This window comes from Mustela nivalis, assembly GCF_964662115.1.
Source record: "Mustela nivalis genome assembly, chromosome: 4".
NCBI classification, from domain to species: Eukaryota; Metazoa; Chordata; class Mammalia; order Carnivora; family Mustelidae; genus Mustela; species Mustela nivalis.
In genome coordinates, this window is record NC_139023.1 from 23,888,617 (window position 1) to 23,960,705 (window position 72,089).

The 72,089-nt window shown below is 41.0% G+C and overlaps 1 protein-coding gene across 2 annotated transcripts; it reads left to right on the forward strand.

Moving 5' to 3' along the window:
* Positions 1-12,172: 12,172 nt before the first annotated feature.
* On the forward strand, positions 12,173-56,138 carry KDR (kinase insert domain receptor; the record flags this gene model as incomplete). Of its 2 annotated transcripts, XM_082728637.1 has the most annotated exons (30): positions 12,173-12,542; positions 16,721-16,814; positions 18,705-18,901; positions 21,873-22,003; positions 22,232-22,400; positions 23,006-23,145; positions 23,775-23,952; positions 25,376-25,490; positions 25,579-25,742; positions 27,638-27,791; positions 28,712-28,835; positions 29,359-29,467; positions 30,320-30,661; positions 32,781-32,927; positions 33,286-33,417; positions 36,029-36,135; positions 36,563-36,698; positions 37,057-37,161; positions 38,497-38,610; positions 39,185-39,273; positions 40,267-40,420; positions 42,354-42,451; positions 44,672-44,794; positions 44,946-45,057; positions 45,383-45,482; positions 45,885-45,990; positions 47,053-47,204; positions 52,003-52,102; positions 52,604-52,689; positions 54,472-56,138. In XM_082728637.1, the coding sequence occupies exons 1-30, from the start codon at positions 12,476-12,478 to the stop codon at positions 54,692-54,694; spliced, it is 4,068 nt and encodes a 1,355-aa protein (XP_082584763.1). In that variant the 5' UTR covers positions 12,173-12,475. The 2 variants fall into 2 exon arrangements, with proteins under 2 accessions (XP_082584763.1, XP_082584764.1); XM_082728638.1 differs by lacking the exon at positions 54,472-56,138 and having other exon boundaries at positions 12,178-12,542; positions 52,003-52,106; positions 52,613-52,689.
* Between the last annotated feature and the right edge of the window lie 15,951 nt (positions 56,139-72,089).

The following is a 72,089-nucleotide window of genomic DNA, read 5'->3' on the forward strand; positions in this document are numbered from 1 at the left end:
CTCAGTGGGTTAAAGCCTCTGCCTTCTGCTCAGGTCATGATCTCAGGGTCCTGGGATCGAGCCCCACCCAAATGGGGCTCTTGGCTCCGCAGAGAGCCTGCTTCCTCCTCTCTCTCCCTGCCTACCTCTCTTGCCTACTTGTAATCTCTGTCTGTCAAATAAATAAATAAAATATTTTAAAAAAAAGAATTTTAAGGATTGTTATGGCCTGCTGTCCTCATTTTAGACCTCAAAGAATTCTTGTATCTGGATATAAGAGCTAGCTAGCACTACCGATTGCTGCCATTCATTGGAATTTAGCTTTTGACTTGAGTTGCTAGGAAGGGTGGAAAGCAGCATCACTTGATACATTGCATTCAGCAGTGTTTTTAGATCAGGGAAACTGATTTGTATGATTTATCTTGGTTGAAACTCAATTTTGGTGTCTGCCTCCCTCCCGATCTCCCTCAACCAGTTCTTTCATTCAGAATAGCATTTAACAAAAAGCACAACTCAGAAAAAGAAAATGGAAGAGTTGCTTCAGTAAATATAAAAAGCTTATCCTCTCTTTGAAGCTAGGACCTGGAAAGTTGTAATTCTTTCTATTGAAATGAGTTGTTGTTACCAGACTATTTTTAGACCTTACTTTCTTGGTATTTTCTCAACCCTAGATAGGAACATTACGCATGGTAAATATTGAATTGTCATTTGAAGTATTCAAGGGTGTTTTAAGACTTTTCAAAATTGTGGATGTTCTTACATTTGGAGAATTTATGCTGAATCATGGCAAACACCTAAAATCCATTCACATTAAATAGATTTTTTGGGCTATTTTAGCTATTTATCATAGCTATTTTTTTTGCTCAGTATTTTAAAAAATAATTTTGAGTTTTCCAAGTAAAAGTTATTTTGCTCTAATGAGTCATACTTTTAAAATTTCTCACATATTTTTTGTATTCTTAGGAAAGCTCTCTGCAATGACAGTATTCAAAGGGTGAAGTAGTCCTAGAGTTATAATGTTTTTACTTCTAAGTTTTGGAAGACGCTTTCCTGTTCTCATGAGCAAGAGTTTAACGAGGTTAGAATGATTAGAATCACATTAGAACACACAGAATAATCTATGGTTTGGGTCTTCCTCCCAGAGATTCTGATTCATTTGATGTAGGACGGTGCCAGGTACCAGGATTTTTTTGAAGCTCCCCAGACTCAGACTCAGGAGATTCTAACATGTAGTCAGGATTGAGAACCCCCGGTTTAACATTAATAAATACTTGAATATATTAATTAGTAAACAAAATTTTAAAACAAAAATAAAATATATTAAGTATTATTAATAATATAATATAATATAAGAATATAATAACAATATATTAAATATTATATATAAGTATATAATACATATACATAAGATAGTATAAATAACATATAAGTATATCTTTATAATATATAAGATAAATACAAATATATAATAAATATAAATAAAAATAAAGATAAATTCTCTTACATAAAACATGAATGATATAGCTAATTCATGGGGAATACGTTCAAAAAGTCTAAAATTCTGGTGCTTTCATTGATATGTCATGATTACCTTGCCATTAAAAAGGAAACTAATAATTTCATGAGAGAATTGAGATTACTGGACAGTCTGCTACTTGTACTCAAGGAACAGGTCTCTGGCACTACAGCAGAATTCTGAGTACAGAACATGGTGCAAGACCTCATGGTGTTGACATCTCAGGAAGACTCTGTCATAGTCACATGCTGGAAGAAATTCTGTGTTGCCAAATGTGGCTGTGGAAGATCTTTTCAATGCACAGAGTCAAGATCTGTCTTTAGAAGGTAATGATTCATTGAATACAGGAGACCGGGTTGTATCATCTCTTGAGGGCCCCCATAGTTCTATGAATTTCATCTCACAGGATGAACAGCTCTAAGGAGTCAACCAACACACTGTCCTGTAAGAATTATTGTCAGGAATAACTCCAAATATGACCCAGCCTTAGTTCCTCATGGGTTTATTGTCTTATGGTCATGAGCTGAAAGACATGAAGCATTTGATATTGGACATCAGATCAGGAAGAAGATATTGAGGCCCAGAGGATAGTTTTGGGTGAAGATATGAGATTGAATGATCCTCAGATACATCATCCCAGGAGCCTTGTCAAAACTTGGATGGTTGTTTTAATACAAGAACAAACTAGTATGAGGCACCTGGGTGGCTCAGTGGGTTAAGCCTCTGCCTTCAGCACAGGTCATGATCTCAGAGCTGAAACACAAGAAGCAGCTTCATGACTATTTTACCAGGAGGTATATTTTGTTAAGCTATGAACCAGCATTAAGAGTCTTCTTTCAAGTGTAACTTTGGATTCATTCTGCCCTGGCAAGTTCCTGGCTCTACCACAAGCTATATAGCATTGGGCAAGTTACTTAACCTCTCTGAGCCTTAGTTTCTACATCTATGAAATAAAGACAATAATAGTATCTACTTTGTAGGTTGTTGGTGAGGATTAAAGGAGTCAACATATAAAGTGTTTACAACAGGACCTGACATATGGTAACCCAATAAATGCTAGTTACTGCTATAATAATACCATTGGATGAAAGGGAATTATTTCACAGGAAGAAGGAAAAGTCATGTCTTTAATTAACTAGAAGTTTAGAGAAAACAATTATGAAAACTGTACAAAGCCTGCCCTCTATCTCACAATATTTTGGAGAAGACAGACACACATAACCCAAATAAATCTGATGTAAAGCAGAGTATCATATAGGCCACAACAGATACTGAATGATGGGTTTTGGGAGTATGAGGAACATTGGGGTCATTGGTTGGTTGTCTCCCTAAAAACCGTCTCTCCTTGCTTTCTTAAAATCTTTCAAGGGGCACCTGGGTGACTCGGTTAAGCATTTGACTCTTGATACCAGCGCAGGTCTTGATCTCAGACCCGGTGTTGGGCTCCAAACTGGGTGTGGAGCCTACTTTTAAAAAAAAAGTCCTCCAGATTTTTCTTTGAGAAATAATCCGTCTACGGCCATACCACCCTGAACGCGCCCGATCTCGTCTGATCTCGGAAGCTAAGCAGGGTCGGGCCTGGTTAGTACTTGGATGGGAGAAATAATCCCTTCCTCATTTCAGTGATATGTTTTTGATCTTATCAACCCCACTCTGAATTGCAGGGTTGAATTCTGATTGATCTAATCCTATTGGCATCCTTCTTGCCTGCTATGATCTAAATGTTTAAGTGCACCCCCCCCAATCCATATGTTGAAATTCTCACTTCCAAAGTTGATGGTATTGGTAGGTGGGGTCTCTGGGAGGGTTATTAGTTCATGAGGATGGAGTCCTCATGAATGGGATTAGGGTTTTTATAAAAAAGACCACAGAGGACCCTCTCAACCTCTTGCACCATGTGAGGACAGAGCAGGAAGATGACTTTCTATGAAGCAGGAAGTGGGCCCTCACTGGACACCAAACCTGCTGGCAACTTGATCTCAGACTTCTCTGACTCCAGAACTGGAAAAAATAAGTTTCTGTTGATTATGAGTCACCCAGTCTATGGTTTCTTGTTATAATAACCCTGAATGGGCTAAGACACTGTTCCTATAATTGGTGTAGGGATGTAGGCAAATGAGATACAAGAAGTTTTTCCTGAAGACAAAGAGTCTTCTTCAGTATTTCTCAAGTTCTTCCAGCAAAGAATTTTCTCTTTCTGTGGACAGTTTATTATGAGGATATACAACCATTTTTTTTTTCAACTATGAAGAGATCCTGAGAGCAGAATTGAGAAGATCACAGAAAAATGGCAGGATGACACACTGAGACTCTCGACAAAACTACCTGAAGCCAGGTAGTTTTATAACTTACAGCAACATGATCCTTTACATTAAGGCAGCTCAAGTTAACTATTCTGTTGCTTAAAACCCAAGAAATCCTGACTGTTGTAGTCAGGGAGACAGTAATTCACGTGGGCAGGGCAGGAAGGGCAGGGATGGAAAAACTTCCTGGAACCTGGTTTTGAAGAGATGTTAGCCTCCTACAGGCAGATAGAATAAAGTACATCCCAAGCAAAGAGAGCACCTTGAGCATAAGCCTGGAGACAAGAAAATCTGAGGCATTTTCTGGAAGAGGTCAGTGGACCCTGTCTGGCTGGACTATACAGTATGTATATGTACATTGAAAGGTAACCTAGAAAAACAGGAAGCTGGCAAAGAATGAAGCCTTTGAACACCAGGCTTAGGATTTGGGGCTTTATGCTGTGTGTAAGTGCCAACTGTCAGACATAAAAGAGAGCTGAACCTTGTGTTTTAGAAAGATAACTCTGGCAGCAGAGTGATGGATGGACTGGAATATTCCAGGACAAAGGCAAAATGGTCATGAATCAAGGCAGTTTGATGAACAGAAATAAGGAGTGGATTAATATAAGAGATGGACAGAATGTAGACCAGATTGGATTTGGGCGGAAAGGGAAAGACAAGGAAATGTCGTGCCTATAAAGTACGGAGTATAGTGTCGAGAAGGACTCTGCCCTTGAGAATGCTGGAGGAGGCAGAGTGGGAGTGAAGTGATGAAGAGTTCAGTTTTTGGACATTTCAAATTTAAGACATCCGTGGAACATACACACAGTGAAGTGTAGGAAGGGTTGGAGATTAGAGTCTGGAGCTACTGCAGGACATCAGAGATGGAAAGCACAATTTTGTAAGTGATTCCCACAAAGAGAATAATTAACGTCGTGAAGGGAAATGAGTTCCCTGAGAAAGTTGTAGAAAAGCACATAGGAGGATGACCAAAAATGAATGTGGAGATTCCCTGTGTTTAGAGTTGAACAAGGGAGCTCAAGCCTCTGAAAGCTGGAGATGGCTGAAGATACAGGTGTGTGCAGTATTATGAACATCAGACAAAGGTAGAGCTTCAAAAGGGGATGGACAGCAGGATGGATATTGTAGAGATGCTGAGCAGAGTCAAGACTGAGAAGAAGCTATTGTCCTTGAAGAGAGAGGGTGAAGGACAGCCTCTGCTCTTTCAAGAACCTCTATGATGAAGGAAAGGTAAAAGTTACAGACAATGAAGTACCTTAGGGAAAAGCAAGGTCAAGTTTTCTTAGGACAGAGAAATGCGAGTGATTCTGTACACAATCCAAAGACTATTCTAACGTCTAATATTTTCGATGTGTTGCTTTGTTACTAGACTCATTTTCTCCACATCTGGAACTTCTATTTATATTATGTGGTCAGATGCATAAAATGACTCCCTTATGGCCTTTCATGTGCCTATAACCAGCCTGACCAATTTTTGGATGATTATCAGTTAGATCTGAAATTGTATTTTTTATACTATTTAAAAATTTCCCTCTGTGTGGAGTTTCCCTTGGTGAGTAGTCTCATTTGGTGGGTTTTCTTTTCTCTTCTTTTTAAAAATGTGCACCAAGGTAGTGAAGTATTAGAAGTGAATGTTCAAAAATACTGCTCAGAGAGAGAATTTTTACTTGTGCCTCAAGGGACTACTCACCAATGTTTTGGAAACTCTGAAGACTATATTTATATACAAAGAACATAAAACTTTTCTGCTGTCATTGACTAGCTCTTAGTGCTGGTGAAGCAACATTACTGGGAACACTCTTTATTCTGTAAAAATGTGAACAGCACTGAAATCTTGTACGACTAACCTGGAAGTGCATGTATTTTTCCTATGAAGGATGAGTGGCTTGTAACTATTTGCTGGGAAACAAAGGCTTAAAAAACAAAAGCATTATTCAGTTCTTGAAAAATTTTGATAAGTTTTTAAAAGGGGAGATGGTCTTAATTCACTGGAAAATGGTTACAATCTGCAAAAGACACTGGCGTGAAATTCAAGTCACACATTTCTTGTATAGCACATGCAAATCTAATAAATGTTTTTTTCCTTTTTCTTCATTACTTAAGATCAAAAACAAAACTCCAATGGACCCTGCTTAAGAAATTAAGAACTTTTTCATTCTGCCTGTGTCTATGTTGCCATTGTATAGTTTTCTTTATCTCAACAAGTCACACTCTGTAAAGATAACTGTGAGGATACCCAAGAGACATGTGATTCTGGGGGGGGGGGAGGCGAAAGAAAAATAAAGACCAGCAGAAAGGAAGATGACAAAAATCATTTGAAATCCATCAATGTATTGAGAGGTGAGTATGCACGAAATGTTAGCCACTAAGGATACAAAATGAATTTGATCTAATGTCTGCTTTTGAGGGTGAATCATTCACATAAACATATGAATATATTATGTATCATATCATGTAAGTGCTGTGTGTATATAGGAAAAGGAAAGCAATTTCTTAGCTCTGTGAATAACATAATAATTCATATTGATTTGTCTAGAAAAAAGTATAAATTCAACAAAGCTCTGGATATATTTATTAAATGTATGGTTATTACTTAAATGTGAATTTAAGAATGTAAGATATGTGATACATAGCTAGCATATATAATTTTCACCCCATGGTATCTTTGACAATAACTCTATTTAATTAGGCATGTCCCCATAAGTCTATAGTACAGAAGATACATTTTACTAAATAAGCATAATCATTATGCATTTCACCATTCTAATTAAAACTTAAAACCATCCTTTTAGACTCAACTACTTGCTCAGGTAAGACTTAACCCCTGATTATTTCTTCTGAGAAGATTTCAATCGAAGAAGACTTGAAACAGAAAACTAAAACATACCACTTGGGAAGGACATTTGACCTGAGTGAGTATTGAAGGTTGACTAAAATTTTTCCAGGAGACCAAAGGACCAATAAATAAATAAATAAATAAATAAATAAATAAATAAATAAAATCCATGATGGAAAAGAAATGTCCCAAGTCCTAAATGCACAAATAATTATGTGTATAGTAAAAACTACCTTCCTTTAGAGGAAAGGATCAGTGGGACAGAGGTTGGAAGCAACATGAGGATCCACCAGGTTGGGATTCCTAGTGTGGGTAAAGGGGAGATCCTGCCCTTCATTCTTTTTTTTTTCTCCCTGTGTAGAACATATCTTTCTTTTTTATTATTATTTTATTTAAATTCAATTACTTATCATTAGTTTCAGATGTAGAGTTCATATTCATCATTTGTAAATAACACCCAGTACTCATATCACACGCCTTCCTTAATGCCCATCACCCAGTTACCCCATCCCCCCACCCACCTCTCCTCCAGTAACCCTCAGTTTGTTTCCTCTTTCTTGGTCATTTGTCCCAGAGTGATTCTCCTAAGTCACCCTTGGCCTACTATCTGCTTGGGAAAATGGAAGTGATCATCATAGAGAGGCTGAGGAAGCCAGTGACATTGACTGACAGTCTCATCCCTTGAAAGAGACCAACCCTCAATAAGAAACTATCTCTATGTGCTTGGAGGGATCTCTCTTGGGTGTTTAATACCTCTCTGTCTTTCAGTTCTGACTCCACCTCTTGTTGTGGGATTTTAGAAAAGCTAAAACTAAACCTCACCCCTGCAACCCCCGCCCTTGCCACAAGCCACTATGAGTATCTTCTACATTGGGTAATTGTAAATGTTAAAAGAAGATAATCCAAGGAAACTACCTGGCACATAGTAAGTGCTCCCCAAATCTCCTCCACCTCCTTCTTCTCTAAAAAAGTAAAGAGTGTCTTGGCTTCTATTATGTCATTGATTAACGGTGAGAAAATTATGCATCCATTATTTGCAAACAGATAAAGCACTTTTGGGGCAAGACTTTTAGGAAGGCAAAGGAATACTACTGAAGTTAAAAATAAAAAATTTCTTGTCTTTACTTCTCTTTTCTTTTCTTTTTTTTTTTTAAAGATTTTATTTATTTATTTGACAGACAGAGATTACAAGTAGGCAGAGAGGCAGGTGGGGAGAGAGAGGAAGCAGGCTCTCTGCTGAGCGTAGAGCCTGATGCGGGGCTCGATCCCAGGACTCTGGGATCATGACCTGAGCCGAAGGCAGAGGCTTAACCCACTGAGCCACCCAGGCACCCCTATTTCTTTTTTCTACTAAGATTTGCTAATAATGATTGCTGCCCTCATGGGATGTTCTAAGGATCAAGCAAAGGATGAAGTGAAGTATTCGGAACAGTGTCTGCCCAAAGGAGGTACGTGATGAATGTTGGCTACTTTTATTATTTTCTAACATCCTTCTCTTGTGCTGTGTGAATTTTCAGTTGATTATTTAAATTCCTTGCTTGCTTTCCACCTTAAAAAATGGTTTTATTTATATGTATGTGAGCTATAACAAGAAACTGAATGGGATAGTTTGGGGAGGGCACATAGACATAATTATTTAAAGTAACTGGGATTTTTCCTTTGTGGGTGGCAAGTAATTAGATTCTGTTTCATCCATTTCACAAAAAGGAATTTGTTTTATATTTATTAGAATGTTAGAGTTTAGGAATAAAACCAACCACTAATAGAAACATGCAAGTCAAACCTGGCTTTGCGGGGACATAGCCTTTTTTTTCCCTTGAATATACACATATATTTTAAGTTTAAGTTAAAAAAATAAATCACACAGAGAGTGAAATAAATGTGTGTGTGGAAGGAAGGTGAATGAGAGATAAAGGGTATGTTTATAATCTCCCATGACATGATAGTCATGAGTACAGATGTGCTACGAAATCAAGCCAACATCTGGCAAGTCATAAGCTCTTGTAAGTTACAACATAAACAAATATTGGACACAAATTAAAAGAAGTAAACATGGGAAAGTGTTATGCAAATAGGTAATCAACAAATGGCAGTATTTGAAAATATAATAGACACTAGAAGAGAGAGTTGATCTTTATATTTTTTATTTATAAAAGTAACACTTTCTTCTTTTGATGAAGTGGTATAGAAATATATGAAATAAAAAGTGCAAATTCTCATCCATCTGCCTCTTTGTCTCAACCATGTCCCAGAGGTAATGTCAAGATACTGATGTGGAAAAGTTAGTGACAGTATACTAGATCAGGCATCATTTGGGGTAAGTTACATTAAAATTTTTTTAGCACGGAAAATTTTAAACATGTAATAGTAAAGAGAAATGAAATGAAATGAACCCATATATACTCAACATCCAGTTTCCACAATTATTAAATTTTTGCTAGTCTTCATTTTTACTTTTTAACATATGAAGTCCAAAATGTTTATAGTGATGGAGCCAAATTTGGCATCATGGAGTATAATTTATGTAGCGTGCTTTGGTGATATGAACAATGTATATTCAGTGTGCATGAAACCCAAAGAAGTAGCTAGAATATAGAACACTCTGTGACTGAGTTAAAGTTGCCCTAAAGGGAGCTATGTGATGACAGCTCATTTCTGCTCATATTGCCTTTATTTTCAGCATTGTAACTGTAGTCTCTAGGGGCGCCAGGGTGGCTCAGTGGATTAAAGCCTCTGCCTTCAGCTCAGGTCATGATCTCAGGGTCCTGGGATCCAGTCCTGCACGGGCTCTCTGCTCAAGCGGGGAGCCTGCTTCCTCCTCTCTCTCTCTCTGCCTGCCTCTCTGCCTCCTTGTGATCTCTGTCTGTCAAATAAATAAATAAACAAATCTTAAAAAAAAAACCAAAACCCTGTAGTCTCTATTATAGTGCCTAGCACATAGTAGGTGCTCAAAAACTGCTATTGAATGAGTGAGCCTTATTTTCAGTGTAGATCTCTGTAGCACAAAGGCGGCCACACACTGTATGTAGCATGACTGATCTTCATAGGATGCTTCCTATGTATTAGTTGCTTACTATGTACTAAGTGTGCTCACCAGCTCTTGGGTCTTATTCTAAGTGCCTTATGTGAAATAACTCATTTAATTCTTACAAAAAACCCTATGAAGTAGGTACTATTATCATCTTTTGTGTCTCATAGGTATGCGACCAATAAATAGGTAAGGATTGCATGGATAGTAAGAGGTAGATCTGAGGGTTAAGCCCAGGTAGTGTGGTCCCAGAGTCTGTGGCACTCTTTGCTGCTTCACCCCCAAATGTGTCTAAATCCCATCTCTGGAGCACCGAACAGACTTGGGCACTTTGATAGGCCGTGGCTGTACCTGTACTGCAGGATTAAGTCACGAAATTACTTCATTGGTGCCAGATAATGGGAGGGTGTTGCCCATAGACCAGGCATTTTTCAAAAAACAGACTTTGTCATTTTTCATGAACATAAGGCACTTCTAAGTACTGTGTGGGAGGGAATGTGGTAGACTGATTTCATTGAGACCCTGCCAAATTCTGGTCTTGTGGCCATCAAAGACGCATCATTTCCTCCAAGACTTCTAAAGGGGGCTATTACCACGGGCCTGCAGGTTCTGGTTTGCATTCGGAGGAGACACTATCTTCCTAAGTGAGACCTGGAAGAGGAAGTGTCATGAATTGTAAATAAGCCTGAGAAAAAAAGAATTGTTTGGAGATGGAAATGGAAATGGAGTAAAATGGCCTTTTCCAAGCCAGGTTCCAACCCCCTTCCCCAGTCCAGCTTTGCCAGAGCCTGTCCTGTTTTATTTGCTAAGTTTATTCGCAGGAAGGGAGGAGTTTCTTTAAGGAGATCTGTGCCTCTTCCCAGTAACTATCTCCTGGATCAAATATTAGTACATCTCTATTGGGAAACATCATGCCACTATTAAAAAGAATAAGATGGAACCTTACGGGTTGATGTAGAATGATCTTCAAGTTATATTATATTATATTCTTAAAGAGATTTTGTTTATTTATTTAGGAGAGAGAGAGAGGGAGAGAATGAACAGGGGAGAGGAACAGAGGGAGAGGGAGAAGCAGGCTCCCCTTGGGATCATGACCTGAGCCAAAGGCAGATGCTTAGTGAACTGAGCCACCCAGACATCCCTCAAGTTATATTTTAAATTAAAAAAAGCCAACACACAATACTTATACCCAGGCCACCCTTGGTGATCTTAAACATAGAAGAAAAGCAATACTTCACATTGGGTATTTCAGGAAGGGGGGTTCAGTTTAGATGCAGAACTAATAATTCTACCTCTTCATCTCCCTGAAGGATAGTCCTTTAAGACAGAGAGATCTGCAAGATCTCTATTTAAAGAAGTTTGAGGAATTTGGTGTCTCTCTCTAGGTGAGGAGAAATGGAGAGAAAAGAAGGGGGGAAAAAGCATCTAAAGGACCTGAATTCTCCAAACAGCTCCATGAGGAGTCTACGCATGCAGAGAGATCGCTGTGAGGTTTGGTACAGAGTGTTCTGTGTGCCCGGAGTCTGATCCCGGAGCATTTGCTTCATTGCATCTCCAATGAAGCTGGCCTGCTTTGCCTCGGCCTGAGGGTATCTTGTCTGGGAGCTCTGTCCTGAAAAGGGGCCTGGTCAAAAGCTCAGGAAAAGTCAAGTAGGGGCTCCTTGTCAGGTAACAAGGTGGACAAAAGTCCCTTGTCAAGGAGAGAGCCTCACTCGGATGGGTGGCTCTCACAGTGCGAGTGTGCTAGAGCCCTGGGTGCCTACAGCTCTCTGCTGTAGGTTTTTGGTGAAAGCCCGGTAAAGGGTCTCAAATTTAAGTGCCTTTGGGGACTAGGCTGGTAACGTAAAAACATTTGAAGATGCCAGGTGTAAGAGGAAATAGGAAAGAAAGAGGAAACACGCTGGAGAACTTAGCATGTGTATATTCTGACTAAATACATTCAGAGTCGGATTTTTAAACTATAGTTTTTTTGTTGTTGTTGTTGTTGTTTTTTTTTTTCTAGGCAAGCAAACTAGGCTGCAGTCACCACCGATTTGCGATCCTGCATTTTCCTGGGCTCAGTATCTGCTTTTCCCTGGTCGCTTCAACCTGCTGCTGATCCACGGTCTGTCCCCCAGCCACTTCAGGAACGCGCGGGCGCAGAAGATGGTCGCAAATTTCGGTACTCCTGAAGGCTCCGTGTCCTTCGCCTGCACTGGAGCAGCGCTGCAGCAGCGCTGACCCCTGCTTCGATATCACGCAGCCCCCACCCGCCTCTCGGAGGGCCCCAGCCTACTCAAGCTTGGAGTGTTTCGGAAGCCCTTACGGGAGTTGGTGCGCCTGGGACGTTTCGGGGCCACACGCAGTCCCAGGCAAGCCGGGAGACCCGGAGACCGAATCCGCACGGGAAGCAGCGGGTCCCGGCCTGGTACCCGGCTGAGAGGCGGGGCCGGCGGCCGAGGGGAACCCCGCCCCAGCCCCGCCCCTCACAGTCCCGCCCCCAAGCTCTAGAGTTTCGGCTTCCAGCTCTCGCACTGCACTAAGTCCCGGGACCCCGGGAGAGCTGGCGGTGGGTGGTTGTCTCTTCTGCCCGCGCAGAGCATCCCTTGCGCGCTGCCGAAAGCCCGGAGCGGTCGCGCAGCGGGGATTTCCTGTCCTCCCGGCCCCCGCAGACGCTCCTGCAAGCCGTGCCGGAGCCAGGGCACCCTCCCCTTTGCGCCCACAGTCCTGCACTACGGCGCCCGTTCCACCTCCGCGCCTTCTTCGCGGGACAGGCCCAGGGGGAAAGAACCGGCGCCCGGGTCCTGGGCACTGCGCCCGGCGCGAGGTGCGGGATGGAGAGCAAGGCGCTGCTGGCCATCGCTCTGTGGCTCTGCGTGGAGACCAGGGCTGCCTCAGTGGGTAAGGAGCCCACTCCCTAGAAGGAAGGCGGAAAGGTCGGGTGCGGGTGGAGAGATGGGGGGATACGGAGAGGTCCTGGAGGCCGATCTTACTCGGAATCAGAGAGCTGGAAAGATGAAAAGTGACTTGACACTTTGAGTTTTTTCATTTACCAATGAGGAAACTGAGGCTCTTTGATTGGCTTAAGATTATCCAGAGATTTGGTGGTCTCCCGAGCCCAGTTCCTTTCCCCCACGCCCCCGACTATGGTCTCCGACCGGGCCTCGGGCTGGAGCGAGTGCTGCGGGGCCTCGAGAGGTCTGGGGTGGGAAGGCAGGCGCCCGGGGTTGGCAGGCAGGAGGTGCCCCCGCAGGCGGGAACAGGCGGTGGAACTTTGTCCCGCTGGTTGCACGGTTCCAGCCCCGGGCGCGCGGAAAGACGCCTTGCAGGGAGCGCAAGCCGGTTTGCTCGGAGCGCCTGTATGGTGCACTCAGCTCTGCTTCTGCAGGAGTCGAGCGGACCCCGGTGGGCTGTTCCCTTCTGGTCGGAACCCACAAACATACCCACTGTATGAGGTGCAGTTCAGGGAAACTTTCCCCCCCTTCTTTGGTGCAAGATGATACTTCCCTTGCAGAGAGGAGGTGAAATTGGGCTCCAAGCCGGGGTTGTGACAGCCTCCCCAAATGTCTCCACGTTAACAGTCACCTTTCAAAGCTTTGGGTCCTTGGGATAAGCGCATGGTCAGAAGTTCACGTTCTGAAAACTTAACTCTGCGGGACTAGGTAGCTAGATTTAGCTCCACTCCGCGCTTTCCTTGCCACGTATATTTCAGACTCCTTCAGGACTAAGAACACCCATGCTCTTGATGCAATAAATGTCTGCCTTTCTCTCTTCACTTTCCTTGCCCGATGCCTCTTTCTCATATCTCTTTTCTGTAGCCACAGTTTGCTGATTTCCAGACTTCCACTCTTTGGAGGGTGAGGAAGGGGAGAAGGTGGAGGGGAAAACAAGTCAAATAATTCAGAGAGAAATTCCTTATATTGAAATGAAAGAATCACATGTCTTAAAAAAAAAAAAGACACTCATATACAGTAAAAAGATCATCTGTCTATAGTTATTAAATTTTCTTAATAATGACTTGGTTCATCAGGGCCAGCTCCACCAGGGACGCTCATTTGTCCCTGACAAGACCTCTCTCTCCCCCTTTATGGTCTGGAACATGTGGTTGTTCTGTATCCCACAAAGAAGTGAGTTGCTTCTAAGCCTGGGGTGTTTCATAGCGCAGCGTTAGTAACTGTAATCGGGTTGTCCTGAATATAATGATGAGGTTGCCCTTTTGGAGTGTGTGACTTGCTTAATTGGATTGGGCTGTAATTGGTGCCATCAAATTCTAGAAACAGAGGCACTGTTGTTTTTCCTTCCTGTCTTTGAGCTGGAAGGGTAATAGTGCACAAATTAATTAATTTTGGTTAGGGAATTTGAACATAGAAGGGCTTTTTATTGAGTAGCAGCATATGTGCTTCTTACAGTTGTTTCTTTAGAATTTTCCGAAGAGTAGAACTTAAACTTGCCGATGAAAATGAATGAAGCTTAATGGAGAAAAACAAAATTGAATGTTGGTTGGTCTACAGATAGGAATTTAAAGATATCATTATTGATAAAGCCTTGTCGCAAAGATTTTTGTTGTATACATGTCTCTAGAATAATATGGTATTGTCTTAGCTTCCGATGAATGGAGAGCATATCTTTCATTTTTTGAACATAAGAAAGGGAGTCTAGAGTATGAGATAATCTCTGATAATCATTTAAGAGAGATCTTCAAGAACCTCTTATTTTGGTGGTAGGATGAACATGGCTTATTTAGAGCTTTTTTTTTTTTTTTTTTTTTTACTACCATTTTCTTTCTCATGTGCGTGAATAATTAAGTTCCTTCTCATTTGGATTATTGTACACATTGTGTTAAGTTACTGTTTTCAGTGTGTTTCTTAACCTAGTGTTTCCCAGACAGGTTTGATACTTGTACTCATCCAAATGAGTTGTTTTCATTTTCCTCATCTTAAAGTGAGACACCATCGTTAAAAGTCTTTTCTATTGCTTTTAAACACTTCACTTTATTGTTTATCTACTTTGGGTGCAGTTATTTCCTTTCATATTAAAAAAATGCTGTGCTAAGTAACTGAACATGATAAGCCAGGTCAATAACTGTCCAAGAGTGTCCTATGACTGTGGGTGATCGAGTCATCTGAAATATTTGTGAAAATGCAGATTTGTAGGGCTCAGGATATCTTACACATCTTAAAGTTTAAGAATTACTAGCCCAAACACAAATCAGTACCGATACCAATTAGTTTCTGAGATTTATTGATATAACTTAATTTCTAGTTTTTTTTCTTAAAAAAAACCTATGATATTTATCAACAAATCTACAGGTGTGTCAGCAACCTACTTTGCACATCTGAGTGAGCGTGTAGGAATAGGTGTGAGCAGTTATTCATTTGTCTGCAGCTGTTCACATTGAGGTCCACAGATTCAATATACGGGGTATTTGCACTGGATATTTGCTCAGTCTCTTTACTCATACTTTTTCATATTTGCTAATACTGTCTTATTTACCCACCAAGATCAGTGCCAGTTTAGACCTTGAGAGTCAGTGGTTCTTTTTAAAAATGTTTTTATTTACTTATTTTTTAAATTCTAGTGTAATTAACATACCAGCGTTCTATTAGTTTTGGGTCTACAATATAGTGATTCATCAGTTCTATACATTACTGAGTTCTCATCATGATACGTGTGCTCTTAATCTGCACCCCCTGTATCACCCGTCCCCTCACCCACCTCCCCTCCGGTAACCATCAGCTTGTTCTCTATATTTAAGAGTCTGTTTTTTATTTGTTTATTTTGTTTCTTAAATTCCACAAATGAGTGAAATCTTCGGTATTTGTCTTTCTCTGACTTACGTACTTTGTTTAGAATAATACTCTCTAGCTCCATCCGCGTAGTTGCAAAATGGCAAAGTTTCATTCTTTTTTATGGCTGAGTAATATCCCATGACATCTACCTCTTTCTTATCTACTCATCTATTGATGGACAGACACTAGGTTACTTCCTTATCTTGGCTAGTGTAAATAATGCTGCGATAAACACAGGGGTGCATGTATCTTTCTGAATTAGTGTTTCCATATTCTTTGGGTAGAGAATCATTTGTTCTTAGTTGATGTGAGTTAAGGATTGTATGAAACCTGCAAGCTTACCCAGCATCCATCACTTTTTAAGGTGATGTTTTTGAGATCTTGTTCTTAAGGCCCTAGCATAACAGACAGTTTTTCTTTTTCAGATAGATTGTCATCATTTATTAGCTCTTCGCTTGTAGTTCACAAAGAACTCTGTTTTCTTGCTGAGGAGCGATCCATGGTGAGGAATCTGTCCTGCGGTATTTTTAGGTGAAGACAGCGTCTTGTATCCTAAGCTTGGAATCAGGGAGAGCTCAGAGCTTTGATTAATAACTTGAGATTCCCCAATTTTAATTCATTAGTATTACACTTTTTTAGTTCCATTCTCTAAGGACAAGTGTATTAAAGGTGTATGATATGGACACTGGCAAATGTCCCTCCTCCCCACCCCCCGCCCAGTTCCTCTCACCTAGTTTTAATGTACAGTTTTCCAACTTTGGCAGTTCAGTTACCAGAGGAAGTGCTCTAGAGAATTGATAAAGGAAAATGAGACAATGTCATGGACCCTCCTCCCCCCTTCAGGGTACATAGATGAACTGTATAGAAATCTCTCTTAGTGGTATTCATTAATCAGCAATTTAGTCAACTGTGTGCATCCTATGCTTTATAAGAAATGTCAGTGGGTCCTTTCCCAAGGGAGTGAGATCATCAGATGAAGGTTCATTTGGTTTCAATGTCCTATATCCTTTTGTAAGACCTTGAAGTTGGCAATGCAGGAAAACAGGAACTCCACCCTAGCTCCATGAATTGCAGAACTTTTGTGTTGCTTTATGACCATCTGCCCATTCTTCCTGTTATGACACAGTTTGTGAACTTTTACTGGGAATGGTGAAAAGTAAATTCACAGTTTTACACAATGAATTGCTGAAGAGGCCTTTTAAAGTATAGAGTGTGCATTGTTTATGGAAGGTGTTTCCTATTGGGTCTGACTCAGTGGCAACCATATTCATTTATTTAATTTGTTTCTAGGTTTGCCTAGTATTTCCCCTGATCTACCCAGACTCAGTGTACAGAAAGACATACTTACAATTATGGCTAATACAACTCTTCGGATTACTTGCAGGTAAGGATTCATTTCACATTCAGATTTCCTATGTTAAGTAACTCCTTGTTTATTGAGGGAAAAATAATCTACATAAGGAGAATTGTAGTAGAGTTGTAGTAATTGTAAATAGTGAGGTTTTTAATAAGTGATTTAATAATGAAAAATGAGAAAGCTCTTCTCTCAGAAATTTTGTATGATTTTTCTGGAATTGTTTTCCTGCTCCTCTCTGCCCCCCCCCCCACAGTAAATAGTAGACATTTGATAAATATTGAATAAATAAGTGAAATTGAGGATTTTCCCTTTTACCCTTAAGGGATGGAGTTGAAGGAGTTTGGGACCATATTTGTTATATTCAGAATGGCTCTTGGACATTTGTTTAGCCCTTGCCAGGAATTTTACTTTCTGATGAAATTATGACTGTAGTAGCAGTCTGATATTTGGTCATTAATATTACTGAGTGCATGTTCCGTACAGGTAATGGACTTCATGCTTCGGCTTGATGTTCTGGAATTTTGCTAGCAAGAAGTCGTGCTATTGATTTTTTGCTAACAGGGGAAGCTGGGTTCTTTGAAAGGGAGAAGCATTTAGATTTTGTGTCATAGCCTCAACCCCCAAAGGAAAAGTAGAAGACTTGGGGGTTTAATGCAGTGACCTGGAGACGTCTCAGGAACCTCTCAGTGTGTCTTTGGCAGAGATGTGGGGTGGTGAAATTGCCCTCACCAGGGGTGCACAGAGAACCTTGGTCAGCTTACTGCCATTGCTTACACTTGATGAACACCAGTGGTCAACATGACACAGGTCTATTTCAGACTGTAGACTGCAAAGGATACTCTCATCCCCTTATCAAGGGTAGGTAACCCATATCCAGCCCTTGGGAAAAGACATGTAATTGTGCTATTTCTCCAGCTTTGCTATCCGAAGACACATTTCTTAGTGGATTTTCCATCTTCAATAACAGAGGGTATTTAAAATCCCCAAAGATCCCATACTTCCTTTTAAAACTCATACAAAAGAATTTTTTAAGTCCTGGAAAAGCCATGGAGTGTGTTAAGGTAACTTTGCTCATGTAGCTGCAACTTTGTGGAAAGTTCAGATTCTTTGAAAGAAGTCTCAATGATGTTGCTTTTCTTTCTTTTTTAATGTGGACTATCTCTCTTAGGGCTTTGCAGGGAAATGCTACAATGAAAGTAATCTTTGTTTGAATGCAGTCTGTATAAGGTTCTGTGAGGCTCTGAAACAATTGCGCCCTCTTACTTCTGAACCTCACTTCTTATATTCCTGCCTGCCACTGTTACCTGATGACTCTGGCTTCCTTGACATTCCCCTGATACTTCAGATATTCCTGTCCCAAAGCCCTTACATTTTCTGTTCCCTCTGCCTGGAATACTGTTCTTCCCTGTGCTTCTATGGCTTCATCAAGCCCCCTCCCTCCAGAACTCTTTACTCTTTGCATATTCTATATTTTCTCCACAGTACTTATCACCACCTTACACTTTACTTACACCATAAATTTTACTAAAAAAAATTCAGCTTCATTGAGGTTTACTTACTATTTCATTGCCTGTTTCTTTTAACTAGACTGAAGTTCCATAAAGGCATAGGTTTTTGTCTGATTTGTTCATTGTTGTGTCCCCAGACTTTAACAACACTTGGCACATAGCATTCGCTTAAGAAATATTTGTTGAGTGAATAAGTTAATTAATAGAAAACTCAGGAATTCTTATAAGTGGTGTCTGAAGCTGAGTTTATGGCTTTTTGTCATTTGCCCATTCAGTCTGTCATTGGTAGAAGGCGGTGAATCTATCTGTTGAGTTTATAAAAGTTTGAGAAACAAACCTTCTGTTTTCTTAGAAACCGCCTCATAGTGTGGCATTACCCATGATTACTTCCCTGGAATTAATTTTTCAGTGGAGAGAGGGACTTGGACTGGCTCTGGCCCAACAATCAGAGTGGCTCTGAGAAAAGAGTGGCAGTGACTGAGTGCAAGGACAGCCCCTTCTGTAAAACGCTCACAATCCCAAAAGTGATTGGAAATGATACTGGAGCCTACAAGTGCTTCTACCGGGACACTGACAAGGCCTCAACCATTTATGTCCATGTTCAAGGTAAGTAGTTACATCAAATTCATTTCCCAAGCTGATTTACCAGGTATAAAACACCACAGGCAGAGAAGAATCAAGGACAATGGAATGTGACAAAAGGCTCGCTCCAAAGGCTGTTTGCCAACAGGAATACACAAAGTTCTTTTCTCTCAAGATTTCCTCTGAGAAAGAAAATCAGATTCATTGCTTTGTCCTGGAACTTGGGCCCGTTACATCTCTTGCCCAGTTAGTGTGGTTCTGCTCTTTGTTTCTAAGGGAAATCTGTGTTCACAATTGGCTACGGCGATTTATAAAAAGCCTTTTGACATTTGAGAAAAAGAACCTGAAATCCTTGAAAAGGGGGCTTCAGGGGTGTGTTACGGAGAGGTTTCTGTGAAGAGATAGGTTATCTACAACAGGGTAGGAGATTTTCTCAAGAATGTCCAGGGAAACAGCCAAGGGCTCTGGAGCTTTTATGTATATGAGAACTTTTCTTTTCTGACTTACACTTCGTGAAAAACAATTTCCATCCTCTTGTGCAAATGAAGATACTACCGTAAAGGGCTTTTTGAGGACAGTGTTTCTTTCCTTTGCTGGTGTGGTGTGAGGTATTGGATGATATACAACATCTTTCTTGAGTTTGCAATTTGGGATTGACACCATGGAGGTCAATTTAACATCCATGTAGAATAAAACACAATGTTACATGTTTTTAGTATGTACAATATAAATTATTTTTCTTTAGTGTTTCAAAAATCTTTTACTATGTTAATTTTCCTGTGGAAACCCGACCTGACTGATGATAGTTATAATTCTGTCATACAATTTTGGGGAATGTTAGTGTTATTAACATTAGTGCTAATTAACAATAATTAGTACTAATTAGTTAGTACTTTGCTTAGGTATACTAAATATTTTTCTTTACAGTGAAAATGAGCTGTTTAGACATTTTATTTACATATTTGTATAAATTTTTTCATCCCAGAGGATTTGAGGCAGGTGAAGATGGCTTAGACTTTTTTCCAGAAGCATCTTGGATATCTCCATTTACACATCAATAGTGCAATATGGCCAGTGCCGTGGGAAAATGGAGACTACATCAAAATAACGTATGTCATTCCTGGACTGCACAATATTTGAGAATTTTTTTTGCCCAGGGTGAGCACAGTCCAAGATAGAATTCTATGCCCTCCTCCTTCCTCTGCAGAATTTGAAAGAGACAAGGCTCAGATCTTCGAGAATTTCTGGCTCCTTTTGATCTGGCAGTCTTGGGAGATCAGGCTTTCTCAGAAGATTGCAAGGATTTCCTGCTTTTAGCCTGTCTGGAAATACTACAAGATGAACCTCTCCCATAGTATCTCGTTATTTCCTTCTCCCCAAGTCAGGAAACCTGAAGACATGTGAAAATTCATTTCACGAGTTACAGTAAATATTTTATTTTGAGAGGATGGGTGGTTGTTTGGGTTTCTTTTGTTTATTTCCTTTTTTTGGAATACCGAAATAGAACTGATTTACTGAATAGCTTTAGTCTTACGTAAGGGGTTAACTTAGCTCCCAAGGACTTGTTCTGTAAGCAAGCTTGGTAATATTTCATAGTATGTGGATGAAAGTAGGTAATATTCAGAAGTAGCAATCCCTGGCACTGTTTATTTATGCATTGCCTGTCTTTGGGTATACCATTAAATTCTGCTTCCTGTCTAAGCCTAATGTTCTAGGAGATGAGCTATCCAAGATTTTTGTCATGAGGTTTAACAATGAGAAAGAAAGCCCTGAAGTATTCCTTATGGACGGCCCTTTAATGTCCCTTCTGGTCCCTACCTTGCTTCCTTCGTCTTCTGACCCCATTCCCTCCAGCAATGGATGGAGCCAGGAAGTGGGTCTTGGCCTCATAAGATAATGGCTATGGCATGTGGTGGGCTGGATTGGCTGCCTTTCTGTGCTTTCCAGCTGGGAAGGAAATCAAACTTCTGCTGTTGCAGGGAATTAGCTGCCTTTCTCCCTCTGGCTTAATTAACTCTTTCTTTACTTTGACCAGACATCCTGAAGAGCTCTGGAAATGCTCGATCAGGTGTGTTGGGCATAGCAGTCTGAATCATTATCTCTGTGAGATTTCAAGTACGATTTCACAGTACAGCGACTCTGTCTCTGGGGAGTGGACTATTTTTCCAGAGGTGTATTCACACGTAGGAACAATGTTTGAATGACATTAAAATCTCTTTAGTTTTCTTCTCACTTTTTGCCATGGGTTTTTTTTTTTTTTGAGTTTTTGTCATTGAAGATTTAATGGTTGCTGAATTTTAAACTGAACCCCAAACCACTGATCATTATTTTATAAAGAATCCCATACCTAGTGCTCACAATCTTAAAATACCCACATCATTTTTTTCTTGAATAATTGAATCAAAAAGTTGTTTTCTGCTTATTTTAAAAATCCTTTGGAATCCATTGCTTTATTTTCATGGCCCTTGGACATTATTTGCTTAAAAAGAGAATATGCTTTTTTTGTAAGCATCAATAAAATTCAGTAGGTAAACTACAGATTTAACTTCAAAATTAATTTAAAATTTAAAAAATTACTTTAATGTACTTGAAAAATATTTAGTGTCTATGAAGAATATATATGTGTATATGAAAATGTATATGAAAAATGAAGTACACTACTTCATTTTGAAAAAAATTATAATGATCCATCTGTTTCAATGTGGAACCTATAAAATACATTTTACTTGTTGATGATCCTAATGAAAGGAGTCAATTTCATTCTAGGGGTTTTCTTTCAGATTTTCACACATACACACACACATATACACACACACCCTTTCTGCAGCATATCTTTGGAGCCAGAGATCTACCAGCGGACCAGTCTGTGGATTCCTTTGCCTGCTGTGAAATGTCATTCTCAATCATTTGCTTCTCTGGTTAGAGTTTATGAACTGGAAGCAAAATCAACTTTTCAGTAAATGCCATTAACTAAGGGAATTAATTTTTCTTCCAGATTACAGATCTCCATTTATTGCTTCTGTTAGTGACCAACATGAAGTTGTTTACATCACTGAGAAGAAAAACAAAACTGTGGTGATTCCATGTCTTGGGTCCATTTCCAACCTCAATGTATCACTTTGTGCAGTAAGTTACATCTTTTTCAGTCATTTCTCATGTTTTCATAAGGTTAAGGTGGGTAGCCTATATGTAATACATTATCAGCCGTATGTTTTAAAGATCCTCTGGGAAGGGTCAAAATGATAATAAAGCCAGTTTATATTCTTTAGTGATGAATTCTTTAGTGATCATTTTACATGATTTTCACTTTTGGCTAGCACTTTATTCAATATTTGATATTTCTTTTCTACCCAGAGGTATCCAGAAAAGAGGTTTGTTCCTGATGGTAACAGAATTTCCTGGGACAGTAAGAAAGGCTTTTCTATCCCCAGCTACATGATCAGCTATGCTGGCATGGTCTTCTGTGAAGCAAAAATTAATGATGAAAGTTACCAGTCTATTATGTACATAGTTGTGGTTGTAGGTAAGTGGTCAGTTTTCTTTCTGTATCATTAAATCAGACATTAAAGACTAGCTTCCTATATTAAGATCCTGGAGATTAAGGTACTGGGTGAAGGACAAAAGATATTGAAAAATATATTGATTCAAGATCTAGTGTGGGGCAATCCATTACATCTACTCTTCTCTACTAAATAAACCTATGCACAACTGAGTTTTTCTATTTTCTTGCCAAAAGCAAGGATGGAAAAGAGTGTTATTATTGGAGCATATTTTATGGAAAATTCAATGTTAAGAACATTGCTTGGCATCAGTTCTTTTAATTATACCTATTTTATGGAAAGCTCTATAATTTACTAAGGATGGCTTTGCTGGCTATTGAGTATTCACAAATACTGCTTTTCTAGCCACTGAGCTACATCTTTGAGATGTAGTTTTGCTTTGTAAGTCTCTGTAGTTTTGCTTTGTAAGTCTCTGTAGGCCATTTTGCTGGGAAGTACCAATTATTGGTGAGGCCCTCAGGGAAAAAAAGATGTGGCACATTTTGAAGTTGCATCATTTTTGAAAAAATACATGCTAAGTTATAGATTTGTTTTCTCTTTCTCTGTGTTTTCAATTTCCTTGCTCCAGGGTATAAGATTTATGATGTGGTTGTCAGCCCCCCTCTTGAAGTTGAGCTGTCTGTTGGAGAGAGGCTTGTCTTAAACTGTACAGCAAGGACTGAACTAAATGTGGGGATTGATTTCAACTGGGAATACCCTTCTTCGAAGGTAACACTAACACTGCAAAGCCAGGCCTCTCAATACTTTGATAATAAGCCGCAATGGAGTTGACTTGAGAGATAGGGACCTCTCTGGCCAGATAAAATGTAAGGCCCTTAACTCACTCACAGACACACACACACACACACACACACACACACACACACGCAGTTTAAAAGAACCGCAGAACATAGAGCATCCACGGAAAACTAATGCAACGCCAAGAACTTGGTCCCACTCTGCTACTATCAGGCTGTGAAGATGAATTTTCTCTAGGTTACATCTTTCCAAGTTGCATTATTTCTCTGTGGTCCAAAGTCTTTGTTCTGTTTTCTCTCTAAGGGAATTTGTCTTCAAGAGAGGGCATAAAACCCACTGCTCCTTAAGCAGTGGTCGTATTTGCTTGTGTTTGTGCAGTACATATCCATCTCATCTTTAAAAACCTTAATTCAGTTGGCCCCATTGATTTCTCCTGAAACCAAATATATTGGTTGTCTAGATGTTATGAAGTGTGCTGAGGTCCCTTATTTTTGGCATGAATAGTGTTCTCCAAGGGCCAAGGCTTGATCTTGGGGGTATCTAAAAGCTACCAGGTAATGTTGTGCTGGACTTTGAAAGTTCAGTGAACTCTTTTTCAGCATCGGCATAAAAAAGCTGTCATCCGGGACCTAAAAACCCAGTCTGGGAGTGAGATGAAGAAATTTTTGAGCACCTTGACTATCGATGGTGTAACCCGGAGTGACCAAGGGCAGTATATCTGTGAAGCTTCCAGTGGGATGATGACCGTGAAAAGCAACACGTCCGTCAGGGTCCACGGTAAGCTAAGATCTCCTTCGGAGTTATGCAGTGCCTTGAAAAATGAGATATTTTAAATAAATTTAGGTTGGCTAGTGATTCCTACTTTGTTCATTCAGAAGACATTTTTGAGCTCCTGCTAGCGACACCATATGACCTAGAGGCCAAAAGCACAATTTGGGTTCAAATCCCAACTTTAATAATGAGGTGAGCTGATACAGTAAGCACTTACTAAGTTTTACTTTTTGTGATTATTGTTGATGATTAGTAGTATAATAAGCAAAGTATTATGATCTAAGATAGTTTTTAAATTTTCATTTTATGGCAAGGCTGAGAGGTCTGTGTTTATTCATGGGCTTTGTAATTGGGGAGGCCTGGATTTAATTACTGTCTTTGGGGCTTTGAACAAATAACTAATTTCTTATTTATTCTCTTCCACTTAAAATAATGTCACATAATAGCACATAAATATCTCAGTTTAGGTGATAATTCATATGGCACTCAACTTATAGGCCTTGGTAAAGATTTTGGATTTTATAATATGGGAACTCATAGAAGAGTTTGAGCAGAGACATGCTCTGGGTTTATGTTTTTGTAGGATTACTATGTATTTTTTGAGAAATACTTTAGGGAAGTAAGGGCAGAAGTAGGGACACCAGTGGGGGTCTAGTTGCAGGCATCCAGGTGAGAGATGGTGAGTGGCTTGGGGAAATGATCTGATTCTGGATATATTTTTGAAGATAGAGCCAGCTGGATCTGCCTTTTGACTCAGTGGCTGTGGGGGGTGGGGTAAGAGAAAAAGAATAGAAGATGATTTGAATCAATGTGGGCTAGTGAGCGAATGGTGGTTTTATTTACTGAGAGAGGAAAGACTGACAGGAAAGTAAGATTTGGAGAAACAGTGTTAGGTCTGTTTATTTGGACATGCCCACTAAGCATCCAAATAGAGATATTTAATATATACACCTTGAGCCCTGAGAAGGCAGAGGAAGAAATACAAGTGTAATAGTAATGTGGATGGCACTTTATGGCTGAGCCTGGAGGAAGGTGTAGCTAAAGAGAAGTGGCTGAGCACTGAGTCCTGGGACGTATGGTGGGAAGGGATAGGGTCCCCTGGGAGTAGAGAAGGAGCTTCCTAAGGTCCCTGGAGGACTTGGAGGCTTCCAAGGCTTCCCAGAGGAGCAAACTCTTGAACGGAAACTTGAGCAGTCAGTAGAGTAGGCTTGCAGTGTGCACCTGGAGAGAGAGGAAAGCAAATTCAGAGGCCAGTTGTGTGGGAGAAGCTGGACCGTGACCAACGAAAGGAAGTGTGGGGAAATCCCTGCCCCGTGGCAGCTCAGACTCCCTAGATCTTTGACTCTTCCCTCGACATGAAAAACTAAACCAAATGACCATTTATAACAAGTTGACATTTATGAGGATAACTATTTTTATTTTCTTCCAGAAAAACCTTTTATTGCTTTTGATAGCAGCATGGAATCTTTGGTGGAAGCCACAGTGGGAGACCGTGTTAAAGTCCCCGTGAAGTACCTTGCTTACCCTACCCCTGAAATAAAATGGTAAGTGTTGCAGATAAATGCAAAGCGTTGTTCCACCTGAAAGCAAACCCTTAAATTAAACTAATTCTGGGAATTTTTTTCCTCCAAGGTATAAAAATGGAAAACCCATTGAGTCCAATCACACAATAAAAGGGGAGAAGGAACTGGTTATTACGGAAGTGAGTGAAAAAGATACAGGAAATTACACTGTCATCCTCACAAACCCCATGTCAAAGGAGAGACAGAGCCACATGGTATCTCTGGTTGTGAATGGTGAGTTTATTCAGTTTTCCTTTTCTGCTCAAAATTAATGATAAATAGTACGATTATATCTTCTTAAACAGCCAGGCCACTTTTCCTTTGTCACCTGTTGCTGCATTCTATTCCCATCATGAATAGGCTCTTATTTTTAAAAAATGACCTGGAGCAGTGGAGTTGAAATGGGGTGTAGGGCAGTGCGCTCAGGATATGTTTGCCCAAGAGGCCATGTAAATGGACTGTTTGGTGTCAAGTGCGATATTCACATAGATGATAGACTTGATGGCTCTATGCTGTGAAGTAAGAATGCCTACAGGGACAGTTGTTGTACTACCTTTGCTCTTATCTCATGAGATTGTCCTATGAAATTGCACCTGGCATGCAAATGTGCAAGAGTCTTTTTGAATTTTGTGGGAAGCTGCTAGTATGATGCAAAGACAGGTTCCAACTCAGAAAGCGTTTGCAGGTTGACATTGTTGGCTTGTTGAAACTTATTATTATTATTTTTTTCTTAAACAGGAGTCTAAGATCTATCTGACTCTGAGGCTATAAAGGGAAGATACTAAGTTTTTGATTTAGGGTGATTTGAACGTTGTTTTCCCAAACTGAAAGTGTTCTGGGTAGGGAATAAAACAGTATATGGTCAAGTAAGTGTAGGAGATATTAAGTCAATGTACAACAGGTGTCTTTATAGCAGGACTTATCAGGACCTTTATTTAACGTGTTCATGTATATTGCCATTCTCCAGGGAAAGACACATAGAGTATGAAGGGTTTGACAAAGATTTTTGACCAGAGCATCCCCTTTTCACCCTGGAAATCCATTAATCTCTTGCCCCATGCACAGTTTGGGAAATGCTTTTCTGTTAGAATTCTTTGTTCTCCATATTGGCCTGGCATCTGAAAACTTCAGGATCTTATTTTGTAAATTAAAGTGTTTCCCTATATATCCTGCCACCACTCTGTATGTCTGCGGAGCTTTGCTTCATTTCTTTTCTGGGACATCAGCTTCAGGGAGAATTTTAAAGGGAACAGGCTCCAGAAATGTCACTCAGAAGCCACTCAGGAGTCAGACATTGGGGAATGGTGAGAAGCTGAAAAGCTAATGAGTAGGGTAGGGAGAAGAAGATGAACACAAAATAAAGATGTAAAAAGGAACATTGTATATAGCCCCATCTCAAGAATTCATGAAGTCACTAAACAGACGATTCACCCTAGCATTTACCCTGCTATATGAGATAAATATAAAAAGTCAAAATTTGAGAGTATAACTTGAGGCTTTAAGTTGGTAGCAATGGGGGAATAGTTTTGCATTAATGACTTTGGAACCAGAAAAAGAAAAAAAAAAGGAAAGAGAGAATAAAATTGAGAAAGAGGGAGAGGGGAGGGGCGAGGGGGGAGGGAAGAAATGGAAGGGAGGGAGAGTGTGTGGAGGGAGGAGAGAAGGAAGTGGAAGAAGAGGAGGGAGAAGGAAGAGAAGCAGGTTCCCTTGGGCAAGTCAGTTAATGTTTCTGTTTCATTCTTCTCCTGTGTGATTAAGTGAATTAATCTATGCAGAGCACTTGTAACAATGGCTAGCACTTAGTGAACATATTAGCTGCGCTAGTCCCAATGAGTTTCTTTCTTTCTGATCTTTTGAGATTGGGAGCCCAAGGAAAGTTAACCTTGTCACGCAGACAGTGAAAAACTCAGGCAGAGGATGGACAGACTTGCACACAGTCCTCCACTTAGGAGGATGATGGTTATCACTAGAAGTCATATCTCCCAATTCACAGTCTAGATGTTCTTTGAAAAAGAAAAAGAGGGCAAAATCATATGCTTATGGAAACACAGGCTTCAGTTCATGAAAACTTCCACTTTCTGTTTCTCAAAGTGGATTGACCATTAAAATGTGGCTTCCCCCTTGTCCAGTCCCACCGCAGATCGGCGAGAAGTCCCTGATCTCTCTGGTGGATTCTTACCAGTATGGCACCACACAGATGCTGACGTGCACGGTCTACTCTGTCCCCCCGCCACATCACATTCGCTGGTATTGGCAGCTGGAGGAGTGCGCCTACAAGCCCTCGTGAGTAGCCCACGTCCTCTTTTTCCTGCTGTTGTGCATTTCTTAACAGCTACACTGTGGTATGATGCCGTTCCGCCCCGAGAAGGCCATTCCTAAGAAAGTTATGCCCCAAGTTATACTTTCACTATCCTTCTATTATTTCCATGTCTTATGTTTTAGGACATGTCTTTCCTTGGGGTGTCCCACCTTGAGATCAGCGAGCTTTCTCTCCCTAACTTAGCCCTGGTGCGCAGATGTCTCCTAACGCAGGCCCTTTGCTCACTTTGCAATTGCTAAACTTTGGTGTTTTTCCTTATATTCACCAGTCAACTGGTGAATACTGCTCTCTCTCCTTCTTATCTGGGAGAAGGTCCATCTCAGAGGAAGAGCTGGTTGATATGAGGGAGCTTCAGACCTGGCTGCAGCCTTTGGATTCTCAGGCCCAGCTTATCAGGTTCTCACACAAGTCCAGACATCCTTAGGAAGACAAAACAACAAGCCACCCACTACCACCCCGAGCAGTTCACTTCCTGTTGTTGTTTTTGAGATGGCCACTACTAGTTTCTTCCTCAGATGCTGACCATTTCCTACACAAAGGCTGCGGTCCCAGGGAGATTACTTTAAGAAGCCCAATGACTTCTTAGTTTCCTTGTCTTCCTTTGAACTAAATTAACTTGAATTGTCTTGTCGATTCAATTTATGAATGGAGGTTTGTTCCCAGAATAGCTGTTTCCCTCCTGTATCCTGGAAGAATCTACCTAGAACCTCTTCCTTCTTTGCAGAGGCCTATTTTTAATTGGCGCCAAATTGTGTAATGCGGTAGGGTGCACTGAAAGTTATTTCTAAGAACATAATAACCAACCTCGGACTCCTTTCCTTGCTGTGGATTTGAACTAAAGAAAAATTAAGTCATAATAAGAGCTGTTATTTCTTCCTTATAGCCACGCTGCCTTAATGACAAACCCACATACTTGTACAGGATGGAGAAATGTGGATGACTTCCAGGGGGGAAATAAAATTGAAGTCAACAAAAATCAATTTGCCATAATTGAGGGAAAAAACAAAGTGAGTTTGAAGTTCTTTAATTTGAAAGTCTCTCTCTCTTTTTCTTTTCTGGAAGGATAGAAGGATGGAATGGAAGCCCAAGGTCAATCTTATGGGAGGGATATCGGAGATGGATAGTCACATTAATTGTACGATAAAATACTAACATATTAAGTTACTTTGAAAACACCACTGACTTTTAGAAGTGCCATCGACTTAATAATATCTTACCAGAGGATGGTAAAACACATGTGCCATTAAATCTGTACATCTGTGTAAGGTGATTCTGATTTTACAAATACGGCAATGAGAAAATGCATAGTGTTAAAACACTTTATTTCCTTTTCGTTTTCCAGTGTCTGTTTTGGGTAATGCATGAACCACACGAACGTAATTATAATTGTGTGGATTTGAGAGAGGTCAGTGCAGTGGTATGAATGGAGTACGCAGGTCTCACAGGTTGAATTTTAGTCTGAATTCATGTGCATAAACACAGCCTCCCTGGTTTATGGCCTGGGTTTTCTTTTTTTTTATTTTTAAATAGACTGTAAGTACCCTTGTTATCCAAGCGGCAAATGTGTCAGCTTTGTACAAATGTGAAGCCATCAACAAAGTTGGGAGAGGAGAGAGGGTGATCTCCTTCCATGTGACCAGTGAGTACGGCTCTGTGTGTGTGGGGAGGGGGTGTGGGGGTCTCTCACCAGCTGGCGCTAAGCTCTCTGATACTCTGTGATCCTTGCCATTCCTGAGTGCCATGGTGTTTCAGGAGAGGACTTGGACTGATTCTGGGTGCTTTTGTTCGTAATTGAAGACTGCTAGCTCTTGGGCTCATGTGAAGTCAGTGCAACTGACACTCCCATTCCCTCAGGAAAGGGAATTGTTTCACATTGTTTTTAGCCACAAGTCCTGCATCGTAATCATGTCTCCACCATCCAAGTGTAACACCGCACTTGGCTTCTTGGGGTTCCTTCAGGGGGCTTGGTGCTGAACAGTTGACAGCATTGAGTTTTCTGGAGGGAATTATAATGGCATAGGGACAGTTTCCTCCCAATGCTGCTGATTCTGCCTGTTCATCTCAGTTTTATGGATAAGCTTTAGCTGACTGGACTAGGTGAAAGAATTCAGTCCGAGCTAATTTGTTTTCATAAATACAGCTCTAATGTCACTGAGTGTGAATTGTCAATGAGGAACTAATTTTTAAAGTTCCATGTTATAATTATCTGCTTTGAATATGTTTTGGGGTGCTTTTTTTTTTTCAATCTCAAAAAACTGCATTTAAAGCTCAAAGTGGAGATTTGATGTGTATCTGTGGACTGCATTTTGGTAAAATAATACATTTTAGGGCCGGAACTGTCTAGTTTGATTGTTTTCTTGTTTTACATTGCCTGGGATTGCTAGAGCTTCACTTTAATTGATGCTTTATAGCAGTCTGAAGACAATAAGGAGAGAATCGTGTGCTGTCCAAATTAAATCATTATTTTCTAACCATGGGTTTTATATTTCAGGGGGCCCTAAAGTCACTTTGCAACCTCATGCCCAGCCAACTGAGCAGGAGAGAGTGTCTTTGCAGTGCTCTGCAGACAGAACTATGTTTGAGGACCTCACGTGGTACAAGATTAGCTCACAGGCTCTGCCAAGCCATGCGGGAGAGTTGCCCACACCTGTTTGCAAGAACTTGGATGCTCTTTGGAAAATGAATGCCTATAAGTTCACTAATGGCACAAGTGACATTTTGATCATGGAGCTCCAGAATGCATCCTTGCAGGACCAAGGAGACTATGTGTGCTTTGCCCAGGACAGGAAGACCAAGAAAAGACATTGCGTGGTCCGACAGCTCACAGTATTAGGTAGGGAGGCAATTTGGGGTCATCAAAGACAGTTGGAATGCCTTCAATGTCGTGCTTTTAGGGACTATAAGATTACTGTCCTATAGGAGCTTATGAAGTAGAGTGGTGCACACTTACCTATTCACTGAGGGTTCTTGAGGCAGAAGGGGGCGAATAGTGGTGAAGTGATGTATTAAAGAGAGAAAATAACATGTTTCTTTCCAGCTCTGATGATAGGATTTCACTAATGTCTATAAGGGATTAGCTTAAACTGGGAAAATTCCTGCTTCACTCTGGACATTAGTATATTTCAGTCGACACATACTGATGGAATGCCTACTGTGAGCTAAGAAGTTTTCAGAAGTTCACAGTGGTGAGTAGGTAGACGAGATGAGAATGTAGGCAACCACTGGACAGTCATGGCACACTGAGGTCTCTGTGTCCATGAGGACAGGAATTGTTTTCTGTCTTACTCCTTGCTGTAGCTCACATCACAGAACATAGTGGCACATACGAGGTGCTCAGTAAGGTGTCTGCCACATGAAGAGTATGATTAGGGGGTTGTTTAGGACATGTGAGAGCCGATGGGACCACCTGTCCCTCTGGGTCATCCTATGTAGTCCAGCATAGAGATCTATGGGATGATCATTTTAATGAGCAGGTAGCTTTGTAAATTCCCCCAGGGAGCCACTCTCCACACCTCATCTAACTTGGGTCTTACACAAAAGCTATGCAGTCATGCCTCTGTCTCTGGGGAAATCGGACAAATTTAGGATGATCTCTTTGTGTCCACTCTCTCCATTTTCTCCTCTCTGTCGTGTGCCTTCCCAATTTCTGGGAGACATGTGTTGTCTGATTTTACTCTTAAGAAGGGAAACAAACTGCCCAGGTGAATGAATCTATACCAAGGCTTTAGAATAATACTATCTTCCTCAGAGGGCTTGGCATATTTTAAGAGTCATCTTCAGACAGACTCTAGGATAGTGTTTGCTAGTGTTAAGACTTAGATGTTAAAAGAAGGAAAATTTTTGGGTGAAGTCATTCCCAGAGCCCTTCTTATCATATCATATATATGACCATGTGTTTTCTGTTCACCTTGGTGACCAGTCTGGTTTCAAAGTAATAGAAGAATTCAGAAAGAGACGTGAAGGACATGCCTGGAAAATTTGTGCTCACATGGAACTGGTTTGCTTCTCTAACGATTCCCAAGTTCTTTTCCTAGAACTATTCTTAGAATAGACTAGAGCCCAGGACATTTGCTTAAACCCCAATGTAGTTCACCACTGAGGTAATCTCATTTTGTTAAATGTTAAAGTGGATCCTTTCAGCAAGATTCCTTTTGATTACTTTGGACACGATATTTCTATAAACCCTTAATGGAAGGGCAAATCTCAAGTTTTGCTGTACATTGCAAAAAATACCCATGGGCTTAATTTTCTTGAAACCTTTGACTTTCTTTAGGGATGGTTGTCTTGCTCATTTGTGTTTTAGTGGAAATGGCACTGGACTAGTCCTTTAGGTTTGCCAGATTCTGTTATTAGTTCAGACACTTACTTAGTTACAGGGACTCGGACAAGTTGCTTACCTCCTGAACTGCAGTTTTTTTTTTTCATCTGTGAAATAAGATTAATATTATTGTCCATTCTGAGATTGATAGGGAGCAACAGAAATAGTATAAGTGAGTTTTGTAAAAAGTGCCAAATAAATATAGGGCATTCTTTGTTGAATTACACTGAAGTTTCACACTTTCCAAGAGAAACATGGTGGAATTCATGGGTGTCACTGGCTAGAACTTTCATGGGAGGGAAAGTTTCTCTTTGGGGAAGCTAATTAATCTAATTGTGTCTAATTAGAGGAAAAAAACATAAAAGTGACAACCTTTATTTTGTGATATGACAACCAGTTAGAATCACTAATAGGACTGTTCAAAGAGATGTAGTGATTTATCTCAACCATCCTGACTTGTTCCATTTCACTTTACTCAGTGACCAACGGTACTATCATCAACTTCTGTGTATTTGCAGTTTAGTAAATCAACAGCCTACTGTTTATGAAGTTTACACTGTTTATTAGTTTACTGATGCTAAAACCATTTCAAAAGTTATAACTAAACGTGTGATTTTTTTGTGTGTGTGCATAGAGCGTGTGGCACCCATGATCACTGGAAACCTGGAGAATCAGACTACAAGCATTGGTGAAACCATTGAAGTTTCATGCACCACATCTGGGAATCCCCCTCCACAAGTTACCTGGTTTAAAGATAATGAGACACTTGTAGAAGACTCAGGTGAATAAAATATGTCTCTCTCTCTTCTCTCACTGGTTGCAGAATTTTCCTGGAGACATGCCCCAAACCCCACATTATGTCTAGATTTGTTTTAGATAGTTAAAAAAATAAAAAAAAAGCAAATTAGTGTCCATGGTCTGGCTCATTTTCTAGACTCTGAATTAAAGTATTTAGAGCCTTGTTGAATTCTCAGGGAAGCCGGAGGTGATGAGTCAGCAGTGTCTCCTGTACCACTCTTTGGAATCAGACACTAGTCCAAGGAAAGGACACCATTTATATTTTTAGATTTTTTTTTTTTCCTGAAAAACTCCACCAGATCACATCACAAATAGAAACAATTATTTTTCTTATCTTTTAGGTATTGTACTGAAGGATGGGAACCGGAACCTAACCATCCGCAGGGTGAGGAAGGAGGACGAAGGCCTCTATACCTGCCAGGCATGCAGTGTTCTTGGGTGTGCAAAAGTGGAGGCATTTTTCATCGTAGAAGGTCAGTGAAGTTGCATGGACACGTTAGGTGGTTTTAAGAACTTAGCTTGTATCGTATATAAACTCACACACGTTGGGTGATTTTTTAATAATCTTTGTAGTTTGTATATGTTCTACTCTAAGTACATATTATTTTAACCAGAAACCATAATCAATGCTATTTTAATTCTGCTTGGATCACATTTCTTATCCTTGCAGTTCTCGCTTTGGAAAAATTCTTAGCCCGACAGGTGGAATACCCACCTTGCCTTTATTTTTTCTTCATTGAATGGCTCGGTTAACTTGTGGCGGAAGCGATACCCCTGTATTTACTTGGAAAAGCATTGGAATTACTGCTCAACCATCAAAATCAATGTCATCCAGATAATCACAAGGGTTCACAGTTTTCCTTGGACTACAGACAATTAAAATTTATTTGTGAACAATAGACCCTTGCTTCTGTGACGTGGAATTTTAGTGTGTCTAAATGTGAAAGGAAACTCCTGTATGGAGGAGGGAGGTGAAATCTGGCATTTCCCCAGATGGGAAGGTAATTTGTGACAGGATATTTTCTCTTCGGAAATGTATTCCTATTTTAAAAAATAATCTATCAGGGGAGCAATGAAACTCTATTATGTGGGTGAAAGGAATGGTATGCAAGGGGAAGAAAGAAGCACAGTAACAGAAGGAACAACTGATGAATTTTTATGAACTCATCCTAACTTGTCTCTCAAAGTCTAGATTTTAGTTCCCTTCATCTGTCAAATCTGTTACATCTTGATGACTTGTTTTCCAATTTGTAGGCTTATTACCATTTCATGAACTGCACTTGGAAAAAAGATTTCAAGTGCGTGAAATAAATAAAAATTTCGAGTGTCATGGTGCTTTTGTCACTTCCCAAGGGGCTTCATGTTGAGGGCAGATCCTAGTGGGGACTTGTAGCTCTCTCTCATGCTCTGTCTGCCTCACCTCTGCTGGCTGTTTGCAGTGGGCTACCCGCAGAGCTTATATTTACTTCGTACCCAAAACGGAATACTAAGAAGGAGAGAGATCCATGTTGAATTCTTCTGTTAAGTTCCCAAATGTTAACATGGGCGTTGGTGGTATAGTGGTGCGCATAGCTGCCTTCCAAATGTTAACATGGAAATATTAACACACTAACTTATATAGACAGTTGAATCTTTGAAATTTTTATATGTATAATGGACTTTTAGACCTCTGTGTATAAAAAGAAAATTATTTCAGTAGGACCACCGGGGAAACAGTATCGAATTCCAAGCCATGCTTGGTCCTTGGTTCTCACTGTTAGCTCTTACTTGGCTAACTAGTTCATTCCTTGTCCTTCTGCCTTTTTGAGGCTGCCTTGGGCCACTTGAACAGCTTATTTGATTCACACTGCACTCATCCAATGGGGGGCCCTAGGTGATAATTGCTTCCTTATCACCTCTTTGCTAATCACTCCTAGTTGAAAGCCTCCGCTGGCATTTAATTTCTTCCACTCAGAGCTGTCCTCTGGAGCCCTGAGCATGTGCAACTTTCCTGGCCGACCTCTGCCTTACCTTTCATGGGTGGTTTAAACTCATTTTCTCGCCAGGCCGTGAGGGACACTCTCTTCTCGGCTTTCTCTCTTTTCCTAACTCAGGCTCCTGCCACACAAGCGCAGGGTAGTGTGATGGCTAAATGGTGTTGGACAGACTTTGTTTAACTCTTGACCATTCCCCCAGCTTGCTGTGTGCCCTTAATGAAGGAGCTTAACCTCTCTGAGCTGGTTTCTCCATCTGAAAGCTGAGTGTTGTTGAGAAGATTAAGTGGGATGGTGTATTTAAAGTGATGAGCACCTAGGGGTTGCATGGCAACCAATCACTCACTGGCCGCTTGTCTTCTCATATTATCCTTTCTCAAACTCTATACAAATGAAAACAGACTATCTGTGTAGAACCAGAGTTTCATTTTCCCCAGAAAGAGGTCACTATAAATTATTTTAGAACTGACTGTGAATTAAAACATACTTCTTTTCTTCCCTGTAGAATGTGATCTGTTTTCTTTCCATTAAAATCTCCTCTTCCTCCAAACACTTCGTATATTTTTCTTGTAAGACATCAAACATTTCAATCCTTGATGTCCCTAATTTCTATTTTTATTATTTTTTAAATTTCTTTTCAGCATAACAGTATTCATTGTTTTTGCACCACACTCAGTGCTCCATGCAATACGTGCCCTCCCCAATACCCACCACCTGGTTCCCCCAACCTCCCACCCCCTGCCCCTTTAAAACCCTCAGGTTGTTCTTCAGAGTCCATAGTCTCTCATGGTTCACCTCCCCTTCCAATTTCCCTCAGCTCCCTTCTCCTCTCCATCTCCCCATGTCCTCCATGTTATTTGTTAAATAATTTCTATCCTAAACTTTGGAATTTTATCATTGGAAGTTTTCATGGGCAGTGCTTTGCAAACTTTAATTATCCATTAAGAATGTTACAGACTCCCTCCAACTTAGAGGCTTGTGATTATTATTGTCTAGGATTTTTTTCCAAGTTGGTAAACTTGAGATCTTACTTTAGTGTAGAACTTTGTCATCTTATATCAAAAAGTATGAGTTTTCAACTGTTGATACTCATTCAATTTCATCTTTCCAGGTGCCCAGGAGAAGACGAACTTGGAAGTCATTATTCTAGTAGGCACAGCAGTGATTGCCATGTTCTTCTGGTTATTACTTGTCATCGTTCTACGGACCGTTAAGCGGGTAACAAAATCATTTCCTTCCATCCCATGTACGTTGGTTTTCATGATTAATGAAAGCTGACTGGGGCTCTTTGAGTTGTTTCTTCCCATTGTTATTGGCTCAATGGGCACAATTTTATTTCAATACAATAACATTCTTTCCCACTTTCTTTTGGCTGGACCACTGGACTTTAATTGATAGAAGCCACTGGAGGAGACAAGGGCTTGGACTGTCTAGTGTAATTAAGATTTAACTACTTTATTCTGAGCTCATTTGGGGTTGAGGGGACACTGGATACAGGATTATAATAGGACTTACTCTCAAACTTCATGAGTTTTTTTAAAATGAGACATCAAGAATGGGGCTTCTATAAACAACAATAATAAGCACAAAAAAACAACAGCCAGACAACAGAGTGTATGTGACTGGAAGGAATAATGCTTTCCAGGCCAATGGAGGGGAACTGAAGACAGGCTACTTGTCCATCGTCATGGATCCAGATGAACTCCCCTTGGATGAGCACTGTGAACGCCTGCCTTATGATGCCAGCAAGTGGGAGTTCCCCAGAGACCGGCTGAAACTAGGTGTGTTTTCAAGTGGTATTAATTTGATGTTGGATTTACTAGGACTTCTCTTCCTCCTTTAGGATGTTGACAAATCTAGTCTCTTCCCATGTTGGATCCAGGTTCAGAATATTTATTCTGTCTTTTGAATTTGAGTAATCATCCTTTTAGTCACTTAGAAGTAGGGTCCCTGTACAATTATCCAAAGCAGGACATTTGGAGAGCAAAGGGGGAGGTATTAAATAATGAAGCCACTATAAGGGAGTTGAGCTAAATTCTTCCAAGTTAAACTGGGATGTGTGATGACTCAATCTAGTCGGAATCTCTGCATGCCACTTTTGTCCAAGTCTGTTTTGTTTCCTGTCATTACTGACTGTAGGTAAACCTCTTGGCCGTGGTGCCTTTGGCCAAGTGATTGAAGCAGATGCCTTTGGAATCGACAAGACAGCAACTTGCAAGACAGTGGCTGTCAAAATGTTAAAAGGTAAAGGCAAAATTAAATGGTGATATATCCCTCTCTCTGTTTCGTCTGGTCTGGAAACATGATGAAAGCCTTGCATCACCACCTTTGTGGTTAGGTGAGCCCACTAGCCAAGTGTGCAGCTGGCTTAGGTGATACCTGTGTACAGATTGAGGAAAAGTTCCTCTTTTATAGCCTCCTGGCAAGGTGCATGGCCTGGCAGGCAAAGTTGAGGATGGGCTGCAGCTTCACCCACTTTCCCATCTTGCCTGAGAGCCCTTGTGCAGGGCATAGCTTATATAACTATACTTAGTGTCCTGACTATAAGAAAATAATACGTTGGTTATGTAAAGATTGTTTCTTAATTTATTATGATGCATTAGTGAGATAATTATAGACCATGCAGAGACATGGAAAGAGATTTAATATAATAAGTAAAAATAGTAGAGCACAAAAACAGCATGTTTCCTAGAATTGGAATATGTGAAAGATTTTCTCCTATAAAGATAATGGTTGCACTAGGGAAAAAAAGGACCACAGGTGACATGTTAAGAGCTTAAAAGCTTTATGAACAATGGTTTGCCCTAATGTAATGGAATTCTGGTCTTGTCATTTTAATTTGGGGAGGTGATGCATCTATAGCTGTTGGCTCCAGTTGTGATGTGCTTCCATGATGAGGCCAGTGCCACAGACCCTTGGCCAGTAGGTCGTGTGCATTTCAAAGCCATCTCTCTCCTTTTTCCTATTCTTCCTTGTGGCTAAGGGAGTGTGTAGTTTTGAGGTGGCTCATCAGGGTCTGAGGTGTGGACCATGTGTGTGAATTAGAGGGAACTGTACCGGTCTGTGCAGAATCATACTTGCAGTTCTAGCCTCATCAGGCTCTTGTGCCAACTGGCCTTGCCAGCTGGCCCCTGTTAAGTTTCCTTCTTGGCACTGATTGGCGGGAACTTCAGCATAGCCCCTAACACATAAGGGTATTTAATACATGGTGTTGCTTCCTTACCAGGAAGGACTGAAATAATCAGGCCCTAAGAAGCATAGTCAACCTGATATATGAAAATCCAATTTTGTAAGAGAGGAAAATCTGGGCATGATTCCCTTTGCAGATGTATTCCCCACTTTGCAAAAGACTTCACAATGGATTCCTTTAAATATCAAACATTCTGGGTGCACTTAAAGTAAGGATTGGATTTAGACATGGAAATAGAATTTATACTTGACTTTCAATGTACCTAGTCTGTAAATTTGGTTACAGTTTATTATCCCTAGAGGGTAAGTTGCACACATGCATGCAGTGGGGCACTGATCCTCCTAAGCTAATGCCCACATTTATGATTTCACTCTGCCATATATTTGTAGAAGGAGCAACACACAGCGAACACCGAGCGCTCATGTCTGAACTCAAGATCCTCATTCATATTGGCCATCATCTCAATGTGGTCAATCTTCTAGGAGCCTGTACCAAGCCAGGAGGTGAGTATCTGTGGATGGTTCTGGTTGCCTAATGATTTTGGCATATGATTTTCTGCGGGTGTTTCAAGGAAACCACTCCGCTCCCATGGCCTTGATTTCCTTAGCTTAGGATACTTTGCCAGATTCCTAGATATAAATATATTTCATGGAGGTTTAATGGTCACTATAAATTATTCTAGAACTTCCTGTGAATTAAAAAATGCCCTCTTGTTATACCACAGTTTGCTCCTTGTATAAGAGGTTCAGATGAGAAAAGTAAGCTTCTCAAAAAACTTGAAAGCAAAGACCTTAAGAGTAGTTCCCTCTAAAATGAAATCATCTTAAGTGATTGTGTTGAAAAGCAAATGGTTGGATTTTCTTCTGAAATTTTGGTTCTTCTTGCTGCGGAATTGCCAGTTGGTAAAAGAAAAGATACATTATAAGGGCATTGCGACCAGCTGATTTTGATGATCTTGTCCTGGTGACCGTTTGTAGTGTCCTTCTGTGATTTTTCTGGTTCATCCATGTGTTAAACACTTGATGAGATACACGAATGGAAACATTTTCCTTTCTTGACATGCTGTGCTGTCTGCAGGGCCACTCATGGTGATAGTGGAATTTTGCAAGTTTGGAAACCTGTCAACTTACTTAAGGAACAAAAGAAATGAATTTGTCCCCTACAAGGTATGTCATTGAACTCAGCTCTGACCACATTGTAAAATGGAGGAAAATACAGGTTAATCTTTCTCTGTTAAAATACTGTGAAGAACTTGTGAGGAGTCTTCTTTGTTTTAATTTCCTCTTTACCTGCTGGGGCACATATCTTCTCATGGTTGGTTTTTTGTTTTTGTGACTCTCATCTACTGACCCATTAGAGATGGTGCCTAAGGAGGGGAGAGGGTGGGCACAATTAAGGAAAGGAAATTGGAAAGTTTTTTTTTTTTTGGCATTTCTTTTTTTTATTAGCTCATAAGAAAATTTATGTGATGAACAACTTTCAATCCTCTGGGGAATTAGGCATGGTAAAGAGTAAGGAAGAAAGCAAGCCATTACATGTACACAAACAGATCAATTCAGAAAAATATAAACTATTGATGAATATATCGGCTCACTTCCTAAAATGCTTTTAGCCTCCTTTTCATAATTAACTTAAAAAGCACCATCCCAGAGCAGAACTCTTCAGTTTTCTGGGACAACCGTATTTCACTCCTTCCCTAACGATGCTGTAGCTAGCTGACTATCAACTGCCCATTTCAGGGCAGAGCCATGAGAAGAAGGAGAGCCTAGTGAGGGACTCCAAAGGTCAAGTGCACATGAGGAAAGCATCAGATAATCCAGAGACCAGATTATTGGTCTCTCTGGATTATTTTCTCTCTCTCCTAGCAGTATTTGGTCTCCTGGAGTGTCAGTCCCTTGGTAAAGAGCACCCTAATGTCCTAATGCCAGAAGCATGTCTGGAATAGACCCGAAACAAGGTGTTTATTTCTTTAAGCTAAAGAAGAAACTAGGCTTTATAGAAGAAAATCTATTAGGTAGAACTCTTTCCCCAGATTCTAGCCCAAAGATTCCATATTCCTGAAACTGATGTCCTTCTTATCTGCTTTTAATAGCTAGCTATAATTGTTTTCTAGAGATCTCTTTTGTATTCAAGGAGTGTGTCCATTTGCTTCTTTATAGACCAAAGGGGCACGATTCCGTCAAGGGAAAGAATACGTTGGGGAAATCACTATGGATCCCAAACGCCGCTTGGACAGTATCACCAGTAGTCAGAGCTCAGCCAGCTCTGGATTTGTGGAGGAGAAATCCCTCAGTGATGTGGAGGAAGAGGAAGGTATCTGCCATTGCTTTTTCCACACTTAACACGAACACATACTCTTGCAGGAAAGAGAAGGTGGTAGAGTGTTATGAGAAATTCTGTCCTGGGAAAAGTTCAGTACTCCCTAATATTTGGAAGAGACCTCCATTTCTAGACTGCTTCCATTCAGTTTTCCCAAAAGTGAGTTGTGGAAGCCCTAACTAAGCAGCTGTCTAGGTTGCGAGGCACAGTACGGGGCAAGCCTGAGAAATCCCAGTACCCCAGGCGGGCTCAACAGTCAGCAACAACCAAACTAATGCTTTGAGACCATTGGTTCAGCATCTAGTAGCAGGTGAGGCTCAGTGCTTTGTTCCTTAAGGACAAAGGAGGCTCTCTGACAGTAGATCGCCTCCACATTGCCTTGAGCAGTTCTGCCCCACTCTGCCGAAGTCACCCAAACTCTTCAAGGCAGTGTAGGGGTTACCTGCTGTTTCTACCCCATTCCAAGGGGCTTATCGAGTCTTTCTTGAAACCGTACTTCCTCGGAAGAGTCCTGGTAAGCATATTTTTCTATATCCAGTTATGCTTCCAGTGATATTTTAGTGTTCTCTCTGAGTAGAGCTGTGTTCGCAGTCTAATTTCCAGGATTTCTTCCAGCTCCTGGATACACTGTCGATCTGCTTCCCTTAGAAGGAGCAGAGACAGCCCCCTGGATATAGAGATGGGGCTTCCTGACATCTGGCTCCTCTTGAGGCATGATCTTAGCAGAACCCAGTCATGAAATAGTGAAAGAAGCCTGTTTCCCTTTCCTTAGACATGAGGCTACAGATAGAACTTCAATCTGGCTTCTTTCTCTTAGAAGCCGAGCAGGGTGTATGATGCTGGGTCTCAGTCTAGAAGAGTATGGAGAGGCCATCTAGATCTCATGTAACTGGGCCCATGCCAAGTGGGGCCCTCTCTGTCTCATCCTTCTCTCTCACAAAATGGCGGCCAGTGGGCTGGAAACCCAAAGGATTGGGCTACTCAGTTGGAGAAGAAAGGGTTTGGCCTGGAATTTGTCCTCCATTTCTTCATTTGGAAAATGAAAGGGTTTCACTAATGGTTCACCGAGGGCCCTCTAACCCTAAGCTTAAAAAAAATCATTGAGAAAAAGGTTCTCAGTCTTTTTAATACTTACGAGATTATTATTACAAGTGAGTTTTCATTTACTCTGGTATTTGTCTCTAGGAGAGAAGCCATGTCTTATCTTATCTGACCAGAGTTTAGTGATCATGTTGAAACACCCATTAATGTCCTAGTGTTTATTTGTACCAGCTGCATGGAAATAAATACCACCAATTTACGTAAAACCATCTTTCTCTCGATGTTCCTGTCACCTCTCCTTCATATCCTTGAAGGGAAAAGAGCATCCTCGCAGGCCTGTTTTAATGTGTTTACAGCTCTTTCTCAGCTTGAAAGTGAGAGAAGTGAATATATTTCTGATATTTTTAGTTATCTGTTGTAGATTATAATTTGACCTTTGGCCTTTGTCCCAGGACAAAGCCTGGAGAGAAAAGATTCAATGACCCTGAATATTGTTGTTTTATTTTTAGAGTTCTTGATATGAAACTATTGTTTATCCCTCTGGGTACATGAAAAAAAAAAAAAAAACAATTTAAAACAGCAGACTTAAAAAAGTCCTCTTTTGCTCTCTGCCATCTCTGCCAAACGCACCTCCCTTCTGTCTCCTGGATTTGCTGGTCCAATTTGACTAAGATGGAAAAACCAACATTTTTTGGCTAAGGGGTATGGTGAAAGCTAATAATACGAGGATTCAGCAAATTTACAGAAGATACAGGCATTTTTCTCTCTGCTTTTATTTCCAGAGGTTTAACTCCCAAGTGTTAAAAGGAAGCTTACTCTAACAAACTTAGAAACAAATAGTTTCTGGGGGCAATACTGATCTCTGTCCTCCTGCATCTTCTCACAGTTTCGGAAGATCTGTACAAGAACTTCCTGACCTTGGAGCATCTCATCTGTTACAGCTTCCAGGTGGCTAAGGGCATGGAGTTTTTGGCATCACGAAAGGTAAGACAGCTCAGAGGGGACCCTAAGTATCTCTTCGGATCGCAGATCTAGAAGTAAGATGTCCAGTGCCAGCCACCGGTGTTTGTTTGGAACTGTAATTCGTTCCCCACTGCTGGGACTACTTAAAGAGTTCTGTTGGAAAGGCCCCATTCCTGCTAATTTAAGGAGGTGTAAGGATTTCATGAAATTAATTAATTCATGTGGTAAATATTTAATGACCATCTATTAAATGCAGGCAGTGCTAAGGATACTGTGTGAACGGACAGGCAAAGCTCTCCACCATCATGGAGTTTACATCCTACTGAGCCGAACAGGCAGTGAACAATATAAACAAGTCAACTACATAGTAGGTAGGATGGGAATAAGCCCTATGGGGAAAAATAAGCAGGAAAGGGGTAGGGTTAGAGAGTATACAGGAATGGTATGTTTGTGTGTGCATGCACTTCTGTATTTGTGTACACCGATTTTAAACAGAACGGACCAGGAAGGCTGTATAAGATTGTGACATCTGAGCAGCGACCTAGGAAAGGTGAGGAACTGAGACTTGCAGATATCTTGGTGTGAGAGAGTCTATTTTTAATTTATTTTACATTCATCCCCATCCATCAAAAAGTATTTGTTAGTGGTATAATTAGAAAGCAGGAAGGACAGGCTTCAGATGAGAGCGATTATAAAAGCTAAAATTAGAAAAGTAGGCCAAACAAAGGCTGTGGTGGGGACGTGACAAGTTACAAATATTCCAGAGGCTGTAAACACCACGGCAGGAGCGGGGTCGGTTGAAGTCACCCCTTTGGGAAGGGCAGGACGGATGGTTTTATATTAAACAAGGAGAATTCAAATTGAGCTTCAGGAAAAATGATCAGTTGACGGAATGCATTGGTTGCACCCTCCTGGAGGGAAGGAAAGACTTACTGTTTTTGTTTTCCTAAATTAGAGTGAAATCTCTAACCCATTTCTTTTTCTGAAGCTTAAAGCTCGTGGTAGCTTTCAGAACCTCAGGATCTCGAAAGTTTCTGCCTGAGAGCTCTTGTCTCCTTTCTCCCAAGGGGAAAGGAGAGCAGAGTGGTCTTAGGGGATTTTCCCACAGAGAAAGGCCCTTTGCCTTTCTTGGAGATTCTGATTTTATTTTATTATTATTTTTAAAGACCAGAGCATGCGTTGAGTCAGGGTAACTTTCGACTGGGGAGGGAATGGGGTGGGGACCGCTAACTTCCCTTGCATCTACCAGCTGGTTTCTTGAAAACCACCTGTTTCTTGGTCTGAAATAAAGAAACTTTGGTTGGGGGAAAAGTAGAGAGGACTTTCTGGTTTTTGGAATCTCCTGTCTTGCTCAGTCATGCTTGGCCGAAGACTTCCGTATATACCTCTTTCAGAGGGAAGTGCTACACGGAGACAAGGGTGTGGGGTGGTCGGCTATGCCTGGCTCCTGTGATCACTCTGGTGCTGGCTTCAGAATTCTCCTCAGAGCCTTTCATTCATTTACAAATATTCCCCGGGACTCTTGTTCCCCAACAAATCGACCAGGTGAAGCTAAAGCTGCTAGTAGTAAGAGGTTAGGTGAAGATGGGGATATCAAGAAGAGAGACACTGAGGACCGGAAAAGAGTGGGGAGAAAGCAGGACGAATTTGGTTTTCCTTTTTTAGTGCACCAGAGAATCCACTTGACCCATGAGAAGCTGAAATCTCTTTCATAGACCTTTACGATAATCCAACACTTTGAAACAGGATGAGCCCCACAGGGGAAAGTTTATCAGAGCTGGTCAGTTTCAGTTCCGTATGGAACTGAGAAACCAACAAAGGGCACCAAATGAAGGAGAACCCCTTGTCCTGGTTTCTGAGCATTCATTCCGAGTAGGAGGACGTTCTAGGGCCTCCTTAGAATAACAGGTTTTAACCGTATATGGTGCCAAGCAAAAGGGATATGTGGATGTGACCAGAAACACATTCGTAACTGTGTCCAAGAGAAGTCTATTTATGACTCCGTCATCATACTATAACTTAATTATTTAACTCCAAAGTCTGGGACTCTTTATGCGATAAGCAGATGTGTGCCTCCACAAAAGTCAGACTTCTTTCTTGAAGGGTTGATGAAAGAGATTAGCCCAGTGCTTGTTAATCAGTTGGTTTTCTGAAGTGGGGCTTTTTTGAGCATGAGATCACAACAGGTGCAGAAGACATCAGCTGTGCCGAGACCTAACGCACCCACGATTCTTTTTGCAGTGTATCCACAGGGACCTGGCTGCACGCAACATCCTCTTGTCCGAGAAGAACGTGGTTAAAATCTGTGACTTTGGCTTGGCCCGGGATATTTATAAAGACCCAGATTATGTCAGAAAAGGAGATGTAAGTTTCAAAGATGAACCCAGTGCTCTGTTAAATTGCAGGATCCAAATTCGTCTTTGCAAGCTTCAGGACCTGCGTTGGGAACAAAGGAAGTTTTCTCTTCAGATGTGTGCTAAGTTGGGTTCTGATTCCTTGTCTTCTACCCTCTTAGGCTCGCCTCCCTTTGAAATGGATGGCCCCAGAAACAATTTTTGACAGAGTGTACACAATTCAGAGTGATGTGTGGTCTTTTGGTGTCTTGCTCTGGGAAATATTTTCGCTAGGTAAGTCACTTGTTTTTTGTCCCTCCATCCATACTCCCAAGAGAATGATACAAGTCAGTGACCCCAGTGCACCTTTTCCTCTCCTGCATTCCACCTTTATCTGGTGAAGGTTACTTGGAAGCTTTGGATAGTTTAAAATATATATATATATATATATATATATATATATATATATATATATGTGTGTGTGTGTGTGTGTGTGTGTGTGTGTGTGTGTGTATACATACATATATGTATGTATATATTTGGGATGATGTTCAAGAGTCAGGGTTTTTTATAAGAAAAAAATAAAATCATATAATGTCCCATTCCTGTTTTATTCTAGGTGCTTCTCCATATCCTGGAGTAAAGATCGATGAGGAATTTTGTAGGCGATTGAAAGAAGGCACTCGAATGAGGGCCCCTGATTATGCCACACCAGAAATGTAAGACTTCGAAAATTCTTTCTATCCTTTCTTCGTGCATAAAAACTTCCCTTGCCCAGAAGACTTTCATGATACTGACCTCTTTCATGGCCCCGTCTGTGCCCTTCTTCTCTCTGGAAGTCTTCCTTGATAATCTCAAGCAGAGAGTCATCTCTTCTTGAAACAACAGCACTTTATCTATACCCGCCAGTTAGTTTTTATTGGAAGTCAGTTTATAACATTTCCTAGACATATTTGATGCTCCAAGTATAGGGTTATGTGTTTTATATGGTGTTATATTACTATTTAGTGTCTGGGCTCATGGTGGACTTTTCACAAATGTTTATTCATTCAAGTGCTTCTTCTCAGCACCAGATGAGGAAGAAGGAGATAGTTAATGACATTAGTGTTTTGGTCTTCTAGATACCAGACCATGCTTGACTGCTGGCACGGAGAGCCCAATCAGAGACCCACGTTTTCCGAGCTGGTGGAACACTTGGGAAATCTGTTACAAGCTAATGCTCAGCAGGTTTGTGACCTCCATCCAAGAAGTGTGTCCAAGAGCTTCTCTCCTCCCTAGATGTTCTCATGGCCACCATATTCTTGCAGATCTGAGCAATAATGCTTTTTTTTTTAAAGCTGTAACTCCCCTTTTAGACAGATGAGATCCAAACCACTCATTCCTCCTGATGTATCTTTTTGTTGTCTTCAGATGCTCTTCTAAAGTAAAATCAACCAGTCATTTAATTAATAAAAATTAGCTGATCCACAGACTATCAACAATGGACAGAATTTCAAGGAATTTTTACTACACTGCACAGACAGCACAATATCTGAAGCCCGCAAAATAGATGGCTTTTCCTCAGTAAAATCCCAGACTCCCAGAACTTCTACTGGAGGATTTTAGAATTGTAATCTTTACCATTACTGAAGTTATTTAATCTCCAGTCAATGGCCTCTTACTACCATGAATGGAAGCCAATTTCCTCCTACTTTTCTTTTGAACAGGTGGGAGACAATGGGTCAAATCTGTTTTTATCAGTAAGCTTTTCAAACGTTTAAAGGTATCACATTGCCCTTTCTTTCTTTCTCTTGATGAAATAATGTTAAATTGTACAACCTTTTCTCAGAAGACCCATTTTCCTGCGCATTTATTGCTTTTCTCTAGACTGTCATCAGATTTTTCCATTGCCTTGAAATGTAGAGGCTAAAGTTGGATGACATGCCTTTTAAAAGACCTGGCTTCGGTAGGTAGGGCTTCGTGAAGAAATGATTTCTGAGCCCTCCGTGTCCTGTTGCCATATCTCTGGCCACAGCCTGCTTTGTCTTCCTCCTGACCACAGTTGTTGGCGGTCCCCTTACGCCTCTTGTTTTTATATTAACTCTTTTAACATACTTTCATATATACACATCCCTTTCAAGTGCCTTTTTGTTTTTGACAAACCATCTTTAATGTTGTCTTTAAGTTCTGCACACAGATAGGAAAGCGACCGACCTCATCACCAAGGAGCCCCTATGGCCTTTGTTTCTCATGAAAAGGTTCTTGAGGGGCAGGAGCCATAACAATAGCACGCTGTGTTTGTTGTTTCAGGATGGCAAAGACTACATTGTTCTCCCGATATCAGAGACTTTGAGCATGGAAGAGGATTCTGGACTCTCTCTGCCTACCTCACCTGTTTCCTGTATGGAGGAAGAGGAAGTGTGTGACCCCAAATTCCATTATGACAACACAGCAGGAATCAGGTACTGTATATGGTCAACATCCCCCTGGGGGGAGGGATGGGGGCACTTCAAGGTCTTTTGGGGAGGGGATGGAAGGAAGATTGCCTCTCACCTCCATATTTAACCTTAGCCCTGAGACTGCTATCAGGGGAAGTGATAGCAGGGGCCGGGGTAGGTGAGTTGCTCCCCATCTGCGGTCCACATTGCTGCCATAGCTGTTCCTTTCAAATTCTAAGCCCTGCAGCTGCAAATAGCTGGAATGCCACAGTATGTTAATCTCCAGAAAAAGAGACCAATTTTATATAGACATCTGTATTTAAATTATCCCCATGTACTCTTTTATTAATGTGAATTAAATGGCTTAGGAAGGATTCTGGAAGGAAGGGTTTTATGCATATATGAGGACACACTTCCGCCTCTCTGGCTAGGATGCAGGGTGCCATGGGGATGTGTCCCGAATTGGACTGGACAGCACATCTTCAGAAGCCCCTCCCTGGTCTGATTTTCAGCATTTTATTTGCATAATAGGAATGCTGGACTTATTTAAAACACATGCACTGCTGTCCTCTCCTGATCTGTAAAGGGGTTCTGAAGGCAGCTTTCTTTTTTCTCTCTTCCAACACCTGTGTCTGAGGAAAGAGTTGATACAGTGTCTACACTATGATATTAAAATTGCCTTTTACGAAGCCTGGGACTTCTTTGTTTCCTTCTTTGTTCCCCACCCCTCCCCCTGGGTATTTTCCTCCTGTAACTGGCTCCCCTGATCACAGGGTCCAGCCCGCACTCTTGAGAGTGCTGTGGCTGCAGGCGGGACACGGAGCTCTAGGCTAGCCAGGCCGCCGGGTCAAGGGCGAGGAGGCCTCCCGGACAGTTTGTTCTGTGGAATCACATAGGATGGCAGGAACACGGCCAGAGTGGGTAGAAGCCAACACATAAGCCGCTGGTTACTTTTCTGTTGGGAGTTTTCAGCATTTTTTCGAAGAACTTTTCCTTCCGTTATCAGATTCTGCCTACACGATAACTGGTACAGTTACGCAAGGGAGAAACTATTATCTTTCTTGCTGAAGATGTTGCATGTGAGGCTAAGAGCAACCCCCTGGTGGGCATAAACAATTGTGGTTAAAGATCCAGATTTTAGAGTCCGATAGAACTGGTTGGACAACTAAGTCTGCCTCTTAGTGACCTGACGCTCCTCTTCGCTGTGACCCAGGTGAAGGCGCCGGTGTTCAGAAATGATTATTTTGAGAATTGCGTGGTATAACATACTTCTATGTGCCTGGCCCTTAGAGAGCACTCGATAGGTGATAGTTATTCATCAAGCTGCTGAAAATCACATCTCTAGGATGAATCCAGGTCCTCCAGTCTTTCTCTTTGTCCTGTTTTCTGCCCTGAGAAGGAGGTACCCTCAAAGAGAAAGGTGAATGAACTGAAAGCCAATAGTTCCACTCTCCTGTTTAAAAAGTCTAGTTCAAGCTCCATTGGCCTTCTCGTGTGTTAATTATTCCTTTATCAGAAAGCCATTTGATCATGAACTCTGTTCCTTGGGTTTTGTGTGACCAGGTGGAGGGAGGACCCGAGCAGCAGTCTCTTGGCTCGCTTGGATGCTTTGCATATGGTGCCGAGAGTCGATGAAGTCATGTTTGTGTAATGGGAGTGCCAAATGCAATGCTGGATCTAAGTCAGGGCTGCTAACATTTATCCCCAGAAGCATGGACAAATGTGACACCAGGCCTGGCTCCTATTTTCTGTCTGTGATTTTCGAATGGGTCTTTCCAGTCCAGTTTCTCTTTTATCCAGCCATAATTTGAAAAATAAAATGGAAATTGGAATCTTTTGTCAGCAGCCCCCTCTTCACCCCTGCAACCCTTTCTCCTTTTATAAAAACAAGACTCCACAGTCACATTTTAATCATCTGGGTTAAAAGAAACGTAGCATGGAGGAATCTGCACCTAGCACACCTCGTTTTGAGGCTCTCTTTTGGTTCTGCTTCCCCGGGGGGACCAGAGATGAGGCTGGGATACTTCTCAGTGGACTTGTTCTGTTTTTGTTTTTTTTTTTTCCCATTTCCGGTTAGGTAGAAAAGCTGAGGATTCTTTCTCATTTGCTTCCTCTTGATAGTTTTCAATCCCATCACATTATACATGGAGCTGAATAGAGGCATCACTGTGGGTACCTCATCATTTGCTGTCCCTTCAAATTAATTAAAAATATTTGTTCAACATTTATTTAGCAAAGAGGCCGAAGGGTGTGTGGGGGAAGGGTGAACAGGACAGATCACTAGTGTCTAGACTTCGCTTTGTCTCTAATTTCCCCTGTGGATCAGCTCTGGCCCCAAGTTTGCATGCTTTCTGGAAGAAAACGCATCTTAATTGGACTCATCTTTCTTTGAGGGCAGTTTGGGGACCATCTGTGGTTGCTCTGTCATTTCCCCCGGGAGTCTCACCTCCTACTCCAAGCAGCTTATCAAAGATTTCTTTTCTCTCCCAGAGAAAGGTTTTGGCACGTACCATTTTTCTTCATTTTGGTTAATTGCTGGTGATGATTAAGTGCTCCTCGTGGATTGACGTCTGGGACAGCCTCCTGGCTAGATGCTCCTGGATTTGGCTGTGGTCTCAGACTGCTTGCAGTGAAACTGTCCTTTCTCCACCTCTGTCTGTCTTCTCCCCTGCACGGGTCCCACCCCACGGTCAGTGCCTGCGTGGGAGACAGCAGTGCTGTGCGCGTAGTAGGTGCTTCGTAAAGACTTGAACTGTCATAGCCATTGTTCTCTTCTAGTTTTTCCTTCCTGTTGCTTTTCCAAGGGAGTCAGTGTAGAGGAGGGTAGCAGAACAAAACAAGACAATGGGCTTTAGAATCTGAAGGCCAATTTCGAATCCCCGTCCTAGCCATTTCCTCCCTAAGTTTTAGCTTCCTCAACTGTTTTTTTCCAAGGCAACTGTATCATGGCCCAAACTTACCCCCTCTCGTGGATTCTACATGCCACATATCTCTGGAATCTTATCTGCTTTCCCAAACCCTGTGGGCACCCTCTCACCTGGGCAGGCTGCCCTTCTTTCTTCTAGAGACATGGAAAAGAGCCCCTAAATTGGTCTCACTGCCTGTTTTCACCTTCCTCTACCAGAGTCAGCTTCCTAAAGGGTGCATCTGACTTTGTCAGTCTCATGCTTCAAACCCTTCAATGGATACTCATAACTCAAACAGTCTAGCTATGTGATTTTGGACAGGTTCCTTAACCTTTCTATGCCTCGGTTTCCTCTTCGGAAGCTTGGATACTGACACCCACCCCTAACAGATATCATTTATGAAGACGCTATGAGACAGCAGTTGGGGACCATTTAGCACAGTGCCTGGCATGTGGGAGATTCTCAGTAAAGAATTCCTGAATGAGTGAATCAATGCCTGAATGAGTGAATCAATGAATGATTAACTGTGGTATCAGTAGTTTTTAGCAACAGCCACTTTCAGGGATTGGACTCAGGAGAAGTGGGCTTTTCTCTGTCTCCGTATATATTATGTCCTCTTTTTTTGTGGAATATCCTGAATGAGGATGAGGATGTCACTAGTGAACCTCATTCTCTCCTTTTTGTAAGGGGAGGAGCCAGCCTCCTGGTTCCAGGGAAGGGAGACCCAATTTCCATTGTCCTTGTTTGGCTCAAGTGTGTCCTCATTCCACTTGGTCACAGAAAACACAGGAATATATATAACATGTCCAGAAGCCTGACAGGGGGAGGAATTATGCTGGGATAAGTGTGGAGAGTGAATTTCCTGTCTCTTGTTGTAAAAAGAACTTCCCTTCTTTCCACTGGATTGTTGGTGCTTTTAACAAAATCAGACTCACCCAAAGACACATAGCAGAGAAGGAGCACCCCCAGGAAACAGGTGATACGTTAATCTGATAAGTCCTATTCTTTGAACCCCTGAAAGAAACTGGTACCCTTTGGAACTCAAAGGAGGAAAACAGGCTTTGGCTGATAGAGCATCATTCTTTCTAGGGACACTTGCCACCCACCTCATTCATCCTTCAGATATCTCTGTGAGTGAGGGAGGGAAAGTTATTGCCAACACATTTTAAAGACGGGGCAGTAAAGGCATGAAAATATTCATGTCTTTCCCAAGTTTGTGTGGTCAGTAGTAGACTTTGAAATAGATGAAACATCTCATAACTCTTGAACCACTGCCTTTTTCCAAGACCAGCCATTCTGTGGGCTGAAAATAGGGGATTGTGAGACTCAGCAGGCCTCCCCTCCCCACCCAACACACACACACTAAGCCTCCATTACATGCAGAAAGAAGAGGTTGTCTCCAGATCCTGGTGGGTTCAGTGTCTTTTACAGAACCTGGGTGAGATCTGTAGGTGTTTCCTCTGCCCATCTTTCACTGAATGGTTGTTTTGTGGGCATTGTCTAGAAAAACTTTTCTGGAGGTAGCCAGAAAGATGTTCAATGCTCTGTAATATGTCAAGAGCCCAGTGGAGGAATCTCAGGCAATCAGGAAACCGTGCAGAAGACAGTTGATCACCTAGTTTGCTGTTGTTGTCTGTAGTCCAGCCCCGGCCCTCAGAAATAGGATTCAAAGGAACAGAAGCTCATCTAGACCCCTCACTTAGATTATACTTTTAAATAGGCCCTCACAGGAAATGAAGCCTTCACTGTGTGCTAGCAGAGAAAGATTTTTATTTTGTTTTGTTTTTCTTTTTCCAAAGGATGTTTTGAAGGTTGCTATTAAACTTGTGGTTGAAAGATAATGAATTTAGGTATCACTTTTGGTCTCTGCAGCCAAATATACCACCACCCAAATAAAAATATTGGTTCTTTTGCAGCCAGTATCTGCAGAACAGTAAGCGAAAGAGCCGGCCCGTGAGTGTAAAAACATTTGAAGATATCCCGTTGGAAGAACCAGAAGTAAAAGTAATCCCAGATGTAAGTACATCTTTTAAAAATAGTCTTAAAAATAACACAAAGGATGAAATATTAGCTAGATAAATATTAGCCTAAGCATTAGAGTCTTGGAGCCTTGTTATAAAGGTATGTGTCATGGGGTCGTTATGGAGATGAAACTGATCAGTACCCCCCCCCCCATTGGATTTTCCATAAGGACAGCCCCTAGTCCAAGGCTCTAGATAGCCTAGCCTCATGCCCAGTTCCACTCAAGTGTAAATAGTATCACTATGAAAAGTGGGATGGCATTAGGTCTCCTCAGCTTCTGCTTCTTGAATTCTTTTCTTCCAGGCCTGAGTTTACTATTAGGAAGCAGTTGTTTCTTCTTGTACCTGGTCCATTTTCTGGCTATGATATCTTTACCTGCCCCTGGGGAACACTGGAGCGTATTGTCTGATAGATGAGTTAAGAAATCGGTTTAATTAAGTAGTTGGTCAGTGTGCACACTCAATCAACTGTGCCATCTCCTTATCTCTTAAAAAGGACAACCAGACGGACAGTGGTATGGTCCTTGCATCAGAAGAGCTGAAAACCTTGGAAGACAGAACCAAATTAGCTCCATCTTTTAGGTAAGGCTCAGTCAAACAGAAAAGACAAATCTCAACAGGAATTTTTAGAAGGAACTTAGGACTTTCAGTGTAGATACAGTTTTCCCTTTTTGTGTCTTTGTTGGTTTGCATCAACTGAACTAATAAAGAACTGAAACTGATCAAACAAATAATTACATGCCACATTTGAAAAAGAATCTGAAATTAATTAGGGGATGTGGTCAGTTTTTATAGAGAATTTATGAATACCAGGGAATTTTTATGTTTATGTAGTATCGGCTAAGTAACAAAGGTCATTGGAGGTAATCCCTTAAATTGAGATGATTAAAATCTTTGTGGACTCTGAAGAATTTTCAAGCCTGTACCTAAATGAGTGCATCTGTCTTTAGAAGTGTGATACATAAATAAGCCAATATCTATTTGTTTGAGATACTTAAACATTATTGGCTGAATTATTTGGCTTATTATTATCATTGGCTTAATTGTGGAAAAAATATTAAATTTGGTTTTTAATATGATTTCCCCCATGTGGTTCTGTAGGAATTTATAGTTGTTTTAATAGATGTACCTGTTTTTAACCTACTACATAAATGAAAATCTCTATAAAAATGCTAAGATAAAGAGCAGTCATTTATTTGCTAGTGAACTCACTCTAGGTGAGAATTGAAGACTTTGATGTACTTATAACCTAACATTATATAAAATGGGAACACCCATGGGTTATTGAGGGATGTTCACATAAAGAAAAGGTAAAATAAAATAAAAGGATGTTCCCATAAAGAAATGGTAAATTAAAAATTGCCATTGTGCAATTGTATTATTTGCTTTAGGCCCAGGGTGAGAACTTGTTAGAGCCAATGACATGTTTCATTCATTGATGTAAAATATATTTATTCAGTGGTGACTATGTGCCCGGTACCATGCCATTGTCTGAGATACCAAACTCAATTACTTGAGACTGAATTGAAAGAAAAATTGTATTTCTAGTTATTTGAAATACCTTTTAAACCATAAATGAACATAGACTTAATTAAATCCTTTTTGTAGTTTTTAACACGAATAATTTGGTAAAACATGTATTAAGGGGAAAAGCCCACACCTCAGAATGGCTTGAGAAAAATGTAAATCCTGATTTTTTAGATCAGCACAGCCTACACTTTTAGGCTTTGACATGATTATGGTCTGTCACAATTCCATGCCATTGAAAACATTCTCTAGTTGCTGCTGAGTGACCCAGGCCGTCAGTCCTTCCAAAGAATATTGTTTTGATGAGTAAAAAGCAGTTTTTGACAGTCTGGCTTGATTGCACACACACGCTTCAAGTTATTGAAATTTAAATTTGCTCAAGAACTTTATTAACACTGTACATAGGCCTTGTAATCCTTAATCAACACTGCGAGGAAAGCAGAAATCGACTCTCAGAACATCCCAATTTCCTTTTACACGGTCAGAGTCCCCTTGGCTCCTATCATTGTATACAAACCTGTCAATCTTCAATGCCATAAAAATGTTCCATTGGTTGGAGCCTTTGCATCACTCCGGAGAACTGCCTTTCATCTCGTCACAGGCTTGAAAGACTTGGACCTGCATAAGAGGACTTATCTGAAACTACTAGCTCATGCTAGTACCTGAAAATAGACATTGTCTGAGTAAACCTGATACGTTGATTAACAAGTGGGGGAGATAGGGGCTTGTGTCTCCAGGGAGATTACAGCCCACACGGGGTCAGGAACAAGGTTAGGGTAAAACGGGAAAGAACTGCCTTCTTTCCACCAGCTCATTTGGTTGTCCTTTCTTCCACAGTGGACTGATGCCCAGCAAAAGCAAGGAGTCTGTGGCATCCGAAGGCTCTAACCAAACAAGTGGCTACCAGTCTGGGTATCACTCCGATGATACAGACACCACTGTGTACTCCAGCGAGGAGGCTGAACTGTTAAAGCTGGTGGAGATTGGACCACCAGTTAGCAGTACGGCCCAGATTCTCCAGCCTGACTCTGGGCCCACATTGAGCTCTCCTCCTGTTTAAATGGAGGCACCCACGTCCCCCACTCCTGGAAATCACATGAGAGGTGCTGCTCAGATTTTCAAGTGTTGTTCTTTCCATCACTAGGAAGTAGCCACATTTGATTTTCATTTCAAAAAAAAAAAAAAAAAAAAAAAAAAAGGACCTCAGACTGCAGGGAGCCAGTCCTGTAGGCATTTCCTGAGAAGATGTTTGTGACTCAAGAATGTGTTTGTGTTTTCTCCCGGTGTTGACCTTCTGTTTATGCATTTAGAAAGCCTGTATGATGCCTCTTACTGTGGGTCTCCCCATGGGTTCTAACAAAAGAAGTTCAAGGAATGGCTGCATCCTCCATGAAGTGGCAGCTCCTGGGGAGTTGACACGTCTCTGTAAAACCAGAAGATAAATCAAGCAATGCAAGTGCTTTAGGTGTTGAAGATAGGAAAGACCTTTAGGACTGAGTCCATCCAAGAAGCTTTGTTCAGGATACGGGTTCTGAGCCAAGTCGTACGTGTGGGGTTTGGATGGACAGAAAGGAAGATGTCGGCTTGCTTTGAGAGTGTATTGGAGCCTGCAGATGTGTTGTGTTGGCTCTGGTGGAGGTGGGCCTGGGGTCTGTTAGGAAAGGTAACGGCTTCAGATGAGGTTACTGGTTTTAGAAGATTTCGTGCTCTTCCCAGTTGGGCTAAATGAGAGCTCCTTGAGCTGTTTCCGACTCCTAATGAGAGTTCCTTCCGGACTCTTACGTGTCTCTTGGCCAAGCCCCAGGAAGGAAATGATGCAGCTCTGGCTCCTTGTCTCCCAGGCCGATCCTTTACTCAGAACACCAGAAAGAATGGACATTCAGACAGAGACTCCCTGTCGTGTTGAAGAGTTCTGACTGTATAAACCAGCTTCTGGTTTCTTCTGGATGAAAACCCACATATCTGTCCCGATGTGATATATGTCTGAGCCTGAATGCAGTAGGTTCCGTATCAAGCTGTGGTGTCAAAGTTTCAGGAGGGATTTTACTCTTTTGTTCCTTCTCCCCTCCCTGAACTCGGCCCCTTTCACCCCAATCAGTCAGTATTTTAGCAATTTGGCCTCTGCACTCTAGTAAGAGCTGATTTGGTTTGTTCACTTTCTCAAGGACTATTAGCCAGATTTCAAAATTATTTTATAGCCAAAGTTTTAACAACATCTATTGTATTATTTAGACTTTTAACATGTCAAGCTATTTCTACTGGTTTCTGCCCTTGTACTTTCCTTTTTAAAAGAGAATATGTATTTTTCATTTGGTACCATAGTGTGAGATGCTGGGAACCATGACTGTAAAACATGCTATGGCACATATATTTATAGTCTGTTTATGTAGAAACAAATGTAATATATTAAAACCTTATATTATATATGATGAACTTTGTACTATTCACATTTTATACCAGTATTATGTAGCATAACAAAGGCCATAATGCTTTCAGCAATTGATGCCATTTTATTAAAAAAAAAATTGAAAAAACTTAAATGAGTCCCTTTGCAAGTTTGCATTTCTGTTCTTATCATTTCTCTTACTCCTAAAGTGGAGGAGGGGGAATCAGACAAATTGCCATGTGCTTTTTCATTCTTAATTGTTTCCTTCTTCTTATAAAGGATATTTTTATAAAGTAGTTTATACTTTTTAAACCAGTACATGTATGCTTAGTTAAAAAAAAAATACAACGCGATAATATTGCATGACTATTTTGAGGCAAAGTACTTCTGGCTTGAGGTGTAGTTGCTTTTCCCCTTCTTTTTAGTTACACAAATAATTCATACACGTGTGAACTCTCATTATATTCTGAGCACTTTTGAGATTCTTAAAACGTGGACTGAGAGATAAAAGTACTCTAACAGTATTTGTGCCTGTTACTATTGCCAACCATGAAAATCGGGGTGAGAGATCCCCAGACAGGTAGCCAGACCCAGGCACCCCAGGGAAGTGTGAAGCGTACTTGTAGTTCTCAAAGATGACTCTATACTTACAGTGTCAGAGGTCAGACCCAACTTTGACATTTTGAGTGATTACTTTTACCTGAATTCAGTGATTACTGAAAATCATTGGCACCCATGAGTGGCCCTACTCTTTGTGGTATTTTTTTATACAAGTGTTGCAATATTTATAGTCAAATATACATTTTTTTAAAAAAGTTTGTATTTACTTATTTATTTTAGAGCTTGTGAGTGGGGGAGAGGAAGGGAGGGAGAAAGAATCTCCATGCTGAGGGCGGAGTCCAAAATGGGGTCTGATCCCATGACCCCAAGATCACGACCTGAGCCAAAATCAAGAGTCAGATGCTCAACTAACTAAGCCACCCAAGTATCCCTCAAATGTACCTATCATTTTTGATGGCTTCTGGGTTTTTCAGTCTTGATGCAGAAGGTTGCCTCAGTTCTAAAATAAGTTCTAAATGTTCTTCTTTGACTACAATGAAATCTATATGGAGTGAGGTAGGAATCTGGCTTCGTTTTCTTCAACCAGTTGTCGATCACAGAAGTACTCTTGATTAAATGTACCTCTTTGCCTCCATGGCTGGGGAAATGCGCATTGCACTATTTTCAAGCCCTGTCATCTCATTGAGCCATTCTGTGCAGTTTTATGGTGGAGAGGAGGGTCGCCATGGGCGTGTGTGATTCCTGGGACAGCGATTACAGATGTGGGTTACTGGCCAGGATTAGTGGGTTAGGGTCTCTGACAGACGTTGTTACACTATCTGTCAGGCCTGACCTTGTCTTTTCCTGTTATGATGATAGCATCCAGTAAATGAATGGGAGAAGAGACCAGGACACCCTCATAGAAAAACAGAATTTTCTTCAGCTGAGGAAAAAGAGATTTTGTTTCTCATAAGCGCCCCTTGGCGCTGTCTCCGATGCTGGGAATTTGGATTCAGCTGAAACTTCACACTTTATAAAGAAATGCTTTCAGCACCTCCGGCAGAATGATCCGGAGGTGAGGTTTGGCTCTCTCCTTCCTCTCTCTTCTGTCTTCTATGCCCCTTGTTCTTAGCTCCTTTTCTCTCTTCATTTGCCCTTGAAGAGAACTTTGTGGCTTTTGAAAGCGCTTCCTGCATGTTCTTATTTTCAGAGCCTTAACTGGAGACATTTGGTTTGTTTTAGGTGTGGCCACCCCCTCCCCTTGGCTCCTGGCCTCCCTGCTTCTCTCCCTTTACTTGCTTCGTTCTTCTGCCTCCTTTCAAACTGCTCTGGCCCTTCACCTTCCTTCACCCTTACTTTATTTCCACTAACCTTCCCCTGTCCCGCACCCTCTGACCCTGCCCACTGCGGCCTTCCTCCTCCATCATCACAGGACAGAGAGAGCTGTGGGGGGATTTAAGCTCATTACCCCACTAAGTTTTCTTAACAAGGCACATTCCTTTGGCCTCCTCAATGAAAGAAAAGTAGAAAAGTGGAAATCTCATACCCACAACTTTGTAGTTAACCCTATTTTCCTATGTCCCCCCCTAGCATGTTTTTCTACCTCTCACCCACACATTAACCTCCAAGATGATAAAATGTAGGCAAACAGGAGGCTAAAGCTTTTGAGACTCTGGTTTCCGTATACACCTTTGCACACTTGCATGCTCTTTCCCTGTAGGGACAGTAGACATAACATGGCTACTTCACATAACAGGCTTTCTCAGGTCTGTAGTGGCTTATAAAGCAAGATGAAGCCCTGATAGTGCTCCAGAATTCCAGGTTAGCAGGTATAGTATGGCAACACAGAAGGAACCTTTGGTTTTATTGTAAATAACATTGTTCTGTCCTTTATACTCCTAATCTACATTATAAACTTTTCCAGAGGATGAAAATCCAAAGTGCAGAGAGAATAAATTCCATCATTGTTACTAGTTTTACTAGGAATTCTTCAGTAGGGATTATTTTATATAACGACTTCTTGGGTATTTCAGAATATTATCAGGTACCATGCAACATTTCATAAGTACATCTGTTTCACAGATCAAAGTGTACTCCTATATAAACTACCCTGAGCACCTCTTAAGTAGCCTGTGCTTGAAGTTGGTCGAAGGGAACTTTAGTCAATCATTGTGAATAGATCATGGTATATTGCTGTGTCTTTTCCCCCTCTCTCCTATGTAGTGTGGTTGGCAAATTGCCCTGAGGATCTGTCATGAAGAGAGAAAAAAAGATCCCCATTCTTCTCTTATCACCTTTATTCATCAGTGAATTTCAGTGTTCAGCCCAGTTTTCATTCTTGAAGTCATTTGTACCTGAGGATGTCATGCCAAAAAACATTCCTGAGTCTGATCTTACAGAATTAGTTAGTAATATAAACTTTAAGTGCCAGTGGGTATTAATTTTGGATGACATGTATCAGAGAGCAAGCTTAATTGTAACAGAATAGAATTTTTAGATAAATATATATTATGGGTTTAGCTTTCACTCTGTTTCTCTATTTCATGGTGATAGGTGTTTCAAGTAGCTCTGCAGTCCCTCACCTGTGAGTAGCTAGAAAAGCAGAGAACTAACCTTGATCATCTACTCTGTGCCAGGCATTGAGCTATGCACTCCTCAGATACTGTATCGCCGAATCCTTGCTGTGGACCCTTGTATTAGGTGCTGTTATCACCATGTCACAGTTGAAGATCAGCAGCAAAGATTTGAAGCCCAGCAGGTCAGGTCATGCCAGGATTCAACCCAGTCTACTTTCACCTTGGGGACACGTTCATAATTGAGATAGGAGCCAGGATGGAATCTTCTGCCTTGATGGAAGACAGTGAGCCGACTCATCCTCTGATAAATCAACTAAGCAAATGAGAGGTACATATTAGGGTGGCCCGGTACCTTTATGTGTCTTAGTTAATATGTGTTGGCTCCTGTATTCTCATCTTTATCTAGAAGATAAATCCACTGGACAATGGCTAAACATAAAACTTAATGTTGTAATAAACATCTAACTGCCAAAAGAAAGACAGTGTGTTATTTACTAGCTATATGGTCTTGGGTGAGTTACTTAACCTCTTTAGTCTTGCTTTTCTCATCTGGATGAGAATTAAAAGAGATGTGTGAAAAGTACCTGTCATACTATCCAATGGGTGGAAAGCCTTCAATAAAGGTTAGTCATTATTATATTCTTATGATGATGTTGGTGTTAGGTAAGTTAGATTTACAACTTGTTGAATGACATTTCTCAAAGATTTTAAATTTACTATTGACAAACTGGATGCAGGTCCAATGGAACTTACTGATCATCCTGATGCTTTAGATTTTAAAACTCACATAAAGACTCTCATAGCACGAGGAACAAATTGCTAGTTGCCATGTACCTCGGGAGACCCTTATGTGGTAAGAGTCAGGATTTAGAAAGACTTCACTGGTTAGAATTCAAAGGCTGAGTTGAATAAATCAATTTGATATTTCTGCACAATTTTGGGATGAGGCATTGTGGCTGAGCAATTAAATTGGTTAATAAGTATCAATTTGCCAAAATCAGTTAGACAATGACTGATTTGCTAAAAATCAGTTTTCCCAATGATTAACTCACCAAGTGAAATGTACCAATAAATACAAATCTTTAAGTATTATTTATAAAGTTTAGAATAATTTGTATTGAAGATTTGTATAGATGATTTCTTTGAAGTTGTAACAGACTGGTTTTTTTACTCTGTCTTCATAGTTGAATTTTATAGAATGCTCAATTTTTCAAAAGTTAATGGACAGAGGCTTAAATTTTCCATGAATATTTTTATTGTTTTCAAAGATTTATCCATATTTATCAATTACAGCATAAGATTATATTATATATTGCCATTAATTTGAAAATTCTGTGAAGGGATCTGAGCTAATCACATCAACATGAAATGATGAATTTTTCTTACCAGTTGCTAGAAATGCCAGAATTTAGGCTTATATGCCAGTTGAGGCATTGTTGAAATGACATTCAAAAGGAGCCAGAAGAATTCAAAAGTGGCTGGCACAGTTCCATTATATTAAGAATGTGAGCTCCATCAAGACAGACATTTTTGTCTCTTTGGTTCACTGCTTTATCTCTAGCACCTAAAACAGTGCCTGACAATAGTAGGTTCACTATTTGGAATGCAACAATAAAATCAGTCATTTGGTAAATAGAATTTCAGTCAATTGGCTCTTAACGAATTGAGTTTTGGGCTTTCAGCTGCTCTGCTAGGCACCAGCAGGGGCCAAAAAATATAGGGTTTTTTGTTGACTGTGTTTTCAGTGTATGTTGGGGTTTCCAAAGAGGTGAGGAAAATTTTAAGCTGTGAAACCAAGTAAACATGTAGATACCAAAGGGTGCTCTCTCCAAGCTGGTCAGACTCACTTGGATTCTGACGCTCCATTCTTATAACTATAGTTAAGAGGTTACTTGACAGGTAGTAGCATGCCCAGAAGAAAGTTATCAGGGTAATCTTACATAAAGAATGGTTGGGAAATTAAAAATAGTTAGACTGGAGAAGATTTAAGGAATATGCGAGGGTTCTCTTTTAATATATGAAGGGGCTTCCATGGAAAGTACTCTGACTTTCTTTTGTCTTCCCAAAGAGCAAATTCAATCACTGGACAGAAACCATGAGAGTGTCTGACTCTGTGTTATCTGACTCCCAATCACATGCCCTTTTCTTTATGCCTCATGGATTCTCCCTTCCCTGGAGTCAGTAGAGAGTTGTTCTGTGCTATAGGTTGTTGGAGAAGAGTTGTAAGGAGTTAAGGAATCAGAGCACCAGTTGAACAGGGTGACATCCAAGGTCCTTTTCAGCCCAGCACATCACAGACCAAGAGGCTGTGCTTTGGAGTAATAGTCTTAGTTCTTCATTCATAAAACAGAGATAATGACACTGCATATCTCGTAAGGTTACTGTAAGGACTGAATAAAGTAATGAATGTAAAACACTTAGTTCAGTGACTAGCACACAATAAGCACGAGACCAATGCCTCCCCTATTATTCTGAATCAATGAAAAGGAATGTACTCTATCTACCTTTCTTTTTTCAAGGGGTGATCATCAAGGTTTCAGTCTCAAATGGTTAAGGCAGACACTTCTAAGAGCTCACTAAGTTTTTCTGATGGCAGGGAAGTTATTTTTTGTTTTCAGATGACGCCCACATATATATACAACACTTCAGTCTTTGCCGTGGACTCCAGACTTCTGCTTTGTTCGGTGGCCTGGGCGGGATGGAGACAGGAAGAGGCACTGAGACACAGTGGCCCAGGAGCTGCAGGCCAGGCTGGGAGCAGCAGGGAAGTGGCCCCGTGAGTCACAGGCTGGAAAGCTCCTGCAGGGCCCCTCCGGCTCCTGGGCTTCACACACTGGGAGACATTTCCTGCTCTTTGCACTCCCCGCACCCCCTCCCCCAAGAGTTCCTTAAAACAAGGTTATATGCCAAGGGAAGGAGCGTTTTTTAGTGTCTGCCAAGGCTGGGAATCTCCCAAGCCTTGAGAAAACTGTGTGTGAGACCAGTTGGTTCTCTTGCTGGGGCTTACCTTGCCATCTTGGCCAAAGGAAGACAGTAGTATCCTTTCCTTGGGGGTTGGAGGGGCCTAGCTCCCTTGTGAGTTAAAAAGTCAAGTGTTACTACCAAAATGGTCCCTGCACAGCACCCCTGGAAAGGGCAAAGACTTCACTTTGGCTTTGGGTTAGGCAGCCCATAATCCCCTGGGATTTGTACACTCAAGCTCCACATTGCATGAAGATCAACATAGGAAGCCCATGCCCCTTGGGGAGAGGAGCTCCTGTGGGTCAACTCGGTCCAGACTCCGCCTTTGACAGGTTTATGGATGACGGAAGGCTTTGGCCTCCCAGCTGGCTCAGGTTGGGACTCTGTCCAGTCCCCACTTTGGACCTGCAGATGGATTAGGCCCCAGACTTTCCTGGGGTCATTTGAAAACTGCACAGGACCTCTAACATATGGCGCTGATAAGAATCTCTCTCTCAGAGATAAGGAGCTGTTTAAGGGAATCTGAGGAAGCCTGGGGGTTTGTTTCCATAAAGCTGGACAATGTAAAGTATAATCCCTACAGAGATGTAATTAGCTGTTAAGCATAGTAAGTAGCAAGGAAGGGAGGCCTTTCTGGTGCACGAATGCATGCAAGACCACACTAGGGGAACTGAGAGGGGGTTCCTTTTCCTGCCAGATCATTAGAGTCACAACTTGCTGACGGACCAAGAGGCTGAGCTTATGGGAGCTGCAGCAACCAGAAGACTCCGCAGGACCTGGGGGAGCTGTGGCCATGCACAACTCAAGGCCCACGGGCCTCTTGTTTCTCTAATATTGGGAGGGTCAGAGAGCTATCTTTGAGGGAGGCTTTGAATAAATCACATTCAGGCTCACTGTGGAGCCAGCTCATTTAGTGCTTTCTGCTAACGTAGGGTTTGCCACTGCGGTTAGTTTGCCGGGTGGTCTCGGTGAAGGCTGAGAGCCAGGACTGCCGGCTGGGTTGAAGCTGCAGTGTGGCAGACAGAAGGCTCACTTGCGGCCAAGTAGCTACTACATGGCCCTCACTGAGGGTACCAGTGGCACATCTGTGGCACTTCTATTGACTCAATATACTAATAATGGCAAATTATTAAGCGCTTACTCTGTGCTGGGCAGAGTACTAAGCAGCTATGGAACTATCATCTGATGTATTTCCTGTAACAACCCTATGAGTTAGGTAGTAATATCATCACCAATTTACAGATGAGAGAACTGAGGTTTAGGCAGGTTAAATTTTGTACAAAATTATACAGTTAGCAAGGAGTGGATACAGGTTTTAATCCCAGAAGCTGATTTAGAGCTAAAATTTATAACAAATACTTTAAGGCTCATTAGAAATCTCTCTCCAGGGATGCCTGGGTGGCTCAGGCCTTTGGCTCTAGTCCCGATCCCAGGGTCCTGGGATCGAGTCCCTCTCACTGCTCGGCAGGGAACCTGATTCCCCCTCTCTCTGCCTACTTGTGATCTCTGTCTGTCAAATAAATAAAATCTTAAAAAAAAAAAAAAAAAGAAAAGAAATCTCTCTCCACAAGCCTTGTGGAGAAATCTACCATTTCTTAGACTCCAGTTGGTATCAAGATTAACCCCCAATAAAATGTATTTCAAAAATATGTTCGTGGAGTCTATAACAATACACTCTTCTATATCTCCTCTTCGTCTGCCTGATCTAGCCTGATCTTTGGCAAGTCATGTGGGGCTTTTTTTTTTTTTTTTTTGGTCATAGTTGACTTTATGTTGTTTGGGAACTTTTCCAGATGATGAAGGAACAAAGTGATCTGTGAAAAGCAATTGTGATCATGGCTTTTGAGTGTCTTCAAATTTTACAGATACCGGGTTTTCTAGGCAAATAACCAAGAGTCAGGGGAGGATGCTGGGGAGATTACTGCAAGTTAAAATCTGGGATTAATAAGCAAAATCTAGAGACAGTGTCTTTCCTTTGACATGGCCAGCTATCACTTCAGTAGTCAGGCTATCGGGAGCTGGTATGCCTGAAGACGGTGAGATGCTCAAGGGTGATGATTGGCATGCTATCTTTTTTGGGGTAACATTCTCTTTCTCTCCCAGCCGCCTTTACACATCTTCCAACCAGAAACCGTTGAACACTAAAAATGTCTGATCTGAGAATCCAATTTGCACTCACTGCAGGGGCAGATTGTCATGTGACTGCTTCAGGACTCAAGGGCTCTCTTCATGACGCTGGCCGGATCTTTGATCCACTGACCTGGGATGGGAATTCCCTAGGGACCAGATCACTCTAAGAGGAAGCTTTAATGATCTCTCTGAAAGGACAGATTATTTTTCCACCAGGCACTTAATTAAATGTCTGTCTCAGGCTACTCCTGACCTCCACCACAAGCAGCTGGGGTTCCTAGTCCATGGTCCTGCTCGGGGCCCTCTCTGTAAGGCACTGATCCGCACAAGGGGACAGGGTGACCGTCTGAGAGTTTGGCGCACCAGATAACAGAGTATATCCACTAGGCTTAGGATGGCAAGGAAGTAAGTGGCTTTGTGGACAGCAAGAACCAGGTGGGCTTGGAGTAGAGGTGATCAAGTCCACCAGGCTATGCTGAGACGAAAACACAGCTGACTCCATATCTTATCAATGGCCGTTTTGCGTGATTTAAGACAGCCCAGTATTAAATGGAAAAAGTGTGTGTGGGGGCGGGGGGAGCGGGGCAGGCATGGAGGGAAAACTGAATGCCGAAGTACTAGCTTCCAGAGCCTTCAGGAGATAACGTCCCACCAGGCGCTGTGTGGGAGCATTGAGGGCAGCCTTGCCCTAAGGTGAACTAAGAATCTCAAAGCGATCTTTACATTTTCTGATAAAGCTCTCCCTCTGGCCTACTGGCAGCAGCTGATGAACATTACATTTGAATTAAGCGTTTAGAGCAGCAGGGAGCGTTGAGATAAACCTCCGCAATTATGAACCCCCTCGCTGTTTAATGGCACGAAAACCATCAGTAGTGTGGTAGGCCTGAGCGCATTCCCACAGCGATCCCGCCGTCTTGTGGGCCTGGCTTATTATGTTTTATTGGCAACCCACAGCTGTGTTAATTGTGTGGCTATTCCCACGAGCAGCTGTGTTAATTGTGTGGCTATTCCCACCTCTCCACGAGAGGTGCAGTGTTGTCTCTCCTTAGACCAGCTTGCTTCCTGGTTAGAGAAGGCTGTGGGTCAGTTTGAAAGCTGCCATTCTTATTTGTGGCTCTCTGATTTTTTTTTGTCCACGTTTACCTCAAAAGATCCTAAGTCACCACTCCCTGTCCCCCAACTGTCCAGACACACACAGTGCTTTTGATAATCTGTGATGAGATTGGATGCTGTGTCGGATTTTATTTCTGAGAGTTTGTGGAACTCCTCTTTTAAGCAGGTACCATTTATAATAGCCTCCTCGCTAAGAGTGATTTGCATGAAAAAAGCTTTCTGAAGCTTGTTGGAATTTATAAAAATGGAGTGTGTGAAGATTCCAGAGCCCGGACCTTCCACAACACACCAACCAAACACATACAATTGTTAAATGTTGTATTCACTTGGTAGTTAAAACTAAACTCGGTAATTACTGAAGTACAGTGAAACCGTTGTTAAAGGTAATGCTTGACAAAGTGTTTTTTTGTAAACAAAAAATAAATGCTTTCATAGAATGATTGAACAGATTATCAACATCCTTGATCCTTAAGGTGTTACAATTACACAGTCACATGAAACAGGCTTGGGGTGGGTTCTATTAGGCTCCCAAGAACTAGACATCAGTCATAATGTATTTTAGAAGCAAAGACCTCAGTCCCAGGAGAAACTTACATAGCAAACCCCAAAGCAAATCCCCGTTTTGAAGGTTTAAGGAAAACAAGGATAGAGATGTTTGCAAAGGTGTCTTTATCAGTGAAAATGCGTTCAGGTGAAACCAAAAGGAAACCCTGACTTGTGGGTTTATCCCTGAAGACCGTGACTTTGCCTTAGAATAATTTGGTAGCTTTCTAATAATTAGTAGCTTTTAAAATCTCCCTGGAGATTCTGACACAGAGTGAAAGTTAAGAACTACTGGTTTAAGTAATAAGAAATATATTACCTCACATGACAGTAAGTCCAGAGAAAGGGGGGCTTCAGCAGCACTACAATGCCCCTGAAAGACCCAGGTTATTTCCATTTCTATGTCTCCCCATCTTCAGTGGCAAGTTGAGTGTTTCACAGGAAGCAAGATGGCTGCCGTTGGCCCAGACCAGGAGAAACCATCTCATCCTGGGCTCCCTCTCAGCAGCAAGCCAAGGGTCCCCAGCAGTTCACCAACTCCAACGAAACTTCACCTGACAGCTCAGTGGCCAGAGCTGGCCCATTTCTGAATCAATCACTGGGTAGGACCAGTCAGGTATCCCCTTGGAACTGGAGGTGGGACTGTGAAGCCCAGAGCTTTTTGGGAAGCCTTGTGTCCCTGTAGACCCCGGTCTACAGGTCCTTTTACCAAAGGAAAATGAAGCGTGAATGAGGTAGGCAATTCGAACACTCACTGGAGTATAGTTCTCTACGAGTGATGATGTGAACTGGAGTAACGTTTGGCTTTATTTTTCTTTGGCTTTTACTACTTTGTTTTCAGGTCACAAAAGTGATATATGTTCTTAGTGCAAAATGTTTGAAATTCAGGAAATTAAAATCATATTTCTTTTTACCTGATAACATTATTAAATTTTGGTTTCTACCCCCATATACATTCTACATATAGATTTATATATATATATTCATATAAATATGTATACTTAGAATATATCCATATAGCATTGTATATATAGTATATTGATATGTATATGGAATATATAAACAGAAAACGTGATTAGAAGCCAAATATATAGTTACAAGTCAAATATTAATATTAAAAACACACATATATATATTTTGTGTTTACATGTATATAAGTGTATTCTGTATATATACATACAAATGCATGCATATATGGGGATATGATGGAATTATAATAAACATGGTGTTTTGTACATCTGCTTTTTCACTAAAAATATCCTGTGAACATTTCCTCATTTTATTAAATACTCTTCTAAATTCTAATTGTTGATGGTCACAGTATTCCATTGTTCATAGCCTGTTACGATAGTTGTTACTGGACATTTGCTTCCTTTCCACATTTTCTATATTATAAATAGTAATTTGTTAAACAGGGTCGTGTTGCTCTTTCTTTTGGGAATCTATTACTAGAGGCAGAGTGGCAGACTTAAAACAAGAACACTGTTTAAAGCCTTTAATAACTATTGCCGATTTATCAACTGACACGATTGGTATGATCAAGGAAAGCAATTTAGCGAATATATTTGGTCAATTGTATCAAAAACCTTTAATATGTGTGTATCTATTAAACCTGTTCCTTGGAATTTATGCTGAGGAATTAATCTGAATTAAACAAAAGTAGGAGAGGGCTATCTGTACAAAGGTGTTACTGGCAGCGTCTTTAGAACATTAAACTCTTGGAAACAATCCGAGTGCATTAGAAACACATTACTTGAGGATTCTTGGAAATCCTGTAACTCTTATTTTTCAGATGTGGAAAAGTAACATTCAGCGAGTTAAAGTAGCTTCCTAGCATCACACAGAAAGTTGAGTTGCTCTGACTCCCATTGTGGATTGTAGGAGTTGACTTCTAAAATGTATAGCTTTCAAATTGTTACAATCTTTTTCATAATGAATACTCAGCTTTACCAAAATTTGCCAATTTTTTTTTTTTTTGCCATTACTTTATACATTCATTTCTGATTTCTGGTTTCAGTTTCTTTTTGCATCCATTATTTTCTGTGAGGATTTATGCATTAAGTTTCCTTGTGGGGGCACCTGGGTGGCTCAGTGGGTTAAAGCCTCTGCCTTCGGCTCAGGTCATGATCCCAGGATCCTGGGATCGAGCCCGGCATCCGGTTCAGCGGGGAGCCTGCTTCCTCCTCTCTCTCTGCCTGCCTCTCTGCCTACCGGTGATCTCTGTCTGTCAAATAAATAAATAAAATCTTAAAAAAAAAAAAAAAAGTTTCCTTGTGGTGCCTGGATGGTGCAGTGGGTTAAGCACTTGATTCTTTTTTTTTTTTTAAATTAACATAATTTTTTTAATATAATTTTTTATTTTTTATAAACATATATTTTTATCCCCAGGGGTACAGGTCTGTGAATCACCAGGTTTACACACTTCACTCACCAAAACACATACCCTCCCCAATGTCCATAATACCACCCCCTTCTCCCAAACCCCCTCCCCCCAGCAACCCTCAGTTTGTTTTGTGAGATTAAGAGTCACTTATGGTTTGTCTCCCTCCCAATCCCATCTTGTTTCATTTATTCTTCTTCTACCCACTTAAGCCCCCAAGCACTTGATTCTTGATCTCAGCTCAGGTCATTATCTCAAGGTTGTGAGACTGAGCCTGGTGCTAGGTGTGGAGCCTGCTTAAGATTCTCTCTCTCCCTCTCCCTCACCTGCTTTCTCTCTCTCTCAGAAAAAACTTCCTCAACCTTTGCTAATCTGATATCTATCTCATCTTCAGTCTTGAATGATAATTTAATCAGTTATACAATTCTTTCTTAACAGTTTTTCAGAATTATGATTATTCCATTTTCTTCTTCTTCTTCTTCTTTTTTTTTTTTAGATTTTACTTATTTATTTAACAGAGACAGACACAGTGAGAGAAGCAACACAAGTGGGAGTCAGAGAGGGAGAAGCAGTCTTCCCACCGGGCAGGGAGCCCAACATAGGGCTCGATCCCAGGATCCCAGGATCATGACTGGAGCCCAAGGCAGACGCCTAATGGCTGAGCCACCCAGGCACCCCTATTCCATTACCTTCTGGTAATTATTACTGCTGATGAGGATTTACTGTCTAATAGCCATTTCTTTGGAGATAATTGTTTTTTCTCCCTTCCAGCTTTAACACTTTTGTTTTTGAATTTAGTATTTGCAGTTCTACTATAATGAGTCTAGCTATAGATTTATTTTTATCTATACTGCTCGGGATGTAGAGTCCCTTTCAATCTGAAGTCTCATTTATTTCCTCATTTCCAGAAAATTCTCAGCTATAATCTCTTTGAATATTGCCTCTTTCCCACTCTTTCTGTTCTTTCTGGAATTTCTAGAGGTGCATTGGAGATTGGAGATTTTCATTCTGTCTTCCAGGTTTCCTTGATTTTTGCTTCACATCTCTCATTTCTTGGCTCCTTACTGCATTAAGGTAATTAACATTTCTGTGCTTTAGTTTCTTTGTCTGTGACTTGTGGATCAAACAGTTCTCACATATGGTGGGTTTGTGGGAAGGTAAATGAATTGCAGTAGGCAGCCTGGAAAATGGTCTCCAGTGATATTTAAGGAGGAAAAAGAAAAAGGAGAAGAGAGAGAGAATGAAGTTATTATCCCCAACGTTTTCTTTTTCAAGACATTGCTGCAAGTCAAAAATACAACAAGACTGCTCAAGGCAGTGTGTAGCAAGAAAGAATACCCATGCTTACTATGTGGAGTTTTACCCAGATGAGGTCTTCAGTCCACCTAGGCCAATATAGGAAGAAAAATTTATGAAGGTGAACATTAATAAAATAGCTTAGCCTTAGCATTTTAAAACATTATTTGAGCAACAACAAGGATGAATCCCATCCATAGATGTAATGAGAGGCAGGTGCAAGTGACAAAAAGATACCTAAGGTTAGAATTCTTTTGGTTGAAGTCCATTTGTATGGAGTTCAAAATTAGGCAAACCCAAATTACACTGTTTGGGGACACATACATACTAAAACTGTGAAGAACAACCAGGAATTTTTATCACTAAAGATTACATAGTGATTATCTCTGATGAGGAAACAGGAGAATGTAACTGGGGAGAGCCATGACATGGGGCTTCAGGGGCACTGGTTATATTCAATTTCTTAAATTAGGTAATTGTCCTCCGGGGTGGATCTCTTGGGATTTTGGTCTTAAGATGGGCATTAACTTTGTAATTATTTTAACTACATCTAAGTCTTATGCAATATTCTGGACTATGATAGATCTCATATTAAGAAGAAAATATATAGGGATATTATTTTATTTTTTGATCAATTTTTATATCTAGTGATATGATGTATGTTTTCAGAAGTAGAACCATGGTTTATAATATGAAATCTGTACTTGTAACCACTTGATAGCATTTTCACTGTGCCCTAGAAATCGCTTGTTCTAATTCAGATCCATGTAGGTATTAATTTCTAAATAAGGTCCACTCCGATAGGAAGGCTTTTCAACAGAGACTGTGATAGGGAATGGAGGATTGCACTAAGACCTATTTTAGCTACTTCCTGATTCTCTGCAGAATGAGCTTCTTCATCTGATCTGTGGTTCTCACGTCCCCATGGGGTGCTATTCTTATGCTATTGTTCAGGGGTGCATACGAGCAGAGCAGGAACATTTATACATGTCTAGTGTTCCAAGTGACCTTCAGTGGGGAGAGGAACAGGGCTCTGGAGTGTTCATCAAGGGCATGGAGAAACAGCAGACCCCAGGAGCAGTCCTCTCATGGGGACAGATATCCAAAACAAAACAACAAAAACAAAAAATATTAAAGTGTGCTGTGTGGGGAATAATAATGCTGGGGCAACTATTTCTATGAGAGGTAGGAAGAGCTTTCTGGTTTGGACAGGCTTGTATTTACTAGAGGGTGAGGAAGGGAGAGGCCAAAGGCCAGGGAGGATGTGCTTCCTTCCTCCTTTTAATTGTTCAAGCAGTTACTAACACACACACACACACACACACACACACACACACACACACACACACACACAGTGGTCTACAGTATGGGCTTGCCAAGAGTAGATTCTCCATATATGCACATGTAGAAAAGCAAGCTGACTAGATGCTAGCCTTCCTACCTTTATTTATGTGTTATATTGTAGAGAACACATTTACCCCATACTGTGCTGGGTGTTGCAGCTGATAAGCTTTGATGTTAGGCAGCTTATATTTGAATGCTTTGGGTCTTACTAGCAGTATATCATTTAGGAAATTATTTATCCTGGCTAGGCACTGGTTTTCTTATCTCATTCTTACCTTTCAGGATTATTGCAAAGATAGGCAATAAGGTAAGGTGCTTAACATAGTCCCTAGATTTATAGTACTTGCTCAATGAATGGTAGTAGCCGTAGTAATTGTTTTGGTTGTTCTCTTATTAGGAGAACATACTAGCCATTTAGACAAAGACATAAAGTTGTGTATTTAGTCGAGATCTTGCTGGAAAGTTTTTTTCTGCTAGAGCTGAGTAGAGAAGTTTGTTGAAATGTGTGGACCATTTATTTTGAAAGTTATTCCAAGATTTCCAATAGGAGGAATCATTAGTCATTTATTTGTTCAACAAATATTCAACAGGGCTTTAAGATATTGTGCTAGACAGTAAACTAAGTGCTAAAAATAAAATGGTGGGCAAGATAGATGCATTTCTGCCTTTGTGGGGCTTACAGTGTAGGTGAATTTTTTTTTTTCTTCTTGTTTCCTTTTTAGGGCTCTATAAGAAATATTCTATGGCTAACAGTAGAATAACAAGATCTTTTGAGATGCCCATTTATAGACCTCATCCTCTCAATAGATCTTAGTCTGAGTGTTTTGGGAAGCAAATGCTTACTACATTTGGGGATTCCTAGCTCAATCCCAAACAGGACACCAGCCATGAACTGGCCATGGCAAATTCAGGCAAGGAAATCTACAACTTCAGGAACCTGAACATTTCCGACCTATTCTGGAAGGATTTGAAAACCACTTAATATAGATATCCTGTAAAATTCTGCTCTCCTGGGATCCTTTAGTTAGTTTTTATAGAAGTATTTTCTTCTATCTGTAAAGTTAGAATCACAGCAAAGAAGGAGCAACTCACCAACTACTCTCTCTCTGCCTGCCTACCCCTTTCCCCTTTCCTAAAGAATTTGTGGGCTTTTTGTCTTTTTTAAATTTCCAGGATTTGAACTATG